The following is a 72,089-nucleotide window of genomic DNA, read 5'->3' on the forward strand; positions in this document are numbered from 1 at the left end:
CAAATGAGATGTCACTATCTACATGTGTCCCCAGCTGTCTGATTTGTTTCCTGTACTCATTGGGTTGCTGTCTATGTACAGATCTGTGGGTACTGTGTTCCTCCCAAAGGGGATGGCTACACATCAGTCGCAGTCAGTTTTAGGCCATGAATCCAGCACCAGCTATCTGTCAGTGTGACGGCAGTCTGTAGGATGTGTGTGCTGGCTGATGTATTCACTATGGTGCCCAGGTTGCAGTCATCTGTAAACTTTGTCGGCCACAACCCTCCTATGTTTGCTTTCACATCTGAAAAGTAAATACCAAATAAGAGAGGTCCCAGGACACAACCTTGTGGGACACCACTTGTGACTGGCTTCGAACCTGACAAGGCACCTGCAATGTTGACATTATGGGTTCTGTTTCTGAGCCATTTTGCAACCTATGCTGTGACATATGGTGTTATATTTCAGCTGTTGAGCTTGTCTATGATGCCTGAGTGGGGTATTGTGTCAAAGGCCTTAGCCAAGCGCAGGTAGGTTGTGTGGACTGTGTAGCCCTCATCAACGGCTCTACTGACAGTTTCAAAGTAGTCAACTTGGTGCAAAACGCAGGATCTGCACTGTACAAAGCTGAATTGGGTGTGATCAAGGGTCTGTAGGACACCAATGTCTCTGTGTGGAAGCTCCATAATGACCCTTCACAAAGCTTTGCAGACAAGGCTGTTTAAGCTTGTGTGGTGGTAGCTGCCAGGGTCTGTGGAGGCATCTCCTTTGTGGAGTGGGACCACTGTTGCCGTACGCCAGTGTTCAGGTACAGATCCTGTAGCAAGGCTAAGGTTAAATAGGATCTGCATATACAGGTTTATCTCCATCTGTAGTTCACATAGCATGCAACTGGGGATACCATCAGGTCCCATTGATGCTGTGTACATGTCTTTGCTGACTGCGGGTCTCACATGGACATCCAGGATGACAGTGAGGTTACATACAGCTGTGATAACTATCTTGTCTTCGGGTGAGGGAGGGTACATTGCACTGAACTGGTCTGCCAGGGTGTCAGTAATATCTGTCAGGTCCCTGGGATATAAGTTGTTGTGTACCAAATCTGAGCATATATGAGGGTTCCCACCCAGGCGTCAGACATAACTGAAGAAAGCAGTGTGGTTACCTTCATCGTCTGTGGTGATTTATGTCCCCAAGTTGAACTTGGGTGTCTTTATGTGAGAATGTAGCTTTCTACTACTGCTGATCACAGCTGCCTTACATTCTGGAGATGTAGCTCTGTCTTGCATTAGTATCCTTCATCTGTTATACAGTTTGTTTATGGCTGGGGTCCACCAGACAGGCCACTTTCCCTTGGTGGTGAAGGTGTCATTCTCATTTGTGATTGCATGGTCCATGCTTACTCGGAGATGTCCGTAGAAAGTGTCTGTGCAGGAGTCACCATTGTGTGTTGTGGTTTCCACTGGCCCAGTGGGCTTAATGGATACCATCTCAGTCCGAAGAAGTGTGAAGTCAGCTTCTGAGCTGTTTGTCACTATACCCTGGTATCATACTAGCACTGACACAGGTGTAAACAATTCCCCAGAATCCATCAAACAAAATGGACATGCAGGCTTACAGATGCCCTAGGGGTAGCCTAGTATGAACCCATTATGATACAGATTGTACAGGACACTACAGATAACCCCAAGGCTGTTGCAAATGATGGTAGTAAGCATGTTGTTGATTCCTGGATATGCTCCGGATCACACCGATAGTACAAACAACATACCAGACACACACAGGTATGGCCAACATACATCCTGACATGTGCAGTGCAAACCCCCCCCCATAATGCCAAATACCTTCCCCAGCAGACTGCCGCCTCCCTGACATTATGTCACCCTTACCACAGGGTACGTGCCCAAAGAGCAGTGTACAACAACAGTGGGTGTTCTCAACAAAGGTGTCTCCTGAATGGATAGGAAAAACAACCACCACAGAATCATGAGAGGTTTGGTCTGCACAGCTATGGAAAGGACCAGCATGTACCACAGACATAATGATATTGTGGATCTATTGACACCCGACCCTACCCAGTGTGGGTTTACAAAGTGCAGACCCCACCCCTAAACATGTGTGACTCAGTTGAAACAGTACTTGAAGTCAGTGATGAGGGCAATGTGGTCCACACAGTGTAGCCGGACCTTGCAAAGCCTTCTGTACAATACCCTATGTGTTCCGTATAGATTTGCTCACCAGCTGATATATACACCCCAATGTCATGGGAGGGGTTGCAAACCAGACCAACGACAGAACTGACATGGTCAGACATGCAGCAGCCATGTCAGACTACAAACCACATATAACAGGCATCCCACAAAGCTTGGTCCTGGGACCTTCACCATCTGGTATATATGCCCCATAGGTACAGGCCAACAAGTAAGGACTGTGCTGGAACATGTTTGTAGAGGACAACAATCCGCCTGACATATCTGATACACCAGCTGACACAAGCATCCCATAAAAGGGCCACATAGAAACAGACAGCTGGTGCCATAGCCATGTCAGCATGTTAAATGGTGAAAACAGTATAGTCAGCCTCTGTGGATAATCCAGTAAGTGACCACCAATTCCCACATAGGTGTCGACCCATGACATACCTAACATGTAATGCCAGAATGGGGACACAAGGTGATAGATATCCTGCATTGGACAAAATGTGGCTGTAGGGTTAACAGCAACAATCCATATACCAACCTAAACATGAGGGTTATGACATCTAGCTAAGGGAGGTCATTGTGGTTTTGCAGTTATCTTTCAGCAGCATTACAAATGACCACAACAGCGCCTGTGTGGTGTACCTCAGCAGATACATTCAGCAACTGTAAAGTCCACAACAGTACCTCACCAGGAGTATCAAAGAGCTGGAACACATGTAATGTGTCGCCTGATTAAACAGAATGCAGTTCCACACACTGCCATGCTGGCCACCCAGACACAAGCTGTGCCTGATGTAGAAAGCCATGTCCAAGCTGTCAGCAATGCACATGCCGTACCTTGTACAATGTGAATGGCAGGGAGATATGCACATGAGGGACCTGAACCCCAGCACTGACATACATAGGACAAGCTGTACTGCATTATCCATAACACAGAAGCCACCACCACGCATGAGTAAACTACCAGTACAGGTTATCCATAGAGTCACTCATTTATTCTACTCAACAGGGATCCTAACGAGTGGATGGGAGATGGTAGGTATACCCTGGGTATCAATGTTGTGTCACAGGTAGACAGAGGCACAGTATACAAAACAAGACATATGTCATGCCAAACTGCACTTATGATGTGTTGATGGACAAACACACTATCCAATAACCATTAGAAATGGCCTTGGGCACATCGGTAGTGTTTGCCAATGTACACCCATGTTGTGGAATACACTACTGCAGTTGGTTGAGGCCGTTGTAAGTAGTTCACATCTGAACATAATGCAACATGGTCAGATAGGTTCATAGGTTCATACTAGGCTATCTGCCCCAAGGCAGTTCTAAGCCTAGTCCAGAGTCTGGTTGCGTACGCCACCCCTTATATGGAAACAGTACTGTGCCCATTAGTTTGACGTGCCTGTCTCCAGCAGTGACACAGTGACGATCCCCGGGGTAAACCTATGATTTCCCATCCACAGGTCAGGATACCTCTTGAACAGAGCCAGCAAGGTGCTGTGACTCACATGGACCGTGATTGTATTCCACAGCATAGGGAGTCTCCGAGTGATAACTCCATCCCTACAACATGTCCAACATACATCCCTGCTAAGGTGTCAGTCACCTGCACTAGTGGTTCAGGTGGATCTTCTGAGTCTGAGGTGGAGCATGTCCATTAATCTCTGTTTGGACATGGCCTCGCATGTCAGGCACATGTCACCTCTAAGCAGACGGTATGTGAGTGAATAGAGTGTGAGTGTCTTCAATCTGGCAGCATATGACAGCTGTTGTGGTTCCTTGATCCTTTAGGTGGGGACAGTCAGGGTGTCTCCAATTGCTGCAGATGTTGGGTGAGATACAGCCAGAATAGGGCATTTGACTTGATCACCGGTCTGATAACTGAAGAGTACAGGGGAACAATGACCCACTAGATCTGGATGTGAATCCCATCCTTATCAGGTGGGCAATGTAGAAGGTCTTCCTAGCCACTTTAGCAATGTGAGTCTGAGAAGAATGGCGACTGTCAACCTGGGTCCCCAGGTCCATGATAACCTCCTCTGTGCTTAGAGGATTGCCACCAATATGGTAGCTTGGGGTCACCTTGCTTTTCCTGAAGGGTATGTCTACACATGTTGTGCACTCTGACTCCAGGCCATGGCCCTGGCACCAGCTATCAGTTACTGTGAGTCCCTTCTGAAGGATATCTGTGTGTGATGCACTGTCCACTATGGTGCCCAGTGTGCACTCATCTGCTAACATTGTCATCCAAAGTCCTCCCATGTTGGCCTGTTCTCATGGGAAGTACATGACAAACAATGGTGGCCAAGGACTGAGCCCTGTGTGACACCACCTGTGACCAGCCTGGAGTCTAACATAGTGCCAGCAACTCTAACCCTGTGGGTCCCGTCCTTAAGCCAGTTTGCAACCCATCTTGTGACATATGGGTTTACATTTCAGTTGTGAGGGCTTTCCACAATACCTGAGTGGGGTATTGTGTTGAAAGTGTTAGCAAGGCCAAGGTAGGTTGTATGGACTGCCTTTCCCCAACAATGGCCTAAGTGACCAATTTGAAGATGTCAACCCAGTACAAAAGGCATGATCTGCCCCTGACCAAGCCAAAATGGGATGGGTACAATGTCTGCATGTCCCCTATATCTTTGTTTATGAGCTCAATTATGATCCTCTCCATAGATTTGCAGACTACACTTGTTAAGCTTATGGGGCAGCAATTAACAGGGTCTGTAGAGGCACTGCCTTTGTGCAGATGTGCACAACTGGACCTTAACCAGCCTGTTGTGCACACTATGGAAATGTAAATCAGTGATAGGACTGAAGCCCAGGATACTGACCGCCACAGTGAAAGTACTGAAACACTACACTAGACAGTGCTACAGTGTTAGGTCAGTATGAACGGATGTTGACAATTGTGTGCAAAGTATCCCATGCAAAACCTGCAGGCACAGTATACTCCCAGTTTTGTTCACACAAAAAGCATTCGGACAGTAACTACACAACATGGCACAGAACACACAACCATAAACTGGAGGTATTTGTTGAAGGTCACACTCATCCACAAATGTGATGGGCTGCAGAGTTCAACATATGTAAAGCCCACACTGGGCATGCTCACACACAGATAAATGAGACATCTTTCACACAACATGCCACAGGAAGGCTGAACTGGGCATGCTCACACACTTGGTCCAAATGTTACCCCTAGCAAATGTGAAAACACACCAGAGGATGGTCGTCCCCCTTTCTAGACACTGATCATGTAAGCACCCTATAAGTATATTGGAGACAAGGATTCTCTCAGTAATCCGAATAGCGTGCCGTGCTAATGTGTCCGTCTCTAGTGTCATAACATAGTTAGGTAGGGGTTTGAATCCAGCAGGTGGCAAGTGTGTGTGAAGGGGTGTAAGTGTGTATGAAAGAAACATCCCTTTTGGCAACTGGGAAAACACACCACAGGATGATCATTCCACTTTCTAGACTCTGATGATGTCAGCACCCTATAAGTATATTGGGAAAGGATTCTCTCAGTAAACCGAATAGCGCCGTGCTAATGTGTCCGTCTCTAGTGTCATAACATAGTTAGGTAGGGGTTTGAATCCAGCAGGTGGCAAGTGTGTGTGAAGGGGGTAAGTGTGTATGAAAGAAACATCCCTTTTGGCAACTGGGAAAACACACCACAGGATGATCATTCCACTTTCTAAACTCTGATGATGTCAGCACCCTATAAGTATATCAGGGAAAGGACTTTCCCAGTAATGCGAATAGCGCTGTGCTAATGCGTCCGTCTCTAGTGTCATAACATAGTTAGGTAGGGGTTTGAATCCAGCAGATGACAAGTGTGTGTGAAGGGGGTAAGTGTGTATGAAAAAAACATCCCTTTTGGCAACTGGGAAAACACACCACAGGATGATCATTCCACTTTCTAAACTCTGATGATGTCAGCACCCTACAAGTATATCAGGGAAAGGACATTTCCCCAGTAATGCGAATAGCGCTGTGCTAATGCATCCGTCTCTAGTGTCATAACATAGTTAGGTAGGGGTTTGAATCCAGCAGGTGGCAAGTGTGTGTGAAGGGGGTAAGTGTGTATGAAAAAACATCCCTTTTGGCAACTGGGAAAACACACCACAGGATGATCATTCCACTTTCTAAACTCTGATGATGTCAGCACCCTACAAGTATATCAGGGGAGAGGACATTCCCCAGTAGTGCTAATAGCGCTGTGCTAATGCATCCGTCTCTAGTGTCATAACATAGTTAGGTAGGGGTTTGAATCCAGCAGGTGGCAAGTGTGTGTGAAGGGGGTAAGTGTGTATGAAAAAACATCCCTTTTGGCAACTGGGAAAACACACCACAGGATGATCATTCCACTTTCTAAACTCTGATGATGTCAGCACCCTACAAGTATCTGATAGGAAAGGACATTCCCCAGTAATGCGAATAGCGTGCTGTGCTAATCGTCCGTCTCTAGTGTCATAACATAGTTAGGTAGGGGTTTGAATCCAGCAGGTGGCAAGTGTGTGTGAAGGGGGTAAGTGTGTATGAAAAAACATCCCTTTTGGCAACTGGGAAAACACACCACAGGATGATCATTCCACTTTCTAAACTCTGATGATGTCAGCACCCTACAAGTATATCAGGCGAGAGGACATTCCCAGTAAGCGAATAGCGTGCTGTGCTAATGCATCCGTCTCTAGTGTCATAACATAGTTAGGTAGGGGTTTGAATCCAGCAGGTGGCAAGTGTGTGTGAAGGGGGGTAAGTGTGTATGAAAAAAACATCCCTTTTGGCAACTGGGAAAACACACCACAGGATGATCATTCCACTTTCTAAACTCTGATGATGTCAGCACCCTACAAGTATATCAGGGGAGAGGACATTCCCCAGTAAGGCGAATAGCATGCTGTGCTAATGCATCCGTCTCTAGTGTCATAACATAGTTAGGTAGGGGTTTGAATCCAGCAGGTGGCAAGTGTGTGTGAAGGGGGGTAAGTGTGTATGAAAAAAACATCCCTTTTGGCAACTGGGAAAACACACCACAGGATGATCATTCCACTTTCTAAACTCTGATGATGTCAGCACCCTACAAGTATATCAGGGGAGAGGACATTCCCCAGTAAGGCGAATAGCGCGCTGTGCTAATACATCCGTCTCTAGTGTCATAACATAGTTAGGTAGGGGTTTGAATCCAGCAGGTGGCAAGTGTGTGTGAAGGGGGGTAAGTGTGTATGAAAAAAACATCCCTTTTGGCAACTGGGAAAACACACCACAGGATGATCATTCCACTTTCTAAACTCTGATGATGTCAGCACCCTACAAGTATATCAGGGGAAAGGACATTCCCCAGTAATGCGAATAGCGTGCTGTGCTAATGCATCCGTCTCTAGTGTCATAACATAGTTAGGTAGGGGTTTGAATCCAGCAGGTGGCAAGTGTGTGTGAAGGGGGGTAAGTGTGTATGAAAAAACATCCCTTTTGGCAACTGGGAAAACACACCACAGGATGATCATTCCACTTTCTAAACTCTGATGATGTCAGCACCCTACAAGTATATCAGGGGAGAGGACATTCCCCAGTAATGCGAATAGCGCGCTGTGCTAATGCATCCATCTCTAGTGTCATAACATAGTTAGGTAGGGGTTTGAATCCAGCAGGTGGCAAGTGTGTGTGAAGGGGGGTAAGTATGTATGAAAGAAACATCCCTTTTGGTAACTGGGAAAACACACTACAGGATGCACATACCCATTTCTAAACGATATCACAATTATGTATGGCTTTTGATTACAGACATGCCATGTGTGTTGTGCACACACAGAATGCCCATGTGTGTGGGTTGTCCCTCACAATAATGCATGACATTGATTACACGGTTATGGCAATGAACACATGATGTATGTGTGTGCCAAATACACATATGTACCTGAGACTTTCAATATTTACCATGTGTGATGCCTGCCACATGTGAATACATGGTATATGCACAGGGTAACATTATGACCGTGGTCTTCTGTGCAGATGCTGCATATGGGATGTGTATATACAGTGTGAGATGTAGATGCTATCAGCCTAGTAGTGAGGGATGCACACCTGGTCTGGGGCATAAAGTCTACATGTTGTTAATGTACAGGAGCTGCATGTTCTCACCTTTTGTGGGAGTGGTAAGACAGTATTCCATAGCAATGCAGTGACTGCATGCTAAGAACCATTCAGCTATGGTGTTGTAGATACACTTATTCATTAGCATTCAGTAATTTGTCGGAATCCCTGGTGAGTGTCTGATGCCAACCAAGGTCAGGGGTCTACCAGCCTGTGTCACTTGCTCAGTGATCCCTTCCATGTTCCCTATCACGTATCCCAGTGAGCGACATGCCACATCAGCTGTGGTGGCATGGACAATGACTGAGTCATATGTGTCCATGCATCAGACTGACTTGTATGTTGCTGTTACAGTTTGGCCATGTGTTTCCATCTCATACATGTGGTGTACATCAATGGGTAGGGATAGGGTTGACTGTGTACATGTGGCAGCTGTGACATTACTACATGACACACATATTCCACAACTGTGCCATAGAGGTGACTGACAACTGACCTTTGCACATGCTACGAGTATTGAGATTACATTGGTGATTGACAGCACATAGGGCCAATGGTGAAAAAGAGACATAGGTCCATAGGTTCGTACAGGGATATCTGCCCAGGGCATGTATCCACCTAGCCAGAATGTGCGTGCCTTTCAACATGCATTGTGAATGTGTCTTGCTATGCCCTTTTCCAAGGTTAGTATACTGTGCCTCTTTCTCACAGTGACACATAAGTGATACCCAGCGTAACCCTACAATGTCACATCCAGTCATTACTATCGCTCTTGAAGATAGTCACTGAGTCAGTCCACCTAACCTCTATTGGGATAATAATCAGGAATGAAGGGTGCCTCTGAGTTGTGAATGTGCCCCTCCACCATGTCCTATGTATATCACTCCTGAAGTTCAAGTATTTCCAGTGTGTATCCTGGTGGGATCTGGATATTCTGGGATGCAGCATGGCCATTACATGAGGGTATGACCTGGCCTTCTATGTCAGGCACAGATTGCCTATGAAGAGGCAGTATGTCACTGAGTACAGCTGCTGCTACTTTAACCAGTCAGTATGTGGCATCTGTTTGAGCACTTTGATCCCCTTGTCGAGGTAGTTATGTGTTAGCCCCAGTTGCTGCAGGTGTCTGGTAAGGTGCATGCCGACAGGTTCATCATAGTCAATTATGGGCATGATGAGGGATGAGTAAAGGGGCACAATGTCCTCCCCTGGCCTACATGTGGATCCCATGATGATGTGGCCCATATCACATGCTTACCTAACCACTTTGTCCATGTTGTTGTCAAATGGTAGAATGCTATCAACCTGTGTACCCCAAGGTCCATAATTCCTTGGTCTGCACTTACTGGATTTAGACATATGTGGTACATTGTGGTCATTTAGTGTTTGACAAAGGGGATGACTAGACTCTTTCTGTCATTCACGTTGAGGCCATGGCTGTGGCACAAGTCATGTGTTTGCAAGAGTCCCTTTGGAGGATGCGTGTGTTAGCTGTTGAGTTGATTATGGTGTTGAGTCTGCAGTCACCTGTGACTTGCTGAGCCACAGTACTTCCATGTTGGCCTGTACCTATGACAAATATATAATGAACATGACAGCCCCTAGGGCTTTGCCTTGTGGGACACCACTTGTACCAGGTTGGAGGCTGACATGGCTCCAGCAATTCTACCATGTGTGTTCTGCCCTTGAGCCACTGTGCAATACCCATAGTGACATAGGGGTTAATATGTACACTGGTGAGCTTCCTAGAATGCACAAGTGGGGTATTGTAGCCAAGGCTTATGCAAGGTCCAGGTAGGCTGTGTGGACCTCCTACCCCTTGACAGTGGCCTTGGTGACTGTTTCAAACAAAGCAAACAGGTTTGATAGGCAGGATTTGCCATTGACAAAGCCAAACTGTGTATGGTGACATGTCTGTAGGTCCACAATATCTAGATATGTGAGGTTCTTGATGATTCTTGCCATAGCTTTGCAGACAAAGCTAGTCAGACATATGGGGCTAGTAGTGTCCAGGATCCGTGACGGCACCACCTGCATGTTGAGGGACCACTGTTGCTGTATGCCACTCTCTGGCCACATATCATGTATTAAGGCTGGGATTGAACAGTGGTGTTATGTCTGGGTGTAGCTCTTCTTGTGGTTCATGTAGGACACAGCCTGGGACACTGTCTGGTCCCATTGATGCAGTGTTTACTGCTTTGGGAAGGGCATCTCTTACCTGAGCATCTGTGATGTCAGGGGGGGAAGCACTGTGATGCGAGACATATGTTCCCTTTTGGTGTGGTGGGGTGAGAAGGCAGCATTGAACCTGTCCACTAGGATGATGGCAATGTCTGTGTGTTTTATATTTTGTGTGACATATTGTATTACCTCTGAGCATATCTGGGTAGTACCACCCAGGTTACTAACATAACTACAGGCAGCCTTGTGATTATCCTCAGTGGCTTGTGGAATCCTCTCTCAAAGATGGCCTTAGACAATCATATGGGTGCCTGTAGTTGTCTTCCAATACTCCTCAGTGGTGCCTTCACATTTTGGGAGGTTGTTGTATCATGTAGTGGCGCCATCCTTCTATTGTATAGTGTGTTTATGGCTGGTGTCCGCCCAGGACATCTGCCTTTGGAGAATTGGGTCATGCTCATATGTGGCTTCATGATCCATGCATTCCTGAATGTGTCCACAGAATGCCTCTATACAGGTATCTGCAGTCTGGTCCATATTTTCAACAGGCCTAGGGCCTTTGAAGGTTTACACATCATTTATGAGGGGTGTGCAGTTGCTTGACATGAGCTGTTGACAGACGTGCCGCCCTCCAGACAGAGCAAGGGAGGGTCACAGTCAGCTACCTGTTGGGACGCACCTCCCTGGACCACATGGAAAGAGACACAGAGGAGCTCTTACAGCACCCTCTCAAACTCAGGTCTCCCACACAGCCTTCATGCTGACACAGGAGAGTTTAGATTACTCTGCAGACACCATCATACTGGGTGATGCCAGCTACCCGAACAGACTGTGTACATTACACAGGCCACAATACCCAAGCTCTAAGATTCCCATTGATCAGACATTCTTTGGCTATGGAACAGGTAACCAACCTTCCCACAAGAGGGGCAGATATACTACAGCTGATCTTTACAAACATGAGTAAATCTAATCACCACTGGGAGTATATCCCTCATTGTTGCAATCAAACCATATACTAATCACACTGGTGTTCTGGATCCCCCACATATGCAAACCTCCAACACATCAATGTGTGTGTGTGGAAAATGTCCCTGTTAGCAACCGTGACAGTATCGTACAGGATGCAGATCCCCCTTTTGAAATAGTGATGATGTCAGGACTGTATAACTATATCACCTGTAGTAAAGTCCTCCAGTAATTTGCATAGCGTGCTCTGCTAATGTGTCTTTCTTCAGTGTCATAACGTAGTTAGGTGGGGGTTTGAATCCTGCAAAGGGAATGTATGAGTGTGGTTTATGTGTGTGCACTATGCTGGGAGGGTTAACTGCCTTTTGCCAACTGGGAGAACACACTACAGGGTGCACATCCCTCCTCCTACACACAGATGATGTCAGCACCCTCTAAGTACAGCATTAGTAAAGGTTTCTCCAACTACTGCAAATAGCACACTCTGCTAATGTGTCTGTTTCTACTGTCATTGCACAGTTAGGTGTGGGTTTGAACCTTGCAAATGGAAAGTATGTGTTTTACTGTTGGTGGGGTTAGTGTGTGTGCACAATGATGGGGTGGGATGTGGCTTTTGCCACATGGGGCTATGCACTGCAGGGTGGTCATTACCCTTAACAAGCAGTGATGTTGATAGCACCCTATACAAACAAAACTACAAAACAGAAGGTGTTGGTACTGATAACACATGTAAGGTAACACTTGTTCAAGTAATGTCCACAAAACGGAGTAGGATAATAAAACATTTCTTTTATTCTATACAGACAACATGACTACAGACAACTAAGTGCCAGTACTCAGTATAGTGTTACATGCTACTTGAACATGCACATGTAGCCGAATATACCTAGATAGTGTTCTGAAGCCTGAATGTGGCAAGTGTGTGGATGTGGGATGTGTCTGTGTGTGCATTTCCGTATGGGAAGCATGTTTGCTGTGGCAATCAGGGTACTACAGTACCTGATGCACATTACATCTTCCAACTGATGAGGTTGCCTGCACCCTGTGAGTACAGGTAGAGAAGGGGATGCCAGTAGTAAACAACATAGTGCACTTCTGAAATGTGTACCTGTCATGTATCAACAGCTACTCATGTAGGGTGATAAATAATGGGAATGGCAGGTGAGCGTGTGCATGTGTGTGGGTAGCAGGGTGTGTATAAATGCATGTGTGACAGAACAGATACATGTAGCTGAATCTACATAACAGCACAAGATGCACATTGCCATAGTCAATGTTAGCATGTGATGGTGTGCAGCAGGTACACTTTGTTAAGTAGTATGGGTGCAGATAACAATTGAGGACATTCATACAGTTACTGCAGCAGGACTGATGGGATATACACACATTTATACTGCAACACACAACAGTTACCAACATGTTACTACTTATACACATCTATGTAGTCACCCTGTGCATCAGCAACGTGTTTACCTTTACCTGCACCGATGTTGTAGTATGCAGGAGGTGGCACAGTGTCATCATATGCACAGGGTGTGGGTTAGATATGCCCAAGCCAGCCACTGGTAACACCAATTGACATGTGTGTGTATGTGTGTTTGTGAGGGGCAGCAGTACAGGGTAGATTCACATGACGGAAAGGCATCTGTTGTCTGCAGTGTTAAGATGCTTCACATTCACCAAATTCACAGATATTGCCAACAATTTTGCAGACAGTTTAGGTGCAGGTACCCCCATTGTCCTACACGTGTTATTAGTTATCCCAGATGACTGTAACCTCCCTATCCTCTCACATGTCCAGGTGAGAGCCACCCTCATCATTGCAGAACACATATCATCACTGTTACGGAATGGTATCCCTGGATGTGTGCTACATTCACCCCTGGAGGACATAGCACCACATGACAGACTGATATTAATCCATGGCCATACTACAGGATATGTACCTGAACAGTGCCATACATACACAGTGGTCCCACACCAATGAGGAGGAACCTCTACTGACCCTGGGAACTACTGCATCATATGCACAACTGGCCTTGTGTTCTAAGCTATGGAAGTGTTAGTTATGGCCCACATGTACAACAATATTACATATGTTTATATTTCATGACTATCTACACACAACCTATCTCATGGACATACCTATTGATAGTGAACTGTGATACATTTGGAGGTGTCACAGTATACACAGGATTAACCTGCTACTTTGCATTACATACTAGGCTATCTGCCGAGGGCATTTCTGTTGAGCAGTGACATTGGTCAAGATTTCTAAGTCTCCTGCCCTTGTGGCTATCTAGATTTTCATTCATCAAAAATCTGTTGACATGGCCTTGTATGTTAGGCAAAGGTCACCTGTGTTTGTGGCAGCTTTTGGTGAGTCAGTCGTGCTGCTTGTATTTTGCTGCTGTTGCTGCTGCTGCTGCTGCTGTTTTGCTGCTGGCTGTCAGTATATTTTGTTTTCTCTCTCTGTCTGTCTCTCTCTCTCTCTTTCTCATTCGGTTAGTGCAATGACTGTATTGCATGAGTGGAGTGTGGGTACTGAATACTTTTGTAGGTATCTGCATAGATCCATGTGATGGCCTCTGCACCAATTGTAAGGCAGCATTTGCTAATTGCAAGCAGCTGGGTGTGTACTAATTGCATGTCTCACTGTGATTTCAGGACACTGCTATAAAAGGGTATGTGAGATAGGCGTTGCCCTTTCAGATTGTAGGGCGTGGACCATGCTGGTATGCTGTTGACAGTGTTCTGTGAGTGTGAAGGTTAGTACATCTCCCATGCTTCATGCTGTGTTGTAGATTCAGGTTGCTGCATTTATCTTGCCTGTTCCCTGTAGTGAGTGTGTATGCATACTGACACCTACAACTATATGTCATATGTATTGCTATATGAATATATATATATATATATCTGTGTACATATACATACTTTCATATATGTACATTAGCTGACATTATTGGGTACAAGCTAACAATTAGCAGGGCTGTTTCCATTAACACTACTCTAGTATGGGAATCCAGTAATTGGGACTATAAAAGTCTGCCTGACATGCTTTGGGTAGTAGACATACTATATTGCCTTTATCTTCATTCCTACTATTACATGTTCCACTTATTTAGCACTATATTCCTGTATGAGAGTCATGGCTTAGTGGTAGGTCATACAGACTAGTGTTACAATGGTCTTGTGGTAGGGCCTACTAGTATGCTCATATTCTGCTTTTGAGTTGAGTATAGGGCCTATCAATCACAGTGCTAGAGGCACCTTTAAGCAGTTAAAGGGCTTAGTAGGTCTCACAGGAGCCAGGCTGTGTTGCAGATTCTGGTTGCTGCATATATCTTCACTGTTTCCTGTAGTGAGTGTGTATGGCTACTGAGACCTACGATTATATTTCATATGTATTAATATATATTTATATATATGTATGTGTTGATATACATACCTTCACATATGTACATTACCTTACATTATTATGTACAAGCTAACAGGTAGCAGGGCTGTTTCTGCTCACACTGAACTAGTATGGGAATCCAGTAATTTGGCCATTAAAACTCTACCAAACATGCTTTGGATAGTACATCTCCTATATTGCCTTTATACTGATTCCTACTATTACATGTTATATTTATTTTAGCAGTGTGCTCTTCCAAAGCAGGCATGGCTTAGTGGTAGGTCAAACAGACTAATGTTACCTAGGTCCTGGTTTCAAGACTGACAGTGGGAATTTTTTACTTTGCAAACTTTCAAACTGAGTACAGGACCTGTCAATCAAAGTGTTGAGGCCACCTGTAAGCAGTTAGAAGGGTAAGTAGGTCACACAGGGGTCAGGCTGTGTTGCAGATTCAGGTTGCAGCAATTATGTTAACTTTTTCCTGTAGTGAGTGTGTATGGCTACTGAGACCTACGATTATATTTCATATGTATTAATATATATTTATATATATGTATGTGTAGATATACATACCTTCACATATGTACATTACCTTACATTATTATGTACAAGCTAACAGGTAGCAGGGCTGTTTCTGCTCACACTGAACTAGTATGGGAATCCAGTAATTTGGCCATTAAAACTCTACCAAACATGCTTTGGATAGTACATCTCCTATATTACCTTTATACTGATTCCTACTATTACATGTTATATTTATTTTAGCAGTGTGTTCTTGTAAAGCAGGCATGGCTTAGTGGTAGGTCATACGGACTAATGTTACCAAGGTCCTGGGTTCGAGACTGACAGTGGGAATTTATTTTTCTTAGCAAACTTTCGAACTGAGTACAGGACCTGTCAATCAAAGTGCCATAAAGGCACTTTTAAGCACTAAACCAGGTCTGCGCGTTTGCGGAGCTCACGATGTGCACTGGCGGTGAGCTCCGCTAACACAAGCGCACACCAGCGCTATTTTCTTTGAAAGAAAAGAAAAGGGGTGACAGGAAAGTGGTGAAAAGGGGTCACAAAGAGGGTAAGACAGTAGGGAAAGAAGCGTGGGATTTGCAGGAAGGGTGTAGGTAAGGCCCATAGATGCCCATGTCTTTTGCAGCAACAGCTGTATATTTCTATGTATTTTGGTGAGACATTTGAAACCTTCCACCTCTGAGAGAGGTGTCAGGACAACATTAATATTTGTTGTACAGCCAATTGTAATTAACAGTTTAGATGTCCAGCGGACATGTCTGCGACATGGACAGCTATGTATGGGGCGTAATTTTTTGTGGGACAGAGTGCCCTTTTTTTTTTTTTTTACAGGTGAGAGTGGTATGACAGGTGAAGGAAGTCGGTAAAGCTGGGGAGGTAGGTTGGGTAGGTTAACAGACAAGACAGACAAGACGCATACAGGGACGGTGTATGACACACGTGGGGGTTACACAATTGACGGGACGGAGGTTGGGATATCCGAGATGCACGAGCCCACAGATGGCAACAGTGGAACTGATATCCCCACCCATAGGCAGTTGCCACTGTTCCTTCACAGCCCAGGACGGGCTGTGCTGGGGCTGTAGGCGGGGCAACGGCCGGGCCGTTAGCTGTGCCACACGAGCCTCGAGCTGGCGTGGGGTCCAAGAACAGTGTCTTGGATCTCCCACGCACCACAGACCGGACACCGGAGGGTGAGTGGGCGAACCCCTCCGCCACACTTGCAGAGGGGGACGGGCCCCATCCCCTGCAGCGCTTCCACCCGAAGGTGGCACAGGGCCACCGGAGGGGGGTCCCGCCTGGGCACTAGTGCCAGGTGCAGTCACCAGCTGAGGTGGGAGAGGTGGGTCCGCTGGGACCTGCCTTCCCAAGCGTTCTAGGTTTGTGAGTAGTTATGTTAGTTTGGGTTAGTGGCATTTTATTCCATTCAGATTAGTTGTAACAGCATGCATTGGTATTCCCATCAAACAAACACCCAGATATGGACACCATTGAACAAGGGGCATATCAATATCACATGCATTATTTGAACAGCAAAACACAGTCAAACGACATGCAGGGTTGATTAATGGCAACAGGCCATCGTATTTGCAGGTATGAACAGGGCACATGCACGAACAGACATGCATATATGTTTGGAACGGACAAATGTCCATGATTAATGAAATGTTCACATACCATTATTTAGTGGATGTTGTTATATGGAATTACAGGGTTGGGTGGGGATAGAAAGTGATGACACATTCATATGTTAAACATTAATTCACATTTATCATAGATACACAATTAAGTTGAGGCTGATGTTTCAAAATAATCTTTATTTGACTGTCATGCTACACCTGTTACACATACATCACTATCCTACTTATTTTGAATTTGATCAGATACATCATCCTGCTACACTTTGATGACAGGACAGGGGACAACTATGGCTGTTTAGTCTGTCAGATAATCATTCATTCTATCTGCAAATTGTTTACTGTTATCACCATATACAGATTTTGAGCTAGACATTCAGATTCAGACACACTGAAATCAGTTTGGGATGTTAATTTGTACTTCCCACATGCATTTAGTTCTGTAAAACACACTGAGGCTTATATATTCAGGGGTTATTACTACTTTATTTATTCATACATGAGCATTTCTGTCACTCTCATACATTCTGCAACTTCACAGTTCAGGTTGGTACTTCTAGGCTTTGTTCACATATTAGACCTGTGGTGATTCAAACACTTTCCAACAGCCTCACTTCTGTCATGATTCAGCATTTCAACAGGGGATATATCTCACATGTGACTACCTCAGATTCTGAAGCTGTACTCTTGAGACTATACTGCAGGTTACAGTATATTTAATTAATGATGGGACATCTGTATTACAGCACTGTTTAATTCTATCAATTATATTTCCAGTTACACTTGCATACTGATGAACTTGTTGCAGCCATACCTGCAGACGTTCAATTCCTGCTTGCACATTATATTACTTTTAATCAATACACTGCACTGTTCTGATACATGGTACATAATAATATTTATTTACAAGTACTGGGTGGGGTTACTAACCTGCATGGTGGCAGCCGCACCAGCCTTCTGGCGTGCATCTCGACATTCGCAGAGCGGACACCTGCAGCTGTAATACAAAGGGAATAATATTGGACTACACATCTCCATGGTATCAGCTGGTTGAAATCCTTACATACATGGGTAAAATGTGACTTACTCAGTAGTGGGGCGTTGGGCATTTGCCGGGCCTCCTGGATCCAACGGTTCAATTGGTCCTGCTTGCGTCTCTTCAGGTCCGCATGGTGGTGACGGACCTGCTCACCAGTGCGTGGAATGCCAGTAGCACTGGTCAGCTCACGAGCCAACTGGTCCCACGCCTCAGCCCTATATACTCCCCATGAGACCTGGCCCTGCATGAGTTGGGCCTCGTGATTATGGACAAGGAGCCAGACCATGTATCTGGACTCCTCAACGCCCCAACGCTGTGCTCGAAAGCAACGTCCCTCACCTACTCCACTCATGCTGACTGCAAGTCTGTTCTACAATCAGTTATGCTGTGTATTCCCGCCTATGGGGCTTATATATGCCGCTTTTCGCACATTTATCTGATTGGCCATTTTGGAATTGTATCTACTTCACTGAAAATGCTTTCTCATGCTCCATTCTGGGTTTTATCCCATATATATGCTATTTCTGCTTTTCTAGGTATTGCTGTCATGGCTTGGTGGTTTAGTTCCTTGACTCTAGTGCATGGTATCCTGTGTTCGAATCTGGCAACTGCTTTTTGCTTTTCCTGACAGAAATGAGTTGAAGACCTGTCAATCAAACATGCCAAAAGCACTTTTAAGCACTTTAAACCTGTTCTGCGCCGTTTGCTGGAGGTAACGCATGCACTGGCAGTTAGCTTGTGGGAGCGGCGCAAACGGTGTGCGCTGGGATAAATCTTAATTGGCTAGTGACACACATGTTCAGCTAATTGCACACAGTTTCAGCCTGTTTACCCGCTGCTTGGCAACGGGCACGCAGTTTGCAGCTTTTTAAACACTACTCAGCTACGGGCACTCTGTCTCACGGCAGCTTAGCTATCAGTACATTTCTGACTATTTTTATTCTTATGTTACTTCAAAATATATGCTCTATTTCATTCCATTTTACAAAAGGGAATACATTTACATTTGTACAATTCTGTCTGGGGGCTTTTTAGTGCTTATTTACAAAAATAAAAAAAAGGTTGTTGTAGGGGCTCGAACCCTGCCTGCCTACTCATAGGGCGGGTACTCTACCACTAAGCTATTATTTCTTGGCTTACTTTGCATATTTACTTCTTGTATCCTTTTCCACTGACTGCTAACTGTGATTGCGCTAGTAGCAGACCCGCACACAGTAGCAAACATTTACCGGGTTTAACAAAAAAAAAAAAGGTTTTCATTTACTTTTATGACATCTCTTCACTTTATACACTGATGGCCAGTCGGGGCATGTGTTGTATAGTGTGTTTATTCACATTTTCATGGCCTTTCTCGTGGCTGTTTACTTTCAGCCATTCTAGTTTTCCGGGGGCGTGTCCACTTGCAGAGCTTAGCCTACAGACACGCCCCCTACTCTCTTACACGGACCGTGTAAGAGTTACTAGTGTGATTCAGCATGCCTCATGCACCTCATGTATATGCATGACATGCTGACATCACACAGTTTAACTGCAGCCTCCGTGTAAGAGTTATAACTCTTACACGGAGGCTTCCTGAATCTGGCCCCACATCTTTGCAAAGCAGCAAATGAGATCTGAGGTAATGGGGAAAGGTGCATTGTGGGTAAGGGGGAGGTACCAAAGAGCTTTTTGGTTGCCATGAGTTTGCTAACTGCTGAGTTGGATTGGAGGACTCGGATCTGAACCCACATGTGAGGAGGAGATGAAAAATTGACAATATCAGATCTGTAATGGCACCATAATCTCTCCAGAGCCATCCACAAAACTTCTTGGTGTAACAATAGATGATAACCTTACATTTGACACTCATATAGACAAAACCATTAAAACAGTTAACAAAAAAACTAGGCTGTTTGTATAGGATTAAACCATTCCTAACCCCACCTACCAGAACAGCCATAGCTAGAACACATCTTCTCTCAATCCTTCTCTACGCCTCACCCATTTTCCCAAACCTACAGAAAGCTAACCTAAACAAATTAGCTATCTGCTATAACAATATAGCTAGATTCACCACAGAAACAGCCTACAGAACCCATCACTGTCACAATCTTCAAACATTAGACTGGCTACAGCTACCCAATCAACTCTAGTAGAACCAACTCATAGCTATTCATAAAATCCTCTACCAACCTAACAGTACACCCATTCTGACAAATATTATCACCCCCTACTGCAACCTACCATCCTTCCGCTCATCCAAGAAAATGCAAGTTCAATCTGCCAAAGCCAACAACTCAGCTGGAGAATCACTACTCTCCAACTCATCTGTAAAAAAATGGAACGAGCTCCCCCCAGATCTTACCACTATAACCTCCTTACCCCAATTCAAAACATCCCTAAAAAATCACCTAAACAAGCACTGGCTATGTCCATGTCTAGACCCAGACAAACCCAGTATACATACTACACTAGTAGGTAAATTATGCAATAACCAACTTCTCTATCCTGTAGGAATAAACTTTCTAACCCTAACCCACCCAGATTATCTATACTTCTCAATAACCTTTAGAACAACACTAACTAACCCTAACCTAACTTGCTGTACTTGCCATTATCATGCCTTGTTTCTAACTCCCTATCCTAACCATTATCATGCCTTGTTTCTAACTCCCTATCCTAACCATTCGAATGCCTTGTTTCTAACTCCCTATCCTAACCATTATCATGCCTTGTTTCTAACTCCCTATCCTAACCATTCGAATGCCTTGTTTCTAACTCCCTATCCTAACCATTATCATGCCTTGTTTCTAACTCCCTATCCTAACCATTATCATGCCTTGTTTCTAACTCCCTATCCTAACCATTATCATGCCTTGTTTCTAACTCCCTATCCTAACCATTATCATGCCTTGTTTCTAACTCCCTATCCTAACCATTATCATGCCTTGTTTCTAACTCCCTATCCTAACCATTATCATGCCTTGTTTCTAACTCCCTATCCTAACCATTCAAATGCCTTGTTTCTAACTCCCTATCCTAACCATTATCATGCCTTGTTTCTAACTCCCTATCCTAACCATTCGAATGCCTTGTTTCTAACTCCCTATCCTAACCATTATCATGCCTTGTTTCTAACTCCCTATCCTAACCATTATCATGCCTTGTTTCTAACTCCCTATCCTAACCATTATCATGCCTTGTTTCTAACTCCCTATCCTAACCATTATCATGCCTTGTTTCTAACTCCCTATCCTAACCATTATCATGCCTTGTTTCTAACTCCCTATCCTAACCATTATCATGCCTTGTTTCTAACTCCCTATCCTACCCATTATCATGCCTTGTTTCTAACTCCCTATCCTAACCATTATCATGCCTTGTTTCTAACTTCCTATCCTACCCATTATCATGCCTTGTTTCTAACTCCCTATCCTACCCATTATCATGCCTTGTTTCTAACTCCCTATCCTAACCATTCGAATGCCTTGTTTCTAACTCCCTATCCTAACCATTATCATGCCTTGTTTCTAACTCCCTATCCTACCCATTATCATGCCTTGTTTCTAACTCCCTATCCTAACCATTATCATGCCTTGTTTCTAACTCCCTATCCTACCCATTATCATGCCTTGTTTCTAACTCCCTATCCTACCCATTATCATGCCTTGTTTCTAACTCCCTATCCTAACCATTATCATGCCTTGTTTCTAACTCCCTATCCTAACCATTATCATGCCTTGTTTCTAACTCCCTATCCTAACCATTATCATGTCTTGTTTCTAACTCCCTATCCTAACCATTATCATGCCTTGTTTCTAACTCCCTATCCTAACCATTCGAATGCCTTGTTTCTAACTCCCTATCCTAACCATTATCATGCCTTGTTTCTAACTCCCTATCCTAACCATTCAAATGCCTTGTTTCTAACTCCCTATCCTAACCATTATCATGCCTTGTTTCTAACTCCCTATCCTTACCATTATCATGCCTTGTTTCTAACTCCCTATCCTAACCATTCGAATGCCTTGTTTCTAACTCCCTATCCTAACCATTCGAATGCCTTGTTTCTAACTCCCTATCCTAACCATTATCATGCCTTGTTTCTAACTCCCTATCCTAACCATTATCATGCCTTGTTTCTAACTCTACAGCATCCTGTTATCCTAGCCATTCTAAGGATATGTTTTTAACCCTTCTACATCTAATTTCCAGTAACTTCTCTTCTTAACTAACCACCTTTTTCTTCTCCTGGTAGTCACTCATGACATCAATCTAGGTATCATGTCATTCTATACACTCAAATGCTGTGCAATGATTTCTGTACATATCTCATACTATAAACCTACAATGATATTAAACTTCAATGTAATGATGTATATAAATAATCACCTTTTAAAATTTTACATTTTTTTCAATGTAACCATGAATATTGTACATGTTCATAGGTTCATAGGTTCATACTAGGCTATCTGCCCTAGGGCATTTATAAGCCTAGCCAGAATGTGTTTGGCTTTCGCCACCCATTTTAAATTAATTTTGCTATGCCTTTTTTTGAGGTTAGTATACTGTGCCTCTGTCTAACAGTGACACAGAAGTGATAGCCGGGGTAAACCTATGATCTCCCATCCACTCATCAAGATTCATCTTGAAGAGAGTCAATGATTGACTCTGCCTAACCTGGACTGGGATTTTATTCCAGAGTGAAGGGAGCTTCTGGGTTATGAATCTGTCCCTCCAGCATGTCCTATTTATTTCAGTGCTGAGGTTCAAGTCTCTCGAGCGCGTAGCTCGATGGGATTTGGATTTTCTGAGGTGCAGCATGTCCATTAATTCCGGGTTTTCTCCCCGGGCCTCCACTGAAAATGGACATGTATCCAGTCGGACTCTCTCGGTTAACAAATGTAAAATAAAATAAATAAATAAATATAATCTTTATGGACTAATTTAATTTCAACTATTTTTCAAAGTTAGCTGGAACTGAAATTAACCTATTTTCTTCCACTATCCTCTGTTACAATGTATTCATTTCAACAGTTACAATGCATACATTTAATCAGTTACTACATGCATGTATATTTATTTTCTGTCACAGGACCCACTGTTGGTACATTTTTAACACAGTCAGTTTCAGAAACACATTTTTCAGCACAAGCATTTGTACAGATCAGTTTGATATACAAATGACATATTATTCTGTACAAAATTCCAGTTAGCTGTGCTGGCATGTGTCACACATCCACTGCGCTTCTTCTCCTGGCATAGCTGGCAATACCTCTTTTCATCATATCTCCCCCACTTTGAAGAGACTCAAGCTAGTTTTTTAAGTGACCCTTGAAAAACGTTGTTTGAGAGGAATGGGCCTGTCTGGGAATGCATTACCCCATACCCTGTCTTGACATCCCATCTACCTTGGCATTGCTGATCTCATTACAGTGCTGCACTGTCATAGGTTCATAGGTTCATAGGTTGGTACTAGGCTATCGGCCCTAGGGCCTATGCAAGCCTAGCCATAACAATTCCCTGGATATTTCTTCCCACAATATTTACTTCTCTGGACTCCTGTCTAGCAGGGCGACTGACATGATCCCCGGGGTGAATTTCTTATCTCCCATCCAATCATCGAGGTTCCTTTTGAAGAGGGCCAATGAGGCGCTCTGCTTGACATGTATGGGCAGTCTATTCCAGAGTATGGGGAGTCTCTGGGTCAGGAACCTATCCCTCCAGCATGTTTTGTTCATTGTGATGATAAGGTTTAGATCCCTGGAGCGTGTGGCTCCGAGGGATTGGGATTTCTTTAAGTGGAGCATGTTCAACAGCTCAAGGTTTGACATGGCCTTGTATGTTAAGCAGAGATCGCCTCTGAGTAGACGATATGCCACAGAGTATAGCTGGAGTTTTTTAGACGGTCAGCATGTGGCATTTGCTTTAGGCCTGTGATTCTTTTAGTGAGGTATTTCTGTGGCCTTTCCAGCTGTTGCAGATGTCTTGTGAGGTACATACCAAATGGGGCATTATACTCTATAATGGGTCTAATGAGGGATGAGTACAGTGGGACAATGACCTCCTTTTTTCTGGATGAAAAGTCCTTAGTGCTGAGGTGTGCCACACAGAAGGATTTCCTGACTGTTGTGGCAATGTGGTTATCGAAAGTGAGACCACTGTCCACCTGTGTCCCTAAGTCTTTCATCACACTTTCGATGTTTAGTGTCCTGCCACCTATGTGGTAATTCATGGGTACATGTTTTTTTCCAAAGGGGATAACTATACATTTCTTGGCATTAAGCTTGAGCCCATGGCTCTGGCACCAGGCATCTGTTTCTGTAAGGCCCTTTTGTAGAATATCCACATCATTTCAGGATTCAATAATGGCTCCCAGTTTGCAGTCATCTGCGAACTTTGTTAGCCAGAGTCCCTTAGTGTTGGCCTGTACTTCAGAGAAGTAGATGTCAAACACGAGTGGTCCCAGGACTGAACCCTGAGGTACTCCACTTGTCACTTGTCTGGAGCTGGATTTGGAGTCGGCTACTTTTACAGTCAGGGTTCTGTCAATAAGCCAGTTGGCAACCCATCGAGTGACATAGGGATTTATGCCCAGCTTAGTAAGTGTATCTATGATTCCAGAGTGGGGGATGGTGTCGAAGGCCTTGGCAAGGTCCAGATAGCCTGTGTGGACTGCCTTACCCTCGTCCACAGCTCTGGAGACTGATTCGAAGAAGTCAGATTCAGGAGACAAGATCGGCCCTTCACAAACCCAAACTGGGTGGGGTCCAGTGTTTGAAGGTTGCCAATGTCTTTGTTTATAAGTTCCATGGTAATGCGTTTCATGCCCTTGCAGATCAGGCTTGACAGACTGATGGGACAGTAATTCCCGGGATCCAAGGCAGATCCCCCCTTGTGGAGTGGGATAACTGTAGCTGTGCACCACTCAGTGGGCACGAAGCCTGAGGTGAGGCTATGATTAAACATGACACTTAGGTGAAGTGCCAGTTCATTTTATAGTTCATGTAGTACACAGCCTGGGATGTCATCTGGTCCCATGGATGCTGTATTCTTAGCTTTGGAGAGTGCGGTTTCTACCTGTGTGGCCGTGATTACCGGAATTTGGCAATCTTTTGGTATTGAGATGGGCCCTTTAGGGGGTGAGAGGGGGTGAAGTTGGCACTAAATTGATCTGCCAGGATATTGGCAATATCCTTGGGATCAGTGTAATTAATGCCATTCTGTTGTAGCTCAGAGCAGATCTGAGCATTGCCATTTAGATTCTTGACATAACTATAGAATGCCTTGTGGTTGCCTTTGGAATCTTTAGCAATTTTATTTTCGTAACTAGCTTTTGAGGATTTTATGAGGGATCTCAGCTTCTTATTGAGGCTGGTGAGGGAGTTTTTTTGCATCCTGGGATTTTCCTCTTTTCTGCAACAGTTTCTTCCTTCTGTTGTATAGTTTGTTTATAGCAGGGGACCACCAGATTGGCTTCCTTTTTTTGGGGAAGAGCAACTTGGTTCTATTTGGGATGGCACGATTCATGCATGAGTGGATGTGCTCGTACAGTGCCTTAGTGTAGGATTCTGCAGTTGAACTTTCAGATCCCGTCTGCATGGGTGTCATGAAGTTTGTCACTTCTGACTTCAAAAGCATGAAGTTGGCTTTGGAGAAGTTTTTTAAGGAGGTTTCCTTACTGGGGGGTGGGGGTGGGATGTGGATGTCAAGGGTGATTTGCTTATGGTCAGACCTGACCAATGAGGGGGTGACCACTGGTGTGGAGCATCTATCTCCCATGTTGGTAATGACCAGGTCTAGGATATTGGAGCCTTTGGTGGGACAATGGATTAGTTGATCCAGGGCATTGGAATTTATGAATTCCAAGAACCGTTGGGAAAAGGAGTTGGTACTCGAGTAGTTTTCCCAGTTAATGGCAGGGTAGTTGAAATCACCCAGTATTAGGGTGTTTGGTTGTATCTTAATATTTTCCAGTATGCTTAGAAAGGTGTAGTGAGAACCTTGGGGTATGATGGGGGATCTGTAGCAAGCTACAATTTGGATTGCAGTCTTACCTAGTGTTAGTTGCACCTGGAGAATTTCAGATGCATTGTGTTGGGCAACTAGCCTGGAGGTGTGAATATCCTTGGTGAATATGGACACTCCTCCACCTTTAGTGTTTCGGTCTTGATTTTGTGGCCGAAAAGTGTGGTAAGAGTTGTAGCCTGGTATTGCAGGGGTGCTCTCTGGAGCCTTGAACCAGGTCTCAGTTACTGCACAGATATCAATGTTCTCCATTTTTAGGAGTGCCTCGAGAGAGTGCATTTTGAGGTTTAGACTTCTAGCATTGACTAGCATTACCTTCAGATTTTGCATGCTTGTATCTGTTACGGTGGTGGTTTTATCCTTTGAACCTTGCCTAGAAAAGGCACTATAGGGGTGGCAAGAGCTTTGGCCAGTAACCTGAATGACAGGGGTGACAGGTGCAGACCATCTCTGGCAAAGCATCGTGGTTTGTTGATCATGTCGTCCCAGGCAGACAAATACTGGATCCCCTTTGAATGACACCAGAAGCTTAGCCAATTGTTGAAGTCAATCATTTTGTCCTTATACTGTGGTTTCATTCTGGGCGAAGGCAGGATGCTACTCAGGGCTAGGGTCATACCTGCCTGGGCCACATGATCCAAGAGCTCTTCATAACCTATACCTGCAACCCTAGGCTCCACCATAGTAACTTGGCATTTTGCTGGCTGGCTTGCTGTAGCCATAGATCTCACTCAGACTCCTCCTGCATCCTACTGCAAATACTTAGCACCAGGGCCTTCCTATCATGGTAAGGTTTCATCATGTTAACATGGTAAAATCTGTAACCCTGCCTCCTGCCTGGCAGTTCTACCATGCAGTTAACATCACTGACCTTCCTTACCACTTTTAAGGGTCCTTCCCAAGCTCCCTACAGGTTATTGTGTCTAACACGGATGAGAACCATCACCTGCTGTCCCACAGCATACTCTCAGGCTCGAACATTCCTGTCATAACACAACTTTTTCTGCTGTTGGGCTCTTGCCAGGTTCTCCTGGGCCAAGCCCATGAGTTCACTAAGCCTTGTCATGAGGTTTAGGACATATACCACAAAAGACTCCTTGTGGGATTCACACTCACTCTCCCACTCATCATGAATCAAATCTAAAGGCCCCCCTCACCCTATGCTCATTCAGCAACTCAAAGGGTGAAAAACCTGTGGATTTCTGGGGTACCTCTCTGTAGGCAAACAGCAGATGGAGCAAATATTTATCCCACTCTCTCTTAAACTGATTAGAGTTTAACCTCCCCACAAGACCATTATTCTGGGGATGGTAGGGGGTGGTCTTTAGGTGCTCCACCCCACAGCGCTCTCACAGACAAGCCAGCAGGTCTGACATGAAATTGGCACCTCTGTCAGTCAGTATTTCTCTCAGGAAACCTACCTAGCTGAAAATCTCTAACAAAGCATTTTCCACCTTCTCTGCCTCAATGGAGGACAAAGCCAGTGTCTCAGGGTACCTAATAGCATTATCTACTAACACCAGGATATATTTTCTCTGTGGAACTTGGGGTACTCAGAGGCCCCACAATATCCATAGCTACCCTCTGAAATGACTCCTCAGTCACAGGCAAAGGCATCAAAGGAGCATTGACCTTGTTTCCTGGCTTGCCTACTTTTTGGTACTGCTCACAGGTCATGTAGTACCCTGTTACATCCCTTGCAATCCCAGGCTAATAAATGTTCTGCATAATATGTCTCTTGGTACACTTTATGCCCATATGACCTGCAAAAGGAATGTTATGGGCTATGGCTAGAAGTGCCAGATGGTAGGCTCTGGGAACTACCAACTGCTGTATTACCTCACCCTCTAGCCCTCTCTCAAGGGTCCACTCTCTATACAGTAAATCTTTGTTCCAGTATACAGACTCCCCTTTTCCTTGAGAATCAGGCACCTCCCTAGCCACCTCCTTCAAGCGTCTTAGTGTACAGTCCAAGAACTGAGCCTGTCTCAACTCTACTTTTGTGAATCTTCCCAGCTCCCCTTCCACAGGACGTCTGGTATCCTCTGACAGCAGTTCCTCACTGTCAGCCTGGAAACTACCACTCACCTCTGCCCTTGAAGTCACTCTGTCCAAGGGAACATCAGTACCTACCAGCAGCTGTGGCTCACCTTCAGGCTCACTGCTACAGGGTAACTCCCTCCCTGAAACAGCCACCTCACCAATCCTGGCTTCAGGTGTGATGTTTGTCTGGGTCTCCCCCAGGCAAGCAGGCCCACATGCTTGTCTCCAAGCCTGATGCATTATCAAAATCAGTCCATATCAGGACATCTGCAGGGATATCCTCAAATACACCTACTTGCTTGCTTCCTTTTCCACTCTTCCAGTCAAGGTGAATCCTGGCCAAAGGTATTTTGAATTGGGTCACTCCTCCTAAAGCTGACTGGACTGCCTAAGCAAGTACTGCTCTTTTTAACTACTCCAGGCTTTACAATGGTTATGTCAGAGGCTGTCTCTCTCTTAGCAGTGGTCTGTTTGCCATCAAATAAGATCGTATATAAACTCTGATGATAGTTTGGTACCCCTATTGTCCAGACAACTTACCACTGGCATACTGTTACTCCCACTTGCTGGCTCGCCAAACTTTTGTTCCCCACCTTGCCTCCATGGATATCTACATGATACATGGCCCCACTGGTTACATTTAAAACATTTAACCCCTGATCCTGGCCGTGTACCTGAACTAGTGGTTTCCCCTGTTACTGGTGGACTCTTGTTGAGATGGTTTAGGCTGCCCATCTTGAGTTCCCTTATATCCATGTGCAGCACTGGGTATCCCCTTCCCGTGCAGTGATACCCTGCTTGCTAAGTAGAAAACCCTCTTTTCCCCCAGCTTGTTTGCTGAGTTACATTCTTGGTCTGCCAACCAGATTCTCATGTCCTCAGGCAAAGTGCTAAGGGCTTGTTTCCTCACCAAAAGGTTTACCAGCTCTTCAAAAGTGGTGACCTGACACCCACTCACCCTCCCGTGAAAATAAGTGCTTAACTCAGCCGTATAATCACACACACTTTCATCTGTCTTGCGTCTATGCTCACAAAACCATTTTCTGTAAGTTTTAGGTATTAAAACATTAAAGTAAAAAACATTTGACTTTATCATAATTTAAACAATCAATATCACACAATTTAGAAACAGCAGTTACAGCTTTACCATGGAGTAAGGAGGTCAGGAACTTTACCCAGAGCCCTTGGTCAACAATATACTGTTTACATATCCTTTCAAATATATGAATAAAACTATCAAAATTATCACTGCCTTAAAACTGTGGAAGAAATTTACTGATCTTTATTGCTTCTGGGGTTTAGTTATTCCTTTCCCTGTGACCTCCATGACCCTGGCGAAGGGTCAGCATCTCCCTCTCATGTTGACGTTGCTTTTCATTGTCTTCAGCCTCTAAACACGGCAGTTTCTCTGCTGATTCTACTTTGACCTCCAAATGCCGCAGTCTCTTTGCTGATTATAATTCCAAATGTTTGGCCTCCACTTCAAGTCTCTTTAACTCTAGGTGAATTTTTAAGTCCTCTGAGGAAAAGGTGAAGTGTCTTCTTTTTGAGGGTTGCAAATTCCCGTCAACAGACTGATTATCTCCTTAGATAATGATGTAAATACATTTAATACAGCTTTCCTAAATATCCTAAATAGTCTTGCACTTCCTAGAAAGAAGAGACTAAAATGAATAATGCAATTTGGCTATCCAAAAAGAGTAGAATACTAATGTAAGATGGAGAAAAAGTGTGAAAAGAATGGCAAAAATATAAAATGCCACAGTATCTTGAAACCTTCAGAATGCTTTGCAATTGTACTAAAAATCAAATAAATGAAGGCAGAAAACCATACTATAATGACGTTCAGAGAAATAGTGAGCAACCCTGGGATTCCAAGATGGATACACACTGAGTAACAGCTTGCTTGTAGCTCTCCCAGTGTGAAAACAGAAACTCAGCAGAGAAGGCCAGTAGACTTGTGTTTGTGGGTAAATTTCAGTAACTGGCTAGTAAGTGCACTGCCTGGATGCCGGGATTAAAGAAATACAGAAGACCTGAGAAAAAATCAGCTACAAAAAATGAGGAAAAAAACACTAATTGGGGAAAGCTCTGCAGCTGTTCAGTAAAAAGCAATGCAATCTTCAGACATGACTTCCAATAACCTACAGGAAGATACAAAACAACTGCATACAGAACTGGTTAAAATCAACAAAACACAGATGGAGTATATCAACACACACAACAAAAGGCTGGAAAATGGAAGAAGCTTTACATAGACATTCAGATGAGATGTTAAAGCTGCAAAAATCAAAGCTCAACATGAAGAAAAGGCTGGCTGAATATGAGACTGCTCAGGAAGAGATGTTTCAAAAAGTAATATAATTAGAGGACAGAGCACATAGGTAAAACCTGAGATTTTCAGCTATATCAGAGAAGCTGGAAGGAACAGACATCATTAATGTTATGATACCGCAAATAAGCAACTGGGCTGGTATTCCACAGCAGGAGTTGTTAGTTGAAAGGGCACATTGTGTGTATGCCCCAAACCTGGCTATAAGAAAGCAACCTGGATCTTTAATCATAAAGATGTAATCCTACCAGCAGAAGGATTTTATTCTGACAAAACTGTGGCAGGAAGACAAAGTACTAAAAGTGGGAGACAGCAGAGTGTTTGTGGAGAATGATTACTCATTCTACACCAGACAGAAGAGGAGTAAGTTTATTTCACTATTCAGAGAATGTCAAGATGCAGATGTGAGATTCAAACTGCTGTATGCAGCTGTCTTCAAAGTATTCTTCCCTGGATGGACAAAATCATTTTTTGATGAAGTATCTGCTAAGGAGGAAATACAAAAGTTTGTCCAACAAAACATAAGATGTGAAACAGAAGAAGATTTTGCTTCTTATTCTTCTGGTAATAAAGACCACAGAGGGACTGTAGCTATGAAACCTTTTCAAAATTTTTAATGGAAAATGTTAGAGAGAAGGAAGGGATCACAAGAGTTGATTAGAAGAATAGAGAGTATGTTGGAAATGAAGCAGAGACAGGATTTCAGAGATGAACAGTAATAAAATCAATAACTTAGTATGGGATTTGAATGCAATAATTATATTTGCGAAACATGACAGAACAAGAAAATCTGGAAATATTGGACTTTTTCAGAATTTGTTGGACTTGTGGGGGACTCTAAAGCATATGCCCTACTTCATGTCATTAATGTTCAGAAAAGTGGTTTGGGAGGAGAAGAGGGAGAACATTTACTGTAAATAAAGATTTTTTTCATAAATAGTACTAATTCTGTGGTATGAGGTTTTCTTTATACGCTATAAAGTACATTTTTTGTTATTTTTAAGTGTAATGGGGATTGTAAACAGGTGCTGCTGTTCTTTTTTTATTCCCTTCTATCTTTCTTCTTGTTCAGTTTTAAGAAATGTAGTCACTGCAGTGTTGCAAAAAGCCTGGTTAAAAAGCATGATACAAGAACAATGAATGTGTAGGCACTGCATTGTTAAAAAAGCCTGGTTAAAAAGCATGATACAAGAAAAATGAATGTGCTTTTTTCTCATTCTTGCATGGGGGAATGACTGGATTAAAGACCTTAGATTGCTTTAGTAACAAGTTTTAAGAGAGAGCAAGTAAATGAAAAATAATACTGGATATTATGAGGCTTTGTTCTAGCAAATACATGTATGGTCAATAAGAATTCTGCAGGTGGTCTTCGTGTTTCCATGCAACAAACTGGCTGCCTGGTTCTCATGTCTCCATGGAGACAATCTGATAAAAAGAAGCTGGCTACAGTCTAGTGTGGAGTGACTGGCTGAAGAAAAAAAAAAAAAGAAAAAGAAATTGGATAGGACATAATGTTCTCTGAAAGCATTCAGGTGTTTTCCCAGCTGGAAGAGCTATAAAGATCATACAAAACTAATTAGCATTTGAAGTAAAGTATTCTCAGTTTTTTTAATGTAATGGGATACTAATATAAACAAGTGTTTTTTTTCCTCTCCCTTCTTCTCTCTTTTTCTTTCCTCAGTCTTAAGAAATATAGGCACTATGATGTAAACCAAAAGGGGGAGGGGAGGTGGAGAGAGGAAGGGTCTGGTTAAGAAACATGACAAAAGAAAAATCAGTGTACTTTTCCCCATGCTTGCATAGGGAGATGACTGGGTTAAGATCCTAGTTGCAAGTTTATTATAAAGCATGTAATTGAAAAATAATATTAAATATTATAAGGCTTTTTTCTGGTAAGCAAGGTATCCTTAGCAGGTTTATGTCTGGTTTGCATGTCACTAGAAGACAATCTGATACAGAAAAATGGCTTGGAGAAAGTGTTTACTGAAAGCATTCAAATGTTTTCTCAGCTGGGAAAGCTATAAAGATAAGACAAAACCAGATAACACTTATGAAAAACACAGGCTGTACCATGTCTCTTAGCATGACTAACCTTTCTTTTTGGTTAACTCTAGCCTGTCTGTGTGTCTATCAGTTTATAACTTTTGTTCTTATTAGGAAGCAAAAACGTCAATATTTGAATATGTACATAGTTTTGTGTGTTATTATTAAATTGATATGTTTTGGAGGGGTATTGGAGGAAGGTTTTTTTTTTGACGGCTCTCAATAAAACAAAATGTTCTGTAAGTTGTGACATAGGCTCAAATGGATATGATAAGAAACAACTGTATAAAAGCTCAACATACCAAACAGTATATGCATGTAACATAAAAGTTGGAATTAGATGTTTAACAAAAAAGCAGTTATACATAAAATGCAGTAATAGTAACAATATAAGAAAATGCTGCTTTTTGTAATGTCTTTCAATGTAAATGGTCTTACAGATAAGTACAAAAAAAGAAAGAGTAGTGAACTATATTAAAAGTGTAGAATGCAAATAGCTGTGCTACAGGAGATACACTTGCAAAGAACTGAACATGTGAATTTGATAAAGAAAGGTTTTCAGGATGGTTATTCAGCAGAATATCTGGGGCAAAGGAAAAGAGGAGTACTTATATTAATTGTAAGAGGAGCTCCAACAGTGATAGAAGAGGAAAAAAAGACAATAATGGAAGACATATAGTACGAAGGGGCTACTGGCAAGAGAGGAGGATTATACTGACATGCATCTATATTCCACCTAAAACTGCTACAATGGAGCTTAAGAAAATTCTGGGAGAAATAATCAGCTTTTAGCAAGGAATATTACTTGTAGGTGGGGACTGGAATTTGGTTTGCAACAGTGAAGATGTGTCTGGGGGGCTAGAAGGGAAAATATAGCAAAGGAGGGTACATTTTTGAAGAAATTTATGAAAATGTTTAGCACGGAAGATTGAATTCAGTACTAAGAATTCAGAGTGAATTTACATATTATTCTCCAAGATACAAAAGCTGGGCTAGGCTAGATAGAATTTATATCTCACAGGAACATGTACATTTAATTGAAGATCTTGAAATGCACCTAATAGCTATTTCAGATCATGCACCAATAATAACAAAAATGAAAACACAAGATAATGAAATAAAAATTAATCACTGGCACCTTCCCACCTATCTGCTGAAAAGACAGAAATTTAAGGAATGGGTTTTGGAAATAATTCAGGAGCTATTACAGAAGATAGAACTTTCATCTGAAAATATATCTAGGGAGTGGGATAAAATTAAAGTGGAGTTTAAAGCTAGGGTGGAAAAAAAAGGAAAGGGAGATATTTTTAAGAAGTAATAAGAATTATTTAGAGGGACTGACAAATGTTAAAGTATTGCAACATAGGGGGAATCTTACAGAACAAGAATACTAAACAGAAAATAAGGGATTACCTCAATAATATGTATGACTTTAGAAAGATTGCTGTCAAGCAACTGTTTTTTGATAATAATTCTACAGCACAAAACATTTAGCACAACAACTCAGGCAACATAAAGTAGAAAGGGCTGTTAACAAGCTTAGGGAGCCTATAACAAGGAAGATAAGATGCCCTGTAGAAGTATTAGAAATATTTTTATAGGATCATAGGAAGTTACTAGGCTATTGGCCCTAAGGCCCTTACAAGTCTAGCCATGAATTTAGCCCATGTTCCGACAAGTCTCCACCCAATGCTCCTGTCCAGCAGGGACACAGGTAGAATCCCAGGGGTGTATTTTCTGTTCCCCATCCAGTTATCCACGTTGCACTTAAAAAATGTTAATGAGGTACTCTGCTTAAAGTGGAGAGGGAATCTGTTCCACAGAAGGGGGAGTCTCTGGGACATAAATCTGTCCTGCCAACAAGTCATATTGATGTCATAGACCAGGTTGAGGTTGCTTGTGTGGATTACTTGAGTGGAGCTTGACTTACAGATATGCAGCAGTCCCATCAAGGTGGGGTCTGAGATTGCTTTGTATGCCAGACAAAGGTCACCTCTGAGGAGTCTGTATGAGAATGAGTAGAGGGACAGGGACTTTAGCCTATTTGTGTAGGGTAGATGTTTGGGGCCCTGGAGTCTCCTGGTGAGGAACCTCTGTGGTCTGTCCAACTGCTGCATGTGCTTTGTGAGGTACATGCCGAAAGGGGCACTGTACTCAACAATGGGTTTATAAATGAAGAATACAGGGATGTTATGACCTCCTTTCCTTGTCCCTGGATAAGATACCCTTACTAATGAGGTGGGCCATGTAGAAAGCTTTCTGTACAACAGAGGCAATATGGTGGTTAAAAGTTTGCTATCAACCCGGGTGCTCGAGTCCCTCATGACTGACTGCTTGCTTAGGACCTTGTTATTAATGTGACAATTTGTGGGGACATCACTCTTCCCAAATGGGATGAGGATGCATTTTTTGGCATCCAGTTTGAGGCCATGTTTCTGGCACCAGTCATTTGTTTGGGTGAGACCCTTTTGTCCACATCACTAGGGAAATTGATGACAGTGCCCAGCTTGCAGTCTTCTGCAAACTTGGTCAGCTATAGCCCACTGTTTTTGGCCTTCACCTCAGAAAAGTATATCCCAAACAACAGGAGCCCCAAGACTGATCCCTGGGGTACACCGCTCATTACAGGTCTACTGCTTGAGGTGGCTTCCCCTATTTTGATTAGGTGGGTTCCATCAGTGAGATAGTTTGCTACCCATCTAGTAACATATGGATCGATGCCTAGTTGAGAATTTCTCTATTATACCTGAGTGTGGAATAGTATCCAAGGCTTTGGCCAGGTCATGGTAGGCAGTGTGTACTATCTTCCCCTTGTCCACAACTTTGGTGACTGTCTCAAAGAAGTTGACCAAATTTAACAGGCATGACATCCCATTGATGAAATCAAACTGTGTGGGATCGAGTGTTTGGAGGTTGCCACTGTCCTTGTTAATGAAATCCATGATAATCTGCTCCATGGCCTTGTAGATCAGGCTAGTTAGGCTGATGGGGCTATAATTTCCTGGATTGGTGGATGCTCCACCTTTGTGCAAAGGGATGACAGTGGCTGTCCTCCACTCGACTGGGATGAAGCTTGTACTCAGGCTTTGGTTGAATAGGGTGACTAATAGTGCTGCAAATTCCTGCCTGAGTTCATGCAGGGTGCAGCCTGGGATGTCATCAGGTCCTCCCTTCTTAATTTCTCTAAATCTTTTGGGTTTATAATGCCATAATGGGAATGGACCCCATTCCTAAGTCAAAGTACGATTAAAGATCATGAAATTAGTATTGATTTACTCTTTGATGTCAGCCAAAACTGCTCTTCGCAGCACCCGCACTGTGCCCAGTAATGACTCCTTCTGCAATTCATAGGGAGTTACATGTATTGGTAGTATATCTAAATATGATTGTAGCCTCTTTTTGATAAGACCCGTTGCTCCTCCTACTGGAACTATCTGGGTACCTTTCTTGCACATTGCTCTCATTTCTGCTTGTAAATCCTGATATTTTATGACTGTGTGTCTCTCTGTATACAGGACACTGTAGTCACTGGGTTTGGCGATTTCAATGATCAATGCTACTTTTTGTCTTCTTTTCTTGGACCACTATATCCAGTTTTCTAGCATCTATCTTTTGAACTGCTGGAAATGGATGATCCCATGTGATGTTGACTTCATTATTTTCTATACTTTGTGGCTCATGTTTCCAGTGTTTTTCCGCCACTTCAGTACCATAATGTTTGCACAATCCCCAGTGCAATAGTCTCGCCACATTATTATGCCTTTCAGTGCACAGTCCTTCTGCCATTAGTATGTGACAACCAGCAACAAGGTGTGCAGCTGTTTCCAATTTTGCTTTACAGAACCTACATTTGTCTGTTTCTCCCACATGTTCAATGGACTTTTGTAAACCAACGTGTACGAAGCCCACTATCTTGTGCCGCTAATATTAACCTTTCCTCTCTTGGTTTGAATTCGCCTCTCCTTAACCATTCCTGCATTTGATCCTGATCAACATAAGGTTCTTCCAGAAGTTTTCTATACTTGCAACTATATTTATACATTTTCCACATTTCTTGCCTTCTCATCTGGTCCTTCACCTTTACTCTCTTTTGTTTTTTTGGCACATTCAGTTGCTGCCTGGTTTTTATCCACTTCTGGTTTGATTTCCATTTGTGCTTGATGCCGATATGCTTCTGCTAGCCTAAGCAGGGAAGTTTTCTTAGATTTATTCTCCTCATGTTTCAAAACTTTCACTACATTTGGGTCTTGTGGGTTATGCAGATATGTGTGGAGTCCCATGATTGCAGATTTGTACATGTATTCAATTTCAAGGAGGCCCACCCCTCCTTTTATTTATTTTTTATTTTACATTTGTTGACTGGGCTAGTCTAGCTGGACATATATCCGTTTTCAGTAGAGGCCCGGGGAGAAAAGCTCCAAAAATATGAAAACAATGTACATCAAAAAAGCAAAGCAAATTACAAAATACTATGGTAGGCTTGTGTAATAATGTAAGAGAAAAAATGAACAGTTAGCAAGCACAAGGCAAGTCAACCAAAAACAGCTGGTTAACAATACAAATTTCAAGGATGCAACATACTGAAGTTGGCACAATAATAACTTATAAGAAAATATCACAAGATGGTAAAACATGCAGAAGGAAGATAAAAAAATGTATTTAATATAATATAAAAGAAGTAACTGGCATCAAATAGTTATATGATTTAGAGGGACAGTTAGTGGATAGAGAGGGAAGGAAGGAGTGAGGGAGAAGTAATTTCAGTCGGGATTAGTACAAGGACAAAGCCACTGAGTTTTAAGATATTCTTTGATGTGTTTTTGAATAGGGGTGTGGAGTTAAGGTTAGTTATTTCTTGAGGGAGCTGATTCCAGACTTTCCCAACAGAGTTTGCAAATAATGAGTCACCAGCTTTATTGTATGATTTAGTAGAGGCTACTAGAAGTTTATTTGCAGAGCGTAGAGTAGCTAGGTTCTTATAAGGTGAGATAAGTTTTGTAAGGCTTGGGGTAGCTTCTGGGTAGTGAAGCGACTTATGAACGATAAGTAGTTGCTGATAGAGTAAGTGATTATTTAGTTCTAACCAGTCAAGTTGCAAGATGTTGAGACAATGGTGAGTTCTAAAGGGAGTAGCAGAGATGAATCTAGATATACTATTATAACAGGTAGAGAGTTTGGTCAGGTTATTCTTTGATAAGTTAGTATATATAGCAGTGGCATAGAAAGGGTAGAGATCAGGTGGGTCTGGGCAATGGTCTTTCTAGCTGCTGCTGTAAGAAAGGGTTTAATTCGGTAGAGAGTACCTATTTTTTTGTTAACTGATTTAATGGTATTGTTAATATGGTCATCAAAAGTAAGACGGTTATCAATAGTTACTCCTAGTAGGCGCGTGGTCGTGTCTGGGTTAATACAAGTAGCATTATTAGAGGAGATGGTAAAGAAAGGTGTGGAGGATTTGTGAGTAGGGGTAAAGAGAAGAAGTTTTGTTTTTTTGGCATTAAGAAGAAGGGAGTGCTCCATAAACCACTTTTCAACATTTTGGAAGACTGTTTGTGTGAGGGACTGTAGGGAGGAGACATTATTAGCAGAACAGATTAAAGTTGAGTCATCAGCATATTGAATGCAGATGGCTTGAGGTGTATTCATGTGTAGGTCATTTATAAATAAAGAAAAGAGAAGGGGACCTAGAATAGAGCCTTGAGGAACTCCAATGTTTACTGGTAGTAAGGAAGAAAGGGTGTTTTCCCATAGCACTGCTTGTTGTCTGTTTTGGAGATAGCTCCTAAACCATTGAAGTGCTTGTGAGCCAAGAGAATATTGATTTAGTTTATCGAGAAGTATGTTATGGTTAACCATGTCAAAAGCTTTTGACAAGTCTAGAAATAGAGCAGAGGATAAAAGATTGTTGTTTTATTGTTATTTATGGTGTCTGTGAAAGAGAGTAAGGCAGTTGTTGTGCTATGGGCAGGTCTGAAGCCATGTTGACAATTGGCTAGTAATCTGTTTTGAAGAAGATAGTTAAGAAATTGTTTGTGAATGCATCTTTCCATAATCTTTGCTAATGGGGACAATAAGGCAATAGGTCGAAAGTTTGAGAATTCAGTAGAGGAGCCCCCTTTATGTAAAGGAATTATATGAGATATTTTCCATATGGTAGGAATTTTCCCCTCAGAGATAGTCCTATTAATAAGTATGGATATGGGGTAGTCTATAGCATCTGCAGCAATTTGTAGATATTCTGATGGTAGTAGATCAGCGGATGGAGTACAAGGTTTAAGTTTCTTGAGAAGTTTGTGAATAAGAGATGTAGCTACAGGTTGAAGGTGAAAGGCATTCAAGGAGGTGTTGTGGGTATTTGTCAAGTTAACTGTGGATGAGGGTAATGAATTGGCCAGGTTTTGAATGACTTCTGTAAAATATGTGTTAAAGGCATCAGGGATCTGGGTGGAATTGTTAAGATTAAAGCCTGAAGGGGTAGGAGTAGTAGGATGTCCTGGTTTAAGAAGTGTGTTAATACCTGACCAGAACTTTTGAGGGGTATGTTGAGTGGATTGTTGAAGGTGTAGATAATATTCCTTTTTGTCTGTAAGAGTATCTTTCTTAGTAGCATTTCTTAGTTGTTTAAAGAGGAGGTGATCTGATGGACATTTGGTGGCTCTCCATTTAGCCCACATTCTATTTCTCAGGACCATCTTTTTCTTTGTTTGTCTAGTTAACCATGGTGCTGTTTTGGATCTTATTCTAGTAGAGTGAAAGGGAGCATGTAAGTCAAGGATCTGTAGAAAGTTTGTATTAAAGTAGGCCACTGCTTCATTAAGTTCAAGGTGAGTCAGTTGTGACCAGTCACATGCTTTTAGTTCAGCCAGGAACTTTTCAGGATTGAAGAATTTTTTTGATCGGGATATCTTGAGTCTATGTGTAGTTGGGATATGCAATTTTTGTCTAATAACATATGTGAGCATATGGTCACTAATATTATCTGGAAGAGTTCCAGGTGTGTAGATGTCAGGGTGGTTGTTAATAAGGATCCAATCTAGAGGTGTTTCTTTTTTATTAGGTTTGTGGATTCTAGTTGGAGTGGTTATTAATTGAGAGAACCCATGGAGGTTTATGTGGTTAGTAGGGTGTTGGCATGAGCAGGTTAACCAGTCAATGTTGAAGTCACCAAGTATTATGGTTTCTTGGGATAGTTGGTTCGACAGTGAGTTAAGTAAGTTTTCAAGAATATGTATATTATTTCCAGGGGGAAGGTACAAACAAATTAGAAAGATAGATTTATTATTGTTAATTTGAAGTTTGATAGATAATACTTCAGCTCTGGGTTCTAGTGATGGAACTTCATTATAGAGAGTCGCTTTAAGATTATTTTTGTAGATAATGGCTATACCTCCACCTTTCTTTTTTGTGCGGTCACATCTAAGTATATTATAGCCAGGAGGGTAATTTCTTGGTCTTTAGTAGAGGGTTTTAGTCAAGTTTCAGTAAGGCATAAAATATCGAATGAATGTAAGTCTAGAAGTGCATGTAGGTGGTGAGTTTTGTTATTTAAGCTTCTTATATTTAGGTGAGCTATCTGAAGGAGTTGACACCTTTAGTATATGCTGGTGGTATTGGTAAAGAAGTATTGTTTAGATTTAAGTTACAGTTATTATTAGGACCAGGGTTAGGATGAATATCACCATGTAGGAGGAGGTTACATTGGGGGAACAACTGGCATTTAAGGATCCTTGGTATGCTGTACAGATACTTTTTGTTTAAGTAGTATGACATATGATATGTTCTATGATATTTTGGTAGTAAAAAGTTAGAGGAAGAAGTTATATTACTATGATTGAGGAAGTAGACACAGGAGGTAGGTAAAGTTTGTTGGAGGTGAAGGTTATGTTCATGTAAAATGCTGCTTTCATAGAAGGTCATGTAATACGGTATGGATAGACAGGCTATTGTAGCAGAAAAGAGAAGGATAAGTTTGAGAGTGGTTATGAGTATAGGTGACATGGTAGTAAGTATCAAGTTATATAAATTGGAGATAGTAAATAAGTGTAAAGGACAAGTCGTGGTGTGTTAACCTACAGTGAAAGGTGTAGATTTAAAAGGAGAAGAAGGAGAATAGATAAAGCAAATAGAAGATAGGCAGAGGTTATAGTAGATAGATAGGTACTGTTTAGTAAGAGTACTGATTAAGGGTGATTGGAGATAAGGAGAAGTAAAGTGATAATGTTAAATAGGGGATAAGAGATAATGTGAGTTTGAACTAAAGGTAGAGTGAGAAGATGGGTGGAGCTAGAAGAGGATGGAGAAACTAATGAGGTAAAATATAAAGGGGAGAGGTTTAGGGGAGTAGAGGAAGGTGATTGGTTGAGAGTGAAAGAAGGAGTGTCCAATTTGTAATAAGTTAAGGACCCCTGGGGGTGGGTGGGATTTGGGGGTAGGGAGGGAAGCGGAGCGGGGCACACACAAGTAAGGAGAGAGCAGTGGAGACAATCAGTAAGGTGGAAGCCCAGTGCAATAGGCAGGAGGAGGGAAACCAGTGTAAGGGTATACAGGGGCTAAGGGAAAAAGTGTAAGGAGGAGAGAGCAGGGACCAAAGAAAGGAAAATCAGGGAGAGAAAAATAGGGGAAGCTAGCAGGGATGGAGGTAGTGAAGAGGAGGTAAGTAGAGGGCAGATAGGACTCTCGGATAGACAAGGAAGGGTCACTGAAACGTGGAGATGGACTATGGTAGAAAATTAGTCAGGGGGAGGAGGTATGGGCTGCTGGCAGAGTAAAGTGGTAGTCTAACACATCTAACCAAGTTAGGACTACTAATAAAAAAACTATGCTTTTGAAAAGATCAAAAACACTGACATACAAAAACAGGTTTTTGTGGCTTTTGTCCAGGGAGGTTACTTAACCCAGGTGGATAAAACCCCCGGCAGGTCTTGGTGGGAGGATTAGGTAGCTCTTAGGATTCCCAATAGGGCACTTCAGTCTTTCAGAAAGTGAGAATAATACCTTAAGCCAGCTGGTAGGAAAAATAAAATGAACAAGTGTGAGCAGAATATTACAACATGAATATAGATTAAAAGGTGAAAATAGTTATTAAACACTACAACAATAACAGTCTAACACAATGAAGTTAGGACATAAAAATGCATAGTCTCAATCAGGCAAAAACAGTTAAACATACCAGGATAAGCCCCAGTATGAAAACAGTCTAATGATAAAATAAAATAAAAGGTACAAATTGTTGATCAGTTTATACTCAGCATTCTCTGGCATTTAAAACCCAAAATAACAGCAATTACAGAGGACAAAGTACACATTGCACCATAGTGGCTGAAAGGTACAAACTAACATTCAGTTAGAAATCTGCATCCGCAGGCGTTTAAAAATGTTAACAGCAGTTGCTGCGGGCTATTACACATATCTAAATAGAGGCTTTCCCTACTGGAAACTCTGAGACCTCACGCGCTAGTTACAAGATGGCGACAAGGAGTAAATTAAGCGGGAGCAAGAATAAGAAACAAATACTCTCAGCGAGTAATTAGTATATCTGAGGAACAGATTCTAGTAGCTGCAGAGCATAATAAAGGCAACCTGAAAAAGTTATTGCGACATAGCTGGCGCGTCGGGCAAACCGAAAATTCCTTCAGAATGGGTAATATATAATCTTGGTATGCACTGATTTTTATAAATTATTTGGTGAACATGAAGCATCCTTCTTGTTTTCCTATCTAATCTATCCAGTCAATCATGCCAAAACTGTACGTTAAGACAGGAAGAGCAAATTGGTTTTCAGCTTGGATTTTGTTCCTAGATGTTAACACTGTTTTCAGGATTAGTTTTTAAGTCTTCTAAAGTACTCCTTGCTAAGTTTTATTTGCATTTGTTGATCCTTCATCAATTTCCAAATATTTATACCCTTCCTCTTGCTCAAGTTCTTTTATATCACATTCTTGTCCTAGACTGATGTTTTCTTGGTGCTGCAGTTTTCCTGCTTTAAAGGTTGCTTTTGCACATTTATCAAGACCAAATGTCATTCTTATATCATCTGAAAAGGTTTGGACAACTTGCAGTAGTGTTTTCAGTTCCTCATCTGATATAGCTATACAGTTTTAAATCATTGATAAAGAGAAGATGAAAAGTCTTTACCCTTTGTTGTTTTCTAGGAGCCAAATTATAACTATGGCCTAAGCTGTTAAGTAGACAGCTTAATGGGTTAAGGGCAAGAGAGAATAACAGTGGTGGCAGAGAGTCACCTTGGAATATCCCCCTTTGAATTTTTATCCCTGGAATAATAATTTGTCCTTTATCATGGTTTAATTACAAAGTGGTCTGCCACTGTTTCATGGTCACTGTAGTGTAGGATGTATCTTATACATTTTAAGCACTCTTTTATCCATAAATGTGGGATAATATCAAATGCTTTTTTATAGTCAATCCATGCCATACTTAGATTCTTCCCCTTTTTACAGTTCTCCACTATGACTTTATTTAACAACAAACGATCCTTTGTTCCATATGACTTTATTTAATTGCCCTTTTGTTCAATTGCCATAATTGAGTTTTCTTCTAAATGACTATAAACTCTGTCAGCATCAATTCCAGTGTATAATTTATGGTTACACTTCATAATCTCGAATTACTGAAAGCTCGAAATTCAGTAACCCGAAACCATGAAGCTGAAAACCAGAATGCCGAAAGTGCATAAGAGCGAATTTGAATATCTCGAATCCGCGCTTATGCATTTCCGGTACATTGCGTGTCTGAAATGGCAGGTAAGTGAGTGTTTGTGTGTGTTTTTGTACGTTGTTTGTGTGGGTAAGGGTAGGGAGGTGTAAGTGTGAGTGTTGGATTTGTTGGTGTTTGCGTATGTGTGATGTGTATTTGTGTGTGAATGAGTGGAGGATGGCGTGGTGTGTGTGTTTTTTTTATGTTATGTGCGACCTCGGAGTTGGTATATTTAAGTAGGGGGGTGTGGGGGGCACAGCCCCCCACATGGAGGTTGCGGGGGGGCTTTCCCCCCTGCTTATATGTAGTGTAGGGCTGTGTGGTTTGTGTGCTATGGATGGAATGGTGTGTATGTTAAGTGGTGTATGGTGTATGTATGTTTGTGATTGTGTGATTTGGGATTGTGGTTTCGGTGTTGTGAATGGTTTGACTTCATAGACTTGGGTTACTGAATTTCGAGCTTTCAGTAATTCGAGATTATGAAGTGAAACCATAATTTATACGTTGTCAGAAGGGAAGTTATTGGTCTATAATTTTTAGGGTAGCTTGCAGCTTCACTCTTAAGTAAGAGCATTGTTTTTCCTGTTGTTAACCAGGTTGGTGTCTGTTCAGGGTGTGCATATAAATAGTTCTTACTCATAGCTAAATCTTCATGCAAAGATGTTAATACTTTTAACCAGAATTTAGATACTGCATCTGGGCCAGGGGTTTTCCAATTAGAGGCTTTTCTTAACTTAATTTCAATCTCTCTGGCTGTTACTTCATCCCATTTCATATCCTGTACCTTTAAACTTCTTATTCTTTCTTTTAATATTTCTATCCATTTAGCATCTTTGTTATGTTCCACAGGATCTTCATAAATACTTCTTCAAAATGTATCTATTTCTTCTTTTTTTTGGTGGTCCTGCAATTCCTTTTATTGTTTCCCAACTCTCTATAAAACTTTTTTGGGTCATCAATAAATTGCTTATTCTGTACTTTTCCTTTATATTTTTCTGTGTATCATCTAAGTTTTTCCACCTGTGCTAAGATTTTTAATTTGTTATTTATGATAGTGCATGATAAATCCTCGTCTGTTCTATTTATTTATTTTATTTAATATTTATTAACTGGGAAAGTCCGACTTGGAACAAAGCCAATTTTCAGCAGAGGCCCAGGGAGAAACACTCCAGATGTATGTCTTTGTAATGTGGGAGGAAATTGGAGCACCCAGAGGTAACACACACGAACACAGGGAGGACATGCAGACTCCACACAGAAGGCACCCCAGCCGAGAATTGAACAACAGAACCTCTTGCTGTGAGGTGACAATGCTACCGCTGCACCACTGCAGTTCTAATACTGCGCATTGCTTTTATTACGTATTTCTTAGTATTTTTGTTGATCTGTTCCCTCTCCTATACTCTTCTAACAGTGATACTTCTTATCTTAATTGCTTTATAGATTTCTCTATTCGATACTTCCATGATGGTATCCGATTTTTCCACTTCCTTTCCTTTACGACCCTGTGTTCCTGCAATAGGACTTTATCAGTTATTAATTTAGCTGCACAGTAATATACCCTGTTTACTTTTGTTACATTGCATGGATGTCTATGGACAGTCCTAATTACTGTGTTCATTTGTTTTATCAAACTTCTGACTTTTTTGGTTTTATTGACCTTCTGCAGACTATTTCTTTCATTAATCTTAATATGTCTATCCCCATTAAATCAAGCAACTCTTCTCTTAGCTCATTTTCTTCTAAACTGATGGTACATTTTTTATTTTCCATTTCCAGCAGGCATTCTATAGAAATTTCTATAGCTTCTTCCTGTGGCACATTATCTTCAATCCCATCCTGTGCCATCCATTGCTCTGTCATGTGGGAACTTACTGGCTTATCACTCGTCAACATTGACTGTGTCAGAGTTTCCACAGTTTCCTGTTCCTTCCCTTGCAGTCCATCTTCAAGTGAACATTTATACTGGTTTCCTTCATATAGCACCTGACCAATTGCTTCTCATTCCATTGGTTTCTCCATAATTTGGATATCCATTGCTCTATCCTGTTGTGGTGCTTTCTGAATTAGATTGTCTACACCAATCCTTCACTTCTCAGGTACTCCATAACCTCAATTTCTATTTCTTTAACTTCTCCATTGCTAATCTCCTTTTCCAGTTTTCCTCTTTGTCTTCTTATTTTTTGTATTGTAAAGTTTTTCCATATCCGGATTCCTTTGCCTGTATTTCTCTTTGAATATCTTTGGTGTTGCTCTTTTTGTATTGTTTAGTTATGCTTTCTCCTTTGCACAGATATTATACCATAGTAAATCTCTTTTTCTTTCCCATGTCCATATTTCTTCTTCAGATGTCTCTGGATCTTCCTGCTTCTCCTTACTTTGTGGCCTCGCTCCATCTTGCTGTAATGTAACCTGTGTTAGACCTTCTGCACCAAATCTTTCACTTTGCAGGCACTCCATAACTTCACCTTCTATTTTTTTAACTTCTACTTTACTAATCTTCTTTTCTATATTCCGTTTGTGATTTTTTTTAATTGTGAAATTTTCCATATCTGGATGACTTTGCCTGTATTTCTCTTTGAATATCTTTGGGGCTGCTTTCTTGATATTGATTAATTTGGCTTTATCCTTTGCATAAATATTGCACCATATCAAATCTCTCTTTCTTTCCTATGTCCATACCTCTTTTTTATACTTTTCAAAAATTTGTAGGTTTTGTTATTTATATTTTTGCACTTCCTCAGATGCTTCTTTTTCCAAGCAGATAAATGTTTCTTGATCTATATACTGTTTTTTACAAATCTGTTGTATTAATAAATACAAATTTTTATTTGAAGCTTCTAACAGTTTTTCTTGTAGAAGTATTTTTCTTTCCTCTTCTGTCTTAATCTTTTTGTATATCTTGTATCTGGAAATCCTGGGCTTTTTGCATAACAGTAACAATACATACGTTCTTTCATATCCTCAACAGTCAACTTTATTGTCTTTATGGCTCTTCTTTGGCCTATCAGTTTTTATGATTTTTGTGGACTTACTACTTCCTTCTACAACAGGGGGCCATACTCGCCCTGGGCCTGGCCCCATTGTACGAATGTTTCTGTATTTTGAGGACTCTACACTGTCATCTTTTCCATTCCTGGCACCAGTGTGCCTACCAGAATTGGGCACTTTTTTATCATGGGTCTTGTGCACCCAGTTATCTTTTTTTAAATTTTAACCAACTTCTGTCCATGACATATGCTATATAAATACAGTCTATATATCAGTGTCACTTTGGTGGGATTTTGTGAAAAATAGGGTTCACCTCCTGAAAGTACTCAAAGACTTGAGGATGAATTTAATTTCAGCACTACTATTCTCCCTTGCTTTTTGACTTTTCATCTCTCCATTCAGACCCATGGAGGCTGTATTTTTTTGGCAGTGATGACTTGTACCCCAGAGATAAGGAGAGAGAGGCTGGTGCTGGGTATGTCCTGATTTACTAATGGGGGGGGAGTTTTAACTGAACCTGTCTGCAAGCAGGTTGCCTATATCATTATTTGTATATGTGGTGTCCTTGACTACTAGTTCTGAGCAGATTTGACTGCTTCCCTTGAGATTGCAGACATATGTGAAGAAGGGCTTATGATTGTCTTTTATTAGATGTGGCCAGTTTGGACTTGAAGTTTGCTTTGGAGGATTTCACTAGTGCTCTTATTTGCTTGTTCAGGCTAAGGAGAGATTACTTCCAGTTAGGCACCTGCTCCTTCTTGGTCCTGGACAGTAATTTTTTCCTTTTGTTATAGAACGTATTTATTGCACATGTCCACCAGACAGGTCTACTCTTCCTTGAGGAGGAAGATTTTGTCCTGTCAGGTGTTCCTGATTCCATGCAGCTGTACAAATGCTCGTATAGTACTTTGGTGTAGGCTTGGACATATGTGCCAGTTCCTATGGGGCGGGGGCTATGAAGCTGTTTATATCTTCCCTCAGGAGGTTGTAATCAGCTTTATAGAAGTTTTTTTTGTTTGGCCCTAGCTAGGGAGGGGCAGGGAAGATTGTGACTTCAAAAGTGACCGCTTTGTGGTCAGATCTTACCACGGAGGATGACACTGTAGTGATGCTGCAGTGGTTACTCATGTTGGTTAATACCATGTCCAAGATATTTTCGCCTCCTGTGGGGGTGTCGACCAGCTCGTTTAAGGCATTTGCATTGACAAAATCAAGGAATCACTGGGCATTTGTGTTTTGGCATGAGTAGTTCTTTCAATCTATGGTTGGATAGTTAAAGTCGCACAGGATCAGTGTAAAGGGTTGAATCTTGATAGATTTGAAGAGGTCCAGATAGGTGGAGTGGGCATCCTGAGTCAAAGTTGAGGGCCTGTAGCTAGCTATGATTTGAATAGAGGTCTTGTTAATGGTTAACTCCACCTGGAGTGTCTCCTGTGTGTCATACTGTTTGACCAGCCCGGGGGTGTGTATGTCTTTTGCATATATATATATATATATATATATATATATATATATATATATATATATATTACAATTCCACCTCCTTTTGCTTTGCTGCCCATGGTTTGGAGTCTGAAAGTATGATAGGATGAATAAACTGGTATGGCTGGGGTGCTCTCTGCAGCTTTGAATCAGGTTTCAGTGACTGCACAAATGTCAGCATCTTCCAGGGTGAGGAATGCTTGCAAGATATGCAGTTTCATGTTTAGACTCCCAGCACTTAGCAGCATGACCTTTAATTTGCATTTTGATTAACTTTTCATGTTAGTAGTTTTGACCTCATGCCATTGCCTAAAAAGGCACTATAGGGGAGGCAAGAGCCTTTGACAGAAGCCTGACGCCCAAGGGAGATGGATTCCAATTTTTGGAAATTTTATGAAAGTTTGTATAAAGCAGAGAAACATGGAACTCAAGAAAAGGCACAAATGGAAATGTTTATGCAAGAATTAAATATGCCAAGGTTAGAGGTAGATGAGGCTCGATTATTAACAGCTAGAATATCAGGAGATGTGATAAAAAATGATTATGTATTACCAATCAACAGGAAACTCTCCAGGAATAGATGGTATTCCTGTGGAAGTTTGGAAGCTAGGAAGGAAAAAAAAACTGATATAGCTTTGGAAGGTTTTGTTTAACAGTATTTTAAGAGGAGGAGAAGTACTAACATCCTGGATGAAAGCAGTGGTAGCTGTAATACCTGAAGATGGTAAAGATCTATCAGATCCAGCACCATACAAGCCCATTTCAATACTAAATTATGATTATACAGTGTTTAAGTCTGAAAGAATTGATAAGACTGTATTATACTGTAATTAACTGGAAACAACTGAAATGAGACTGAAACGAAAGTCTTTATCTCCACACAGATCGAGGATTGCCAAACCACTCCAGTAAAAACACAAAAATTCACAATACTCCAGTAGTGTATGTAATAAAGGAATGGGCGACTATAATAATATTAACGCAACCTTTATTGTACGTTTTTGTCAAGTACTTCTTCAGACATGAATAGCGGAAACCTTAAACACGTCCCTTAAAGATGAGTGCTATACTTAACATGTGCAATTGCAGCATGTACACACCACTGGGACCACGTGGAAGAGGGAGGAAGAGCTGGATAATCGGAAAGTCTTCCTCTGTTAATTACTCAAACTCATGCTGAACCAGATGCCAGTCTCTCCTTTATGGGCCAAGGCTTGTGTACTTTTCAGAATGAATTTTCCAAACACTGTAGTTCATTTAATGAGGCTTTATTAGATGTTCACAGTATCCGAATACTGTTTTCATTAACAGTGCTAATAAACAGTAACAGTCTGTAGAAATGCTGGGATGCTAATTAGTAATAAGAGTGCTGCTAAATATACCCAAAATTTCTGCACATCATCTGATTGTCCCAAACAATATAAACTAAAAGTCTTTATCTGACCTGTTGTCCATACTCAGGCTTGAGTGTCTGTATTGTGCCTTAATCTTCTCTGTAATGTCAGGTCAAATGAATTAACTGACTTCCCTAACTATATCTGAAGTATATTTTAATAATACCAAAACCTTGTAATGCTTTACACGCCTTCTTAGCCTTGGTTCTCAGGCCTTGTCTTGTATGTGCTTTATTTAACATTCCATTAAGGAACATTTTGTAGCTGGCAAGATTGTATCTTTCCCCTTGAGAAAAGAACATTCTGTTTCTTTTTTTTTTTTTCTCCAAATATAATTATTTTCAAATTTTCAGTAACTCATATACAAAGAAAACAGTTGTACAATTACTAATTGTTTGTACATTACAGAGAATTATGTCGATAGACAATTCTGCTTTACATTTAGGTACATATGATAGGTAGCTGTAGGATTCACAGCAATGTGGCTTTATGTTAACCTCATAATAATCATCCTATTAGGATTTACAGCAAAAATAAGTACTAAAACAAACTCACAATCTAGCATACAACTGTTTCACAACTACATACAAAAGTGCTGTGAGTCTCTTTTTTTTTTCTTCGATAAGTCCTACTATCCATAAAGAAAATGAGTTCCTAAGAGTATGTCCAATTTACTGGTCATTAACTAGAATCATTCAGTACACGTTTATAAACTTTCTTATTATATAGCTTAATTAGTATTATTGTAATTTGTCTTTTCTCCTTAACTCTGCAAAATATGGTTTCGGAGATTATCCCAATAATGTGTTTCTGTTTTCTGCACAATGCATGCTTATCCTTTCCTTTCTAATAAACTTTCTCTGAAACTGAATGCATACATGTTTTACCTTTTAGTCTGCATCATTCCTAATAACTACTTTAAAATGGAGGTCCCTAATCTAACAATGTCTATAGTGGCTAAAAGAATGGCAAAAGTGATACCAAAACTGATTGATATGGATCAGTGTGCTTTTGTGGAGGGGAGGCAAACATATGACAACATTAACAGAACATTGATGATCCAGAGGGAAGCAGAATGTAAGAAAATACCACAGTTATTGGTGGGTCTTGATGCTGAGAAAGCATTTGATTTAAAGTGGGTGGGGGTCCTTTCTGGTAATTTTTGCTTGAGTGGAGGAACCAGGCGGTGTTATCCTCTTCCCCTTTATTATCTGCATTATATTTAGAACCACTGGCAAAGAAAATAAGGGACTCAGAAATTCAAGGATATAATTGGTATGACAGTAAAGAAAACCTGGCTTTATTTGCAGATGATATTATTTTATACATGATAAAACCAGAAAAGGACATTACAGTTTTGTGGAACACTTTAAGACAGTTTCAGATCTTTTCAGGATACAAAATGAATGAAGCTAAAACAAAGGCAATAGTGATAAATTATGTACCCACACATGAATTGGTCCAACAATATCCATAGTTATGGAGACATGATAAAATGAAGTATTTAGGAGTATGGATTAGAAATTACTCCGTTGTGGCAGCTAATGATATGTGGGAAGTGACTAAACAGTACAAAACAGGACTTCTGCAAGTACGGCAAGTGCAAGGGCCCAAGCAGCATCAGAATTCAACTAATAAAGGGACCAGCACTACAAAGTACTTCAATGAAAAGCAGTCCAGAAGCACATACAATAGTAAAATGTTCAAACTGCTTTCAGCATACAAGCCTTCATCAGTAAATAATAAAAAAATATTCTGAATATATTTTATAGGAACCAGTCTCCAAAGCTCCATTGTGATTGGCGATTTACAGATGCGCATTAAGACCCGTTGCAAATAAACTACCTAATGTAATAATCCAACAGTTTTCCTTCCTATTTAATATATTATAACGAAAAATAAACTAGAAGACGTCCAAAGCAAAACAGAAGATACCACACCAGGTTATCCTTTATCCCAACAGGTTTATTGTTAGCACTTTTGTTCACAGTATAAAATGAACTTCATCAGAGAAACCCCTTCCATACAAGTTAATCTTAAATAGACCAACCAATTAACCGTCACTACACCAATCCCATTTTTAAAGTGAAACAATTTTTCACTACAAGTAAACAAGCCAGCCTAGTAATAAATACTAAAAGAAAGAATAAACAATTAGAATCATCACATTAAAAACAAATGCATATGTTTTCCCAGGGTTAAAAGAATATTGTTCATTAAAATGTGTATTAAAATTAAAATCCTTAGAAAGGTAGGAATGTGGGGATGTGTACTTACCTGTCTACACCCATATTTTTAGGAAATGTTATATATGAACTTATGTAGCTATTTGACAGATTTTATATGTTTGTATGTATATATTGTTTGTGCCCTCATAGTAAGAATTTTTATATGCGGGTAATTTTATGAATTTAGTGGCCGGCTAATTTCTTACTAATTTGTTTTAGTGAGTGATTCTAATTGTTTATTCAATCTTTTAATATTTATTACTAGGCTTGTTTACTTGTAGTGAAAAATATTATGCCAACCAAGTTTATTTTTCCTGTCCCCCTCAAGTTTGTCAAAGATGACAAACATAAATTGTGCTGTGGGATATTTGATAGAATGTTTGTAAAGGGCATTGGAGAATTTCTTGTTTTTTATATCACTTACATGTTCAGAAATATGTATTCTAAGGGGACGAGATGTTTGTCCCACAAAGAACACAGAACATGTACATGTTGCTAAATAAATAACCCAGTCAGTGCTACAATTTCCCAAAAACCTGATATCATAAACTTTGGGTGTGTTTTTACTAGTAAAGTCTTTCAATTTCAAAACATACCTACAAAAGGAACAATGGTCACATGGGTCACAACCTACAAGTAGCCCTCCATTAATCATAGTTTGATGTGTGGGTTGAAAAATTAACTTTATTCTAATTTTTGTAATGATTAAGAAAACCACCCAACATTTTGCCCCTACGAAATGAAAAGAGGCATCTAGAAGTTAGCATATCACACAACCTCTCATCTGAAAGCAAAATATTCCAGTGTTTATGTATGATGTCAATAAAGTTGGAGATATTACGACCATAACTAGCAATTAATCTGATGGTCTCTGGTCCATGTGTTTATACTTCAACAAAGAGGACCTATCCTAACTAGAAACCCAATACTGGTTTGAGTTATATGTTCTTTATTGTACCCATGTTCACAGAACCTATTAACCAAATCCTGCTGTTGATGATCATATGCTTGGTCAGAGGACCAAATCTGATGTATTTGTAAGAATTGTGATTTAGGGATGTTACGGATGATATGTTACATGAAATCTGAACATCCAGAAAGGTAATGTGGCTAACATCATAATGTAAAGTAAAATGTATGCCCCATTTGTTGTCATTCAAATATTCAATAAATTCATTTAAATAAACAATATCTGACCTCCACACCGTCAAACAATCATCCAAATACCTACATCAGATGTCAGTCTCATCCAAAAACAAACTGTGGGTAACATCATATATTAACTGTTCTTCCAAGTAGCTCATAAAGAGATCTGCATAGATGGGTGTGAAAGAAGCACCCATCACTGTCCCTTTAACCTGCCAATAGAATTCCCCGTTAAAATAAAAAAAAAACATTCTTGGTTAGAACATGTTCAGTAAGACACAAAAGAAATGTATTAAACCCAGGAGTGTACAATGAAACCTGATTTAACCAATAATTCAAGGCCATCAAGCCACCCAATGTAGTATATTAGTATATAGGGCTGTTACATCCAAAGTGGACATAACCCATCCTGGTTCTAATTGCATCTCAGATATGATATTCAGAAATTCTGTGGTGTCTTGAATTCTAGCTCTAACTGCCTGTAATAATGGTTTAAGAAACTTAGTGAGGAAGGCTAATAAGGGTTCTGTAAGGGACCCATTACCGGAAACAATGGGCCTACATGGTGGTCTATACAGGTTGTTATGTATTTTTGGCAGTAGGTATAAATATTGGGGTTGGGGATTAGGTACGGTAAAATGAAACACCACAGTCTGGCTGACAATACCCTCATTAAGTGCCTGCTGAATAAATTAATCTATTTCTTTCTTAAATTTAAAAGTAGGATCTATAGACATTTTCATATAGAACCTACCATCTGATAATTGACTCTCAGCTTCATCAAAATACATGGACCAATCCATGACGACAATGGCATCTCCCTTGTCAGCAGACGTAATCACCAAATTAGTATAGTTTTGAAGGTTGGTTAGTGCCTGAAACTCTAGCAGTGTGAAATTGTTTCTAGAAACACCCATAACTGGCCCCCTAAAATGTAGATCTTTGAGAACACACTGCTGGAAGGTGGCCACATGTCTATTCATAGGCGGCATGAATTTACACTTATGAAATCTAAAATCAATCGATGACTCAGAAGAAGAATCATCACTAAAATGTAACCTTAAATTAAGTAAACGACAAAATGAAATCACATCATTAGCAAACACATCCTCAGACATGAAAAAAACAGGCACAAAATGTAATCCTTTGTTCAACAATTATATTTCCACTACAGAAGAGATGTGCATTAGAACAATCATCTGTTGTGTTATGAGTAGTTGTAACAGTGTGTCTATGGTAGCTGCTTGGGTTATGTTTTCTACCACCTCTTCGTCTCCTAACCCTAAAGCATTTCCCAAGCTGCATTTTCTTGGGGCTGGTGATTCTTGTCTATGTTCATGTACCACTGATGTTACTTGTTTTTTTTTCCCAAAATTGACTTATTCCTTTTCTTTTATTAGAATGGCGTGTCAAATCTTGGTTAGCAAATTTTACATTTTTTAGGTGTCCAAAAGGCTTTCCCTGACTGTAATCACTAACATTCCTATAGAATTTATGAATTTTCCTCTCCTTAAGTTATTTTCAGTGGCAATAAGATCCTTAGTAAGCTTATGAAAATGTAGTATAAAATGGGTGACCTTCAAAAGGTTTGACCTCATCACAAATTTTAGAAATGTCAGCTATTGAATGAATGGCCCTGCATTCATAATAAGCAATTAGTATTTCCAAAAAATACATGGAAGCATTTTGTTGTGCTGTGGCCCATTCCTGTAGCAGAGTATCATCGACATGACTGACTAGGGGTTGTAGATGAATACGTAACAGAATCGTCCAATGCCCTTTAAAACATTCTATCAAACATCCCACAGCACAATTTATGTTTGTCATCACTGACAAAATTGAGGGGGACAGGAGAAATAAAATTGGTTGGCATAATATATTAAATAGGAAGGAAAACTGTTGGATTATTAAATTAGGTAGTTTATTTGCTCCAGGTCTTAATGAGCATCTGTAAATCTCCAATCACAATGGAGCTTTGGGGATGGGTTACTATAAAAAGTATTCAGAATATTTGTTCATTATTCACTGATGAAGGCTTGTATTCTGAAACCGGTTTGAACATTTTACTATTGTATGTGCTATTGTATATGCTTCGGGACTGTTTTTTGTTAAAGTACTGGGCTCCACTTTGTAGTGTGGGCCCCTTTTTTTTGCTGAATTAAGAGACTAAACAGAACATAATACAAAAACTGAGAAACTGGAGGCTTTGTTATATGGATATGGATAGTAAGATATAAGCAATTAAAATGTTTTTACTCCCTTTAATCTTATACACAAGTCAGGCATATTTTTATCAGCCACAGAAGAATCTGTGGATAGCAACTGAAAAAGAGATGAAAGATTTTAACTGGGAGGGGAAGACGGCAATAGTCAAGTGGGATAAACTGATTCTTCCAACAAAAGAAAGCAGACTAAGATTACCCAATTTGAAGGGGTATTTTACAGCAACACAGTTAAGGCTCTTGTACATAGCACAAGCAGAAAACTATAACTCAAAGTGGAAAGGGATGATGGTGATGATACAGGGGGGGAAGCTCAAGAAACAAGGAGAGACTGGGATTTTGGGTGTAGACTCATAAAGAGAAGGACAACAATCATACAGAATATTATATTCATAAAATAGCAGGGAGTATTTTAAGAACTAAATCAGCACAAGAATGGAGAAAAGAGATTTTTCCGATAGGGATGACTGTGGGCAGGGATACAGATAATAGGCAAGGGGGGGTAGAATTTATTGGAGAAAACTGGCAAAGGAACCAAGGTACTGTTAGCAAATAAGTAGAAAGGGGAAGGTACTAGAATGGGAAGAGGCCAATAATTTATTTGGACTGCAGGTTAGAGACTGCCTTCCCTGTCAAGGATTGATATCAGAGGATAGGCAAAGACAAAGAAATAGGGGGGGTCTTAAAAGAAAGGCCAGCACTGGCAGAGTTTTTAATAGAATCTAGAACAGAAGCTGCTGTTAAAAAAAATAATAATTAGTACAGCATATAAAATATTGCATGATAACTATAAGAATCAATCAGAGAAGCTTAGAAAGGATTGGAAAGAGAGACTGGATAAGCAATTCACAAATTGTCAATGGGGGATAGGGTCTATATTAGAAGACCAAATGTTTAGGTGATCGAACACCTAAACATCGATCTTCTAATATCGAACTGCACAATGTCGAACATCGCAGGGAAACACGTCCCTCGGCCACAACACAATCAACATTACTTTACATCATTTACATGTACCCCCCACACCTCCCCTAACTAAATATACCAACTCCGAGATCGCTCAACAGTAGGGAAATAGCAAACTCCTGTGAACAGCCAAGGGAAATCTTTCCCTGCGTTAAATCGTCCGTTCACTGTTTTTTGCTTTCAATTTTAGAAGATCGATGTTTAGGTGTTCGATCGCCTAAACATTCGGTCTTCTAATATAGACCTGGGGGGATATATGTACATCTTCCAAATATGCCACAATGTCTAGAAGATTTAGGATCTTTGCCTGGAAGTGTTTACATATGTATTTTTATACCTGAAGTAGACTCCAAAGAATTTTTCCTCAGGTGGATAGCAAATGTTGGACGTGTGACAGGGTAGAATGAGGCAGCTGGAAATATATTTTTGGGAGTTTAATGAGTTGTCTGACTTTAGACATTCCCTGCCTTTGTCAGGGATGCTGGGTGAGCAGACTGGATTGACTGGGGAGATGATTTTTTTGAGCTATGATACAAAATTGGAATTGTTTAGACATAGTAAAGCCTTGCTGAATCTAATTATGGTGGCTTCCAAAAAAAAAGCAGTTACTACAAAATGGAAATCAAAGTCTAAACCAGCTTTACTAGAAGTAGTGAATATAATAGAGATAAAACAACTGGAACTGGGATCTTTAGAAAAGGGAAGGAGCAAACTATACAAGAAAAAATGGGAATTGTGGGAAAATATATGCAGAGAAGGAATGAGATTTTAGAAGTCAGGATTTGAATAAGCTGTATAATTCTTAATTGTCAATGACTGGTTAGATTACACGTGATGTATAATGTTTGCAACTACAGTTGTTTCAGTGGTGTCTGTGATGCATAATGTTTGCAACTAAAGTGGTGTCAATGTTTGTTTTTCATTTATACAACTGTAAGACTGCCTATGTCATATGTGATAATTAAATAAAGATTTTTTTTGTTAAAAAAATAGTAAACACAATCCTAAAAAATACTGGTCAGCCATTAAGGAAATCTTACATCACAGCCAAAACTTCAGTATTGATCCTGTTTCCAATAGCTCACCATCTGAAGCTGTATTGATCCCGCTCCCAATGACACCATCTGAAGCTGTAATAGAATTCAGCTCTTACTTCATAGATAGCATAGTGTCCCCAAAATCCAGTCTCAACCCTGCCCAAAAGCCACATATCACCACATCCACTTTCACCATCAACTTGTATCCACATTCTATATAAAATTACTCTTAAACTCAAACCACGGTCTACTACAGCTGATGACCTTCCAAGAGAGTACCTTAAAAGAGCAACCAATAGCATTGCCTATCCTGCCACAATCTTTATAAATTGGTTGGTCCAAGAACCCCACCTTCCCTCTCTCAATGGAAAAAAATCACACATTATCCCTCTCCACAAAGGAGGAAATCCAACAGACATTACTAACTGCATACCTATAACAATCTTACCCCGCCTCCAAAATACTTGAAACATGTTTTCAAAACCATTGCTAAATGGTCTCCTGCAGGAGAAACTCCTATCCCCCACACAACATGGCTTCCATCTTTCCCATAGTACTAACACTGCACTTCTAATACTTATAGATACTGTCAATAAAGTTAGAGATAATGGCAGACTAGTCACTCCCCTCATTTCTAGGCATGCCTAAAGCATTCAGCACAGTTTGTCTCAGCAAACTGCTATTTCAGATGTCCTCACTAGGTCTATCTCAGTCCATAGTTCTGTGGTTCATAAGCCACCTGTCCATACCTCTCAACCTCTTAGAGCAAAAAATCTGGACAAAGCCATAAATAATTGGGGGGGGGGACAAAGGCCCACAAATAGGGACGTTTTTTAAATATTGCTCTTACAAACTTAGAAAGTTGATAGAATAACAGGTTTTGCATTAGCATGAATTTTCTGAATAGTATGAAGCCTGAAACTCAGATGTCTCATTATTCAATGATTTCCCAACGATTTGCCAGCAAACCACAATTTTATGAGAAACTGACCAAATATATGGTTTTTAGGTTACTGTAGAGGGTGATTATATTTTTGAGTATGGGCGTGATTTCTGGCTGGTAGAGAACTTTGAAAGCAACTATTAATTGGTTATACTGAAGTAGCTGGGGTAATTCTAGCCAGGCTAGGGATCTAAGGTTAAAGAAATTCTGGACAGTCAGCATAAATCTGTACAGTTGAGAGGAATGTACCTGTCCAATAGGTATCACTCAGTAAAATAGCACTCCAGTCTCTGTCCATACCTCTCAGTCACCACCAGTGTACCACAAGGTTCTGTCCTTGGTTCCCTTCTCTTTAACATTCTCACTAACACCCTCCACACATCCACACAACAGGCATCCCTAATACAATATGCAAATGACGCCACATTCATATGTACATCTGACAACCTGGCACATCTCCAAAAATTAACTCAGGAAGCTTTAACAGCTACTGAAACATGGATTTGTAACTCACAACTCGTGCCTAACACCCCTTCCAAAAAAAAACTATTACTTTTTCCCCAAAACCCCCCTCTCATGAAAAAACTAAATTTAAAATCCTTTCTCTTAATAATACAGTCATTGAAGTCACTTCTGTTAGCAAATTATTAGGGATAATAAACTTAAATTTGACCTGCATATCTAAAATTGCATTTTTAAAAATCACCGAAAACTAGGAATGCTTTGCAGAGTCAAAACTTTCTCACCAACACAACTACAACTACACTTGCCACTACTTATCTCCTCCCTTCACTACGTTAATCCTTACAAACCTCCAAGCATCACAAAAATCAAAACTTTAACAATAATATAATAATATAATAAAGCAGGTAACAATGCTATAATAATATAATAAAGCAGGTAACAATGCTATAATAATATAATAAAGCAGGTAACAATGCTATAATAATATAATAAAGCAGGTAACAATGCTATAATAATATAATAAAGCAGGTAAATTTGCAACAAATACCCCTTTCAGAACTCACCACTGTATAGCACTAACAATGCTATAATAATATAATAAAGCAGGTAAATTTGCAACAAATACCCCTTTCAGAACTCCAAAATTAAAAGCCAAAATTAGTTAGAACTACCCCATCAAACTAAGGTATGCAAAGCTTCTCACTACCTTTAAAATTATCCAGCATGCACCTGCTTGTCCGGCACTAAATACTATTCTACACAACTATGTTCCCACTCATTCATATCCGGTGACCAAAAATTCCTCTCTGACCACACACCTATCAAATCTGCTGGCATGGTCTGTACTCATACCATATTGCTAAGACCTGAAACTCCTTACCTGTATCCACCAGGTCAGTACTTTCCCTCCAGTCCTTTAAAACCATTTTCAAAGACTTGCTAGACAAAATCTGGCTCTGTTCTTGCTCAACCCTAGGATAAACTATATCCCTAAATATGAACACATACCTATTCATACCTCACACTTCCTTACTCTCCCTTCTCCACTCACTTTTTACTTCAATTAATTTCTCTCTCCTGACTGTCTTTCTAAATATGCCGTAAACCTGCTTTTCTCTCACTTCATATTGCAATTCATGTCTATATTATACTAACTTACCTTTAATTTCTGTATAAACTGTCTGAAATTTCTCTAAATATTTTATTTATTTATTATTTGTTTTACATTTGTTAACCGGGAAAGTCTGACTGGATACAGGTCCATTTTCAGTGGAGGCCCGGGGAGAAAAGCTCCACATGTACATATATATAGAAGACTTTACAATTATAGATTTTTTATACAAGAACATATAGATACATATTCCAGATTTGCTGGAATACATATAGAAAAACTTTACAATTATTAATTTTTATTCTAGAACAGACACATTTTAGTAGTACATAGTTGTGCAAGTAGCCATACTGTTCGGTAGTACAATCCATTAGAAATGAGACGTAATCATTCTTGTAAAACAGTCAATGTTTCCGACTCATTATAAAGACGGTTTCTACATGTAGCCAAGGGTTATAGTGATACAAAGTGAGTAGGTTAGTCTGAGTTTGTACAGGGGCATAACCAGTGAATTTGTAGGTGTTTTTAAGAGACGTTTTAAATTGGGTTAAGGAGTAGACTGCATTAAGTTCAGCAGGAAGTAGGTTACAGGTTTTGCCAACAAAGTTGGAAAATAATGACTCACCAGCTAAGTTGTTGGATTTAACAGTTTGTACTAGCATTCTGTTAGAAGAGCGGAGTGGTTTTAGGTTACTGTAGACGGTGATTATATTTTTGAGTATAGGTGTGATTTCTGGCTGGTAGAGAACTTTGAAAGCAACTATTAATTGGTTATACTGAAGTAGATGGGGTAATCCTAGCCAGCCTAGGGATCTAAGGTTAAGACAGTGATGTGTTCTATATGCTGAACATGTGGCAAATTTGGCAATATTATTATAGCAGCTATTGAGTTTATTGAGGTCAGATTTACTTAGGTTTGTATAAATAGGAGAGGCTTAAAGAAGGGTTGATAGTACGTGTATGGGGAATCACAGTCCTAGCAGATGGGGTTAGGAATGGCTTAATCTTATATAAAGAGACAAGTTTCTTACTGACTGTTTTAATGGTTCGATCAATGTGGGCATCAAACTTAAGGTTATTGTTGACTAATAGTTTATTAGTAGGTTCTGGGGAAATTATGGTGCCATTGTTACATGTTATGGTAAATGATGGCAAAATGATCTTATGAGTGGGGGTGAAGAGTAACAGCTTTGTTTTATTTGGATTTAATATTAGACGCCGATCAGTGATAGGTATTTTGGGATAAAGTCTGTAAGTCTATTGGGGAGATAGCAGAACAGATTTGGGTAGAGTCATCTGCATATTGAATGCAGGTTGCATTTGGGATGACTGTATAGAGATCATTAATGAAGATGGAGAATAGGAGGGTCCTAATATTGACCCATGAGGCACTCCAAGGGTGATTGGTAATAGGGAGGACAGGTTATCCTTCCATAGTACAGCTTGTTGTCTGCCACTTAGATAGAAATGACACCAGTGAATTGCCAGGTTATCTATGGAGAGAGTTTTAAGTGTCCATAGGAGTAGCTGGTGATTTACCATATAAAATGCCTTGGATAGGTCTAGAAAGAGGTCAGAGGAAAGCTTGTTATTGTTATGGTTTTGATTTATTGTATGAGAGAAGGAAAGAAGAGTTGAGGTTGTACTATGGTGGGGTCTAAATCCGTGCTGAGAGGAGACTAGGAGAGTGTTCAAATTGAGGTAGGGTAAGAATTGCTTATGGAGACATTTTTCCATAATTTTAGCCAAGGGTGACAGGATGGCAGTAGGCCTGTAATTTGATAGATCAGTGGAACTACCCCTTTTATGGAGAGGAATAATGTGGGACATTTTCCAGAAGGAGGGGATATAAGCTTCCGAGATGGTTTTATTGATTAATATTGAAATTGGATATGCTATTATGCCTGCAGCTTTTTGAAGATATTCTGTGGGGAGAAGGTCTGCTGCTAGGGTGGTGGGTTTCAGTTTTTTGATTAACGATCTGATAAGTGATGTTGGTACTGGTTGAAAGTTGAAGGAGAGGTGAGTATTGGGTGTGGGGTCAGTTAAATTTGGAGTATTGGGATCTAGTTGGTTGGCAAGGGATTGAATAGTTTCCATAAATAAAGTGTTAAAGCTGTTAGCAATATTTTCTGGAGGATTATGGAGGGTAGTCGAGGGGGTAGGGGTGGTAGAATCTCCTGGGTGGAGAAAGTTATTTATACTAGACCAAACTTTTTGTGGTTGATTTTGGTGTTTTTGTTTCGGGTTACAGTAATAGTTTTTTTCTTTCTAGGACAACAGACTTCTTTGTAACATTCCTTAGTTGTTTATATATAAGTTGGTCCTTTGGGGATTTAGTGGTTCTCCAAGAGCCCCAAGCTTTATTTCTAAGTACAATTTTTTGTCTAGTTTCTTTAGACAGGCACAGTGCTACTTTTTTATTGGCTCTGATAGTGCGGGCATGTGCGTGGTTATCAAGGATAGTAAGAAATGTGGAGTTAAAGTACGAAACTGCTTAGTCTAATGGAAGCAGTTTTAGACAAGACCAGTTGCATGACTGAAGTTCATTTTGGAATTTAGTTTGATTAAAGTTCTTATTGCTCCTAATAGTTCTGAAGGTAGATAGTTGGGGGTATCATTTTTTGCCTGAGTATATAAGTGAGGAAGTGGTCACTTATTTCCGCAGGCTGGGTGCCTGCTTTATACATTTGGGGGTGGCTGTTTATGAGAATCCAGTCTAGTATACTTTCTTTGATGTTGGGCTTACTGATTCTAGTGGGGGAGGATATGACCTGGGTAAAGCCATACAAATTTATGTGAGTGGTAGGGAAGTCTGAGGAACAGGTGTTCCAGTCAATATTAAAATCGCAGAGAACAATGATTTCTTGTGGGCAGTTTATGGACAGCCATTGTAGGATGTCCTCAAGGGTATTTGTGTTGTTACCTGGTGGAATATAAATGCAAACAATATTTATAGATTAGTGTTTGTTAAGTTGTAGCTTAAACAAAATGAAAACTCCAGCAAAGCTAGAACTGCAACTCCCACTGTAATATCACCCACCCCATCCAACCACTACCTTTCTTTCCACTCCACTAACTACCTTGATTATAGCAAGCTCAGATGCTCATAAGCCTAGTACTTATTATACAGCAGGAACTTCTTATTGTGACATTTGTTAATGTCTGTTATGTACTTCACATATAGATTCTAGTTGTCTACTGATGTACTATGTTCTTCACCTGTAAATATGTTGTAAGTAATTGCTATGTAAATTGTTAATCGCTATGTAATCCAATGTAACTACTCTCTGTCTGTTTTAACTGTGGAGCTTTCCTCCCCGGGCCTCCTCTGAAAATGGACCTACGTCCAGTCGGACACTCCCGGTCAACAAATATAAATAAAGAAATAAAGAACTTCCACTGAGTGACCTCCCAAACATCTTGTATCAGAGGCCCATGGGATATATGCACATGACCCTTATGAACACCAGGTTTTTCAGCTAATTGGCAATTCTGAATGCCCATGACTTGTTTCATCGTTTTAATGAACAATTTCAGGCCAATAAAGCCAAACCCCACTAGCAGTGGATATGCATATTTCAGCCTTGTTATGACCTTGTCAGCACAGCACAAGCAGAGTGTTTGACTAAGCCTAAGAAACACAGGGCTGTTATACCCAGCTGATGTCCATTATCATTAGGGTCACTGCAACAATATCCCAAACAACAAACTAAAACAATAAGTGAGAAGGTCACTGAAAAACCAATCAGTAAAAACAAAATAAAAATTCCAGCAAAGCTAGAACTTCCACTGAGTGACCTCCCAAACCTCTTGTATCACAGGCACATGGGATATATGTAAACGACCCTTATGAACATCAGGTGTTTCAGCTAATTGGCGATTTTGAATGCCCATGACTTGTTTTGTCATTTTAATGGACAATTTCAGGCCAATAAAGCCAAACTCCACTAGCTGTGGATATGCATATTTCAGCCTTGTTATGACCTCGTCAGCACAGCAAAGCAGAGTGTTTGACTAGGCATAAAAAACACAGGGCTGTTATACCCAGCTGATATCCATTATCATTAGGGTCACTGCAAAAATATCCCAAACAACATCATAACAAGGCCGAAATATACATGTCCACAGCTAGTGGGGTTTGGCTTTATTGGCCTGAAATTGTCCATTAAAACGACGAAACAAGTCATGGGCATTCAGAATCGTCAATTAGCTAAAACACCTGATGTTCATAAGGGTAATTTGCATATATCTCATGGGCCTCTGATACAAGAGGTTTGGGAGGTCACTCAGTGGAAGTTCTAGCTTTGCTGGAGTTTTCATTTTGTTTTTACTGATTGGATTTTCAGTGACCTTCTCACTTATTGTTTTAGTTTGTTGTTTGGGATATTTTTGCAGTGACCCTAATGATAATGGACATCAGCTGGCTTTAACAGCCCTGTGTTTCTTATGCTTAGTCAAACACTCTGCTTGCGCTGTGCTGATGAGGTCATAACAAGGCCGAAATATGCATATCCACAGCTAGTGGGGTTTGGCTTTATTGGCCTGAAATTGTCCATTAAAACAATGAAACAAGTTGTGGGCATTCAGAATCGCCAATTAGCTGAAACACCTGATGCTCATATGCGTCATTTGCATATATCCCATGTGCTTCTGATACAAGAGGTTTGGGAGGTCACTCAGTGGAAGTTCTAGCTTTGCTGGAGTTTTCATTTTGTTTTTACTGATTGTTTTTTCAGTGACCTTCTCACTTATTGTTTTAATTTGTAGCTTAGTAATAAGTATTTCTGCATTTTCAGTTCAAGGAGCTTGTGGAGAACTAGAAATAGTTACATCAAGTGTAGATTTATATAAAACAGCTACCCCCCCCTTCCTAGAGGTGTGATCCAGTTTTAAAATATTGTAACCTGGAGGTATAACTTCATTATCAATGGTGGCAGGTTCGAGCCAAGTTTCAGTAAAATCTGAATAATAAATCATTGTTATTTAAGTTGTATCTATTCTTACCCAATGTTTTCACATTATGTATTATTTGGTATAATTATTTAAACTTTAGAGGTTTTTCTGTTATTTATGAAGACTGTAAAATCATTGGTTCTTAAAAATGTTTTTGCAATATTTTGAACTAAGCTTTTCTCTCAGGGCCTCCTCTGAAAATGGGCACTTACCCTGTCGGACTTTCCCAGTAATCAAATATCTATAAATAAATAAAATGAGGATAATTTCCATCTTTCAGCAACTTAAGGTAAGACCAGGTGATTCTAGTAGAAATATGTAGCCATTTAAGCTTCTCTCATTGGAAACAAAATGGTGCTCAGCAGACGTAATAAGGCAGTGTTATATCCCGACAGGGGAGTTACAACAGGTAATGCATATTCTAATCTAGGGATTAAAACATTAAAGGCAATAGTTTGACAAGCATCTGCAGTAAGAAAGTATGAAATAAAGACCACCTTAAGTTTTTATAGAACTTAGTAAGGCCAGTTCAGCTGTGAAAGGATGCACCGTCTTCCTTCAGTATCCTTGTTGTTTAGTAACTGGGAATACAGAGCCTAAGGGTTCCATTAGACAGGCTGCATAAATTTTACCTAGTCTGCTGCCTGTGACAAAAAACAACAGCTGATTTTCTAGTACCGATAAGTTAATTTATTTTTAATAAGCCAATTGCAATTCAAACTCGAATGATATTTTAATGTTGCAAATAAATGATGAAAAGAATTGTGCCCAGTTGTTAGCACAGTGTCTGTTCATATAATAATGTTCCTGTATATTTAAGTCCTATTAGAAACTGTTTATGTAAAGTGAGAGAACACAAGTGGTCTGAACCCATAGCCCCAATGGAAGCCAGTACTGAAAGAGCTGGTCACAGTATACAAATTATGTCCAGCAACAGCAAAAGGTCTGTTAGATAATTCATTGATGAACCATGTAGCCACTTCTGGGCAGAATGTGTAATCAGGTAGCTTCAGTAGCAGAAGATTGTGGTTAACTGTTTTGAAGTTCTTTTTAATTGAGGAAAAACTCTTCCACTTGACTGACCTTTCTTCATATTTGAGCATATTTGAGAGGCAAATGAAAAACTTACTGTCATAGTACTACATTCAGGCCAATGTATTTGCAGCCTATATATTATCAGGTTGTATTTTTGTGTATAATGAAGCATTTGCTCATAGATAGGTTTTTCTAAAAGCTTCAAAAGAGGCCGGATGTTTGCAGTAAGTTTACATTCTGCTGCTGTACTGGGTAAGGAGTCAAGACGTCTTATGTAAGAGAATGATGACATTACACGTAAAGCTTGGCAGTAACATGCCAGCTGTAACAGATAAGCTGAACATGTGTGCTAGCAGTCTGGAGAAAGGAATAGCATCCATAGTATTCAGTTTATGGGTGAAAGTACTCAAATAGCCTTTACAAGTTCCATTGTCTGCAGGCAACTGATTTAAATTAGAAAGATGGGTAACTGAGAATTTCATGAAGTAGGATAGGTGGATTAACAATATTCTTAGTAGTACAACAAGAATTAGTTGTTGTAAAGGAGGAAGATGCATTAATTGAAATAGCTCCCAATGCATCCTTTAAAAGGATGGAACCCATGTATGATGATGGGAAGATTCTATTAGAAAGCACAAGTTGTGTAAGATGAACTTACCATAACAGTAGATGTTCGAATGATCACTGTCGCAGTAGCCTTAGTTATATTGGTTATATCATGCCTAGCATATAACAACCAACCATCTTCCAAACCTTCAGGGCATATTCCACATGCCCAAACTGTCAAGCAGCTCAGGCTGAGCTGACTAAAAGATAAGTTTGGGCACAAAGCCCTTTAGAGCTTTCGTACTGGCAGACAGAGGGAGGTTGAGCCCTGAAAGGATAATGCTAGGAACAACAAAAAATAAATATCTACACCCCTGGCATAAAAAACACACCAAAAAACAATGGGCTGGAGGGAGGGAGCAGCTACTGCAGTGGTGATATTTGAACTTCTACAGTTCGTCATATTGATCACTGCTGCAGTAGTCTTACCTACATGGACAGATTACCTTAGCTAACTACATGTGAGAGGTGGATGGAGAACAGCCCAACAATCCCTGGAGAATGGTCCTAGCAAACCTTGATCTGAACCTAGAGAAGGAATCAAGCTTACAGTGCTTTGTAAAAGAATGCACAGAGGAGCAGCCTCTAGAATACTTCTAGAATCCAACCCTTTCCAAAAAGACATAAATGAGGCTAAGACCCTGGTAGAGTGGGCCTCGGCCCAATCTGTAATAGTTTTGTTATGGTGAGTATAATAATATAATAAAAGGTAATAGCTTTGCACAACCATTTGGAAATGGTCTGTTTTGACACAGGTTGTCCCTTCTTCTTAGCTTTACAAGAAATGAACAATTGATCTAAAGATTTGAAAGATAAAGTTCTGTCAAGATAGTACCCGAGTTCCTTATGGATATCCAAGGTATGGGGTATCCTTTCTCTCATTTTTAGGTGCAGAAAAGAAATCGGGGGGATAGATAGTTTGGTTTAAAATAAACTCAGATACTACTTTAGACATAAAATAAGGATTAGTTCTCAAAGAAACCCTGTCACTGTGGACAATGAGGTAAGGATGCAACTCAGCTACCCTTCTTGCAGAGGTCAGAGCAATCACTAAAACTGTTTTCCATGTTAAGAACCTCAAGTCAGCCAGGTTAGCTTGTTCAAATGGAGCAAGTGTTACCTTCTCTAAAACAAAATTAAGATCACAAGGAGAGGCCTCTTATGCAAAACCCCTTTCAAGAACATTTTGACATGAGAATGCATTGAAAGAGGATGATCCATGGGTACGCATGCTGAAATGGTCGATAAATAAACCTTGATAGAGGAATAAGAAAGGATATAGGAGAGTAACTCACACAAACATTGTAAAACAAGAGAACAACAAGTCCCTGAATGGGTGTTGGTTATGTTGTTGGCACCAAATAAAAAAAAAAAAGCTTTTCTGTTTGCTAATATACGACTTTCTAGTAGCAGGCTGTCTTGCCTCCATTAGTTCCTGCTGCACATAATCAGTAAACAGGTAAATAAAAGGAATTAAGATCCTGTCATCCATACAGTCAGTTAAAGATGATTGCTGTTGAGGTGCATCAAACACCCCTGTTCTTTTGCTACTAGATACAGTCTGTGAGGAAGCGTGTGGTTACTGCTCCTGACCATTTCCAAAAGATGGGAGAACCATGGTTGCCTGGCCCAGAAGGGAAGTCACCACAATGATCTTGGGGGATTCCTTCTGCATCTTCAGAAGTAACCTGGATATCAGTCAAATGGGTGAAAAGGCATACAGGAACATTCCTGTCCAAGGAAAAGAAAAGGCATTCCAAGGAAAAGAAAAGGCATTCCAAGGAAAAGAAAAGGCATCTGCCTTCTAGGCCTTCTTGCATGGAGTCCTGCAACAGAATCATACCAGTTGATTGTTCGGGGAGGAGGCAAAGAGGTCTACTTGAGGAAATCCCCACCGATGGATTAAATCTTGTCAGACCCCCTGATCTAGTTTCCATTCGTGAAGATCTTCCCTTGAGGAAATCCCCACCGATGGATTAAATCTTGTCAGACCCCCTGATCTAGTTTCCATTCGTGAAGATCTTCCCTTGAGGAAATCCCCACAGATGGATTAAATCTTGTCAGACCCCCTGATCTAGTTTCCATTCGTGAAGATCTTCCCTTGAGGAAATCCCCACAGATGGATTAAATCTTGTCAGACCCCCTGATCTAGTTATCATTCGTGAAGATCTTCCCTTGAGGAAATCCCCACAGATGGATTAAATCTTGTCAGACCCCCTGATCTAGTTTCCATTCGTGAAGATCTTCCCTTGAGGAAATCCCACAGATGGATTAAATCTTGTCAGACCCCCTGATCTAGTTTCCATTCGTGAAGATCTTCCCTTGAGGAAATCCCCACAGATGGATTAAATCTTGTCAGACCCCCTGATCTAGTTTCCATTCGTGAAGATCTTCCCTTGAGGAAATCCCCACAGATGGATTAAATCTTGTCAGATCCCCTGATCTAGTTTCCATTCGTGAAGATCTTCCCTTGAGGAAATCCCCACAGATGGATTAAATCTTGTCAGACCCCCTGATCTAGTTTCCATTCGTGAAGATCTTCCCTTGAGGAAATCCCCACAGATGGATTAAATCTTGTCAGACCCCCTGATCTAGTTTCCATTCGTGAAGATCTTCCCTTGAGGAAATCCCCACAGATGGATTAAATCTTGTCAGACCCCCTGATCTAGTTTCCATTTGTGAAGATCTTCCCTGGTCCCGCTCAGTTTATCTACCACACAGTTTTGCTCTGACATAATGTGGGATGCCTACACAGTGAGACTGTTATAGAAAGCTATAACCCAAGCTAACATGGCTAGTCTGCAAAGGGGGTAAACTCAGTCCCCCCTTGCTTGTTGATGTACTACCTGACTGTGGTATTGTCTGTAACAACCTGAAGTGCCCCAGGGGACCAAAGATGGTTCACAAACTTGAGCGCCTTGATTAAGGCAAGCACCTCCTTGATATTTATGTGCTTGCATCTGTCCTTGGTGTCCCATAATCCCCTACCCTTTTATCTTTCCTGAAGCTGCACCCCAAGCAATGTCTAAAGTGTCTGTGGGGATTGACTACTTTGGAACAGGGAGAGAGAAAGGGAGACCTGGACTTAAGGATATCTGTTGTCTCCACCAAAGGATTTCTCTTCTGACAAACCCCAGCACTGAGATTTGAAAAGATAAAGGGTATTGATGCTGGCACTAAAGAGATTAAAGCTACCACTGTAGCTTTCTCATGTGCAGTCTTGCCAGGGGTATCATGAGAATCATAGATGCCATGAGACTCAAAATCCTGAGGTATTCCCTTGCAGTGACTCCTATGAGTGGAAAATTTAAGTAATAGATCTAAATAAAGATCTGTTTTTTCCTGTGGAAGAAAAGATCTTTGATCTAATGTGTCTAGTTGATATCCCAGGAATGCAGTCTTGTTTGAGGGAGTCAAGAAAGACTTTTGAATGTTCTTTTGTAATCCTAGCTTGTGAAAGCGATCTCTCACCCAAGAGAGAGATTCCTGAAACTTTGAAAAAGTCTCTACTAATATGTCAGCCTTGTAAATATAGAAACATGTAGATTCCCTGTCTATGATGGGTTTTAACTGGTCCTAGACACACTGTGAGCACTCTTGGAGCAGTGCATAGTCCAAAATGTAAGGCACAGAAGTAATAATGTGATCCAGACACTTAAAACCTTAAGGAATATCTGAAGTCTGGATGAATAAGGATGTTAACAGCAACAGGTGGAAACAAAAGATTGATGTGGAGGATGAGGAATGACCCCCTAGAAAGGAAGAATTTCCTCCCACTGCAATGTAACCCTGACAAATGATTTTCAGAACCCATATGTCTGAAACAATCTGTTCCCAAACAGAAAAATGGAAATTCAGACCTTCCAGAAGAAAAAAGGTGGCAGGGTAGGAGGGGATCACAAGGACTCTTGAATGGTCATTCAGACTTATTCGACTGCCCTTGGTTTTGGAAGGTTCAAGACTTTTTGGAACCTCTTTGCCATTTCTTCTTAAGTCTGTTTACCTGAATTTTGTTGAGACTGTTTATCCTTTTTTTTAGCCAAAACTGGATGAGGAGGTAAAAAATCCCTTGGACAATTTAGAAAAGGAGGGCTGAAAAATTTTAGATTCCCTGGATCAGCTTGACCCTTTCTTCATAAGTTTTGATTATCTCTGTATTTGAGGAGCCAAACACTAAATCTCTGTCCAAGGGAGAATTTAAAAATCTCATGTTTAATGTCATCTGGGAGGTTCCGAGAATGCAACCATGCAAATCTCCTCAAAGTAGTACCAGTGGCCATAACCCTGGAAGAAGTATCAACAGAGTCATACGCACATACTGCAAACAATGAGCTGTGACCTGTGCAACAGAAGAAACTAAGTTATTTAAAGCAGATTTTTCCTCACAAGAAGAAACTCCAGTTAAACATTCCTCACATTTTCATAATTTGTCAGAACAAATTTTAACATATGAGCCTGACAATTCAAAATTCTGAAAAATCAAAGTCGCAGAAGTATACACTTTTTTTCCCCATACATATCAATGATTTGCCCATGCTTATCAGAAAGAATAGGATTGGAATTAACTAAGTGCTTAGCTACAGTAGGATCAGCTAAAGCTATAGCTGCTGGGTCAGGTTTGGGAATAGTATATAAAAATGTAAAAGACTGAGGATCGTTATACATCCTGTCCGCCTTTTTTAGGGGCAGCGGACTGACCATCAGGAACACTTCAGCTAGTAACACGCACACACATGTCCTCTAATGCTGACAGAACAGGAAGAATAGGTGTGGCTTCAGGAAAATCCTTCTGTAATAACTTAAAAGTATTTTCTGAGTCACTGAGAAATGTCAGTGGTCTTCCACTGAAAACATTTGTACATTCTAGCAATAGTCTCAGAGAAAGAGAAACCCCCAAAGGAAGAATCAGAAACTGAGCTCTCCTACTGAGTCTGAATCAGAAATATGAGGAAAAAAAACATGAATCTATCCCTGCAGCTTCCTGTTCAGATTCAGACTCTTGAGTCTCTTCAGGAAAACAGGAATCCCTCTTTCTTTTACCAGAAACTACTGTACAAACGGATCAACAGTCTGAAATAAACCCTGTGCCAGACCCCGTAAACTACTCCTATCCATAGAAATTTGAGGAGGAGTAGATACATGTTTGGTTGTCTGATTCTTTTTGACAGGAAAAGGGGTCAACTATGTCACTAATGGCAGCAGCTGCTTTCCCAGGGATGGACACAGCCTTCTGACACATTCATAGGATTCATAGGTTAGTACTAGGCTAACTGTCCTTGCGAGCCATTGTAAGCCTAGCCAATTATCCCTTGTGAGACTCAAACCCTGCACCTTGTGTTTGTAGGGCAAACACTTTAACCATTAGGCCACCCTCCCCTCAGCAATCAGGGAAACTTTACCTGTTCCTTCTCCCAGTACAGGTAAGAGTTTCTCTTCCTTGCCTGCTGAGGGGATCTCAACAGCCACAGAGGATATGGCTAACCCCCAGTCCATAGTGGGTATAGGTGCTATACCAGAGGAATCTGGGGTAAAATATGAGGGCTCCACCACAGCAGAATCATCCACCTGCAGCTGGGGGAACTTGTTAGCCTGCTGTGCTAGCAAGGGCTGCTTGATTAATTTTTTCTTTTTTTTTGGCTGGAAGAAGGACTGGGCATGGGACCAGTACTCTGTTCCATGATCAAACTAAAAATGGTGCCTCTTTCCCCTGGTAGACAAGCAGCAATTGCCAGTAAACCCTGCCAGTCTACAAAAGTTACTTTTTTGACAGAAAACAAAATAAGTAAAAAGCAATTTAAAACACTATGCCACCTCCCCCCCCCCAAAAAAAAACAGAAAGAAAACAGGCACAACTTCTCCACAGAAAAGAATGTTTTCAGTTATTTTACACTGCAGTTCAAACTAAGAGGAAAAATGAATGCTCCATTTAAAAGTACATTACAGCCTCAAGACAGTCTGTTAAAACAAAGCACTCCTAGCTTTCAAATAACTCTCCTGAGGAGAAGAGTAATAAAACATCAACAAAATGAAGAAAATACGTTTTTTCCTCCCAAAGGGAGCATATCTGCCCAGCAAAGGAAAGAAAAAGCTGACTGTTAATCCTCGAAAGCCTCAGAGGGCCATACTTATCGGCTACAGTAAAGCTCCAAAGGGCCAAATTCCCAAACTGTTCTTTCAGTTAGCTCAACTTGAATTGCTGTGAATGAAAGGTGCCTTGAAGTTCTGAAAGCTGGCCGGCTCTTATATCCTCGGCAGGATGTAACCAATATGATCGATATGATGAACATCTAAGAGATTTTATAGTGCTCTAGAACTGTTTGGGCTTACCAAGTAATGCAG

The sequence above is a fragment of the Protopterus annectens genome, chromosome 10.part0 (genome assembly GCF_019279795.1).
Source record: "Protopterus annectens isolate FY-2018-M chromosome 10.part0, PAN1.0, whole genome shotgun sequence".
NCBI lineage: Eukaryota > Metazoa > Chordata > Ceratodontiformes > Protopteridae > Protopterus > Protopterus annectens.